The 72,089-nt window shown below is 36.6% G+C and overlaps 2 protein-coding genes and 1 long non-coding RNA gene across 3 annotated transcripts in view; 2 read left to right on the top strand and 1 right to left on the bottom strand.

Moving 5' to 3' along the window:
* Positions 1–4,752: 4,752 nt before the first annotated feature.
* LOC139142225 (chromatin remodeling regulator CECR2-like) lies at positions 4,753–43,337 on the top strand. Its single transcript, XM_070712106.1, is given in 15 exon segments — positions 4,753–5,034; positions 5,494–5,600; positions 21,631–21,726; positions 21,728–21,812; positions 22,529–22,671; positions 24,273–24,422; positions 26,230–27,304; positions 27,307–27,621; positions 28,988–29,080; positions 30,537–30,675; positions 32,499–32,678; positions 33,881–34,038; positions 35,348–39,338; positions 40,213–40,377; positions 41,193–43,337. Coding segments are annotated over 13 exon segments (5,487 nt in total). The 5' UTR covers positions 4,753–4,884; the 3' UTR covers positions 38,144–39,338; positions 40,213–40,377; positions 41,193–43,337.
* An 8,830-nt stretch (positions 43,338–52,167) lies between these two features.
* Positions 52,168–56,546, bottom strand: LOC139142288 (uncharacterized). Its single transcript, XR_011554348.1, has 3 exons — positions 55,138–56,546; positions 54,149–54,313; positions 52,168–52,858 (listed from the first exon to the last, which is right to left on the bottom strand). It is a non-coding gene; the product is annotated as an uncharacterized lncRNA (long non-coding RNA).
* An 11,807-nt stretch (positions 56,547–68,353) lies between these two features.
* LOC139146302 (peptidoglycan DL-endopeptidase CwlO-like) overlaps positions 68,354–72,089 on the top strand; it is a 6,562-nt gene continuing 2,826 nt past the window's right edge. The window contains exons 1-2 of the mRNA XM_070717713.1: positions 68,354–68,831; positions 69,711–69,857. Coding sequence (XP_070573814.1) covers positions 68,354–68,831; positions 69,711–69,857 — 625 coding nt within the window. The remainder of the gene's footprint in view (positions 68,832–69,710; positions 69,858–72,089) is intronic.

Here is a 72,089-nt window from a genome sequence, read left to right on the forward strand (position 1 = left end):
TGAGAACGTCGCAAACGAAAACATGAGAAAGATAACTTCATTATCGTCAGAAAATTTCACACAGAAAACATAAAGGACCGTCGTTCTATTTTGACTCTATCTTTCACGCTGTCTTTTACAAGAGAAGATACACTTTCAGAGAGAGAGAGAGAGAGAGAGAGTTCAGGGGGAGAGAGAGAGAGAGAGAGAGAGAGAGAGAGAGAGAGAGAGAGAAAGGAGAGAGAGAGAGAGAGAGAGAGAGAGAGAGAGAGAGAGAGAGAGAGAGAGAATACATAAACACCGGGCAACATACAACATTAAATATTAATATCCCCGATGGTGTGGAGTCATTTTCCCTTTCTTTTTCTCTCTCTCACGTCATTAGCATATCGGGAGATGCATTGCCGACTGATTTTAGTACGCACCTAAAAATTGAAAAACTTAAACTTTTGCTCAAACTTTTTTGAGAATAGAAATCAGGGGTCACAAAGTTCGGTACTAGAGAAACAAATTTCCTAACATTTACCCGTATTTGAAATTCAAAATGGCCGCCATTCTTGCGTGCCTTAACTCCATACGGAAAAATACAATTTCTTTTAGCTACTATAGACTATAGTCTATAGAAGCTATTGGGATGGGTATCCGTCCGGCGTCCGTCGTCAGTCTGTATGTATGTATGTATGTATGTATGTATGTATGTATGTCCGTTTGTGAGGCGTCCGTCCACTCAAATATCTTGAGAACCGCAGTACTTACTGATTTGATATTTGTTGTGTAGATGAAAATATGATTTTGAGAAACTATTTTTTTAATTTTTTGATATTGTTGAAAATAGGCAAATTAATGCCAAAAAAGGTGTTTTTGGTAAAAAATCTTCTTCTTCATAACCGCTGGTCAGACAGCTTTGTTATTTGGTATACAGGTCCCTAGGGATAACCCAACTTAGATTTGTTCAAATTGTGATGAAATATGCAAACGTGTATTTTTAAGGAATTGTTTTGTCATTTTGGTCAAAATTTGACTTACATTGTATGTAATTCTTGTACTGTATAAACCCTGTCAATTCACCCAGAAAAAAATAATTAATAAGATTTTAAATAATTGAATTAATTAGGAAATCATCAAAGCCAAAATAATTTTAGTGTGGAATTATCAGAAAGTTTAACTTTTTTTGACAGTTCATAGTGAAATGCTTACCATCTTGGAGAATTAACACATGTAAGGCAACTTTCCTGAATCCCAACATTGATATTCTTAACCACCATTTATGTTATCTAAAAGAAATTGCTCATAATAGTTTGTCATGATAGGGTGGTCAAATAAATAGAGATAGAGAAAGTTCTAATTTCCATTTATGGTTGACTTGGTAAGGATAAAATAAGATTACTTTTTGAGGAAAAAAAATAGAGTGGTCAATTAAAAGAGTGGTCAAAGTGATATGGTTTTTATGGTAAAGCTTGGCTGTAAGATTCCTCATGTGCTATTTATAGCAATTATGCAATCTGTGTAAACAGTGCAATGAAAGTGTAACGTGATTCCGTATAATGCTTTTGATGACCTTGAACTTCTTAAGTTTCAAACATTTGTCTTCAGTGTGCTTTCTCTGAGTACGTACAGTCTCAACTTATTCAACAGAACTTACTGGTTTACAAGTCCCTAGGATGACCTTAGTGAGATAATTTCATACAGTCAGGAAATACTTAATTTTGTATCCATGTCTATAGTAGCTTCAGGGACTTTGGCCCTATGTTTTAAAAAGTAAGACGGTGAAATGTTTCTTACTCCAAGAGCTTTAAACCGAGTCCCCGCAAGTGGTGGATCAGAAAAGAATTATTAAAATTTGAGAGTCCAAATATCTGTCCCCGAGGCGTATTCTACCTTAATCTCCAAGGTTATATGATTGTAATGTTCATCGACTAATTATAACGGCAGAGTGTTGGTAAGTGATCAGGGGTTCCAATTAAAGTGTTAAATAAACGGGGATATATATCTTTATTGTTAATATCAACGATATTATTAAAAAGATGTGTGAATTTCATGGTTTTCTCTGTAGTCCATATGTTTGTGGACTCGACTATGGTTGTCACTTTCTTGGGAGTCATGACGATAAACGGGCTATGTTGTTTCAGTCACGAGGACAATCGGGTGATGTGAATATTCGCCGTGAATTCTGTAATAGGCCATGGGAAAATAGACACAAATCACATCAATATTACGGGTTTGATTCTACATTAATACACTGATGACGATATGAAAGAAGTAAATGTTCAAAGAAATACTCTGGTCATCTTCAGATAATTTTTTTTTCATTCTTAAGTCAAACCGCTGTTCATCAAGTTGGAATTCCTTTATAAACAACTCGTTTACAGCTAAAGGGTATTTTTAGCTGATAGTACTGCATGTCAATAGCATAGTAAATGACGTCATAATAAGCTTTCATACAATGTGAATGCCACCAATACTTGTTGAAGACATTAACATACGTGAACTAAATATTTTCCATTCACAGTCCATGGCGCTTGTAGTATAGTTACACGGCAGGGTGGACGGTCCCTCATCTTACTACGTCAGAGCGGACATATCGACTATCACCGTTGAACCTATTACCCACATGAGACTGTGCTTCCATAAATATTATGCGCGATATTTGTCATCATGATTCGGATTTATTCCAAAAACTCTGGATATCAAGAGTGTTCATGAAATTTGACTTGTACCACAGTATGATAGGCCAATACATTAAAGTAACAGGGTGTATGGTTGACATACTCTTACCTTTCCGTCTCAGAGGACAATTATCTGTACGTGTGCCACCACTTCATTCAGGAAACAAACTTTCATAATGTATTTTAAAGATTTTCTTAGTAACTTTTTTTTCAAATTAGTCGTTCATTTGTTTATCAGTAACCTTACAGTAAAACTAAAATTCAAAGAATCCCCGTGTACCATAGTCAGAGCTTCACATAGTGGCATGTTATGACGTCACAGCTGTCTTCTTTCAATCTACACCTTGATATTATATAAATTCATGTATCAGATCCGGGGGTACTCACATGGAAAAGTTTACGAGTAGATGCTGCCCGAATGGCACACTTTTTTCACGAAAAAAATCCCTAAAAATTGGTCGAATTTTCATCCGACAAAAACACTGATCAGGTGTCGATAACACCGGAAATGTCCCTCTGTTTCGTATGCACTAGAATAATTGCCAATTTTGTCAAGAATATATCCCTAACAATGGGTCAATTTATGGAATATACATGGTAGATGATTTCGTCTTGGGCGGCGTACACCAGAATGAAAATATTTGGAGTAACCCCTCCCCCTATTTTGGCGTACCTCCTTGGGACCTCATAAGGTAAATGGGAAATATCGACTGGTGAGTTACATTTGGTATTGATCTGCCGGTGTCCGTAGATCTGCTAGCTGAGTGTCTGCAACTCATTTGTTCATTCGTGATCATTAGCAAAACATAAAATAGTATGTGTTCCCCTTGAAAGTGCATTCAAAGCTTAAGAGTCGTTGTGTAAGAAAAGAATAGATCATGTTGCAGGAAAAAAAAACTTTTGAAATCATTGCCTGGTGAGTGTCAGGGAGTCTAGTCTTCACATTTCCCAGACTACGATACATTTTAATGACAATAAACTAACTAAAAACACATCACATTCGCAGTGGAATATTGAAAGGACAAGTGGCATATTAACGAAAATGTCAGAGATTATTTTTCATTCATTCGTTCTATCAAATAATTCCAGACCCTAAAATTTCAAGGGATACATACGATAAAGATTCCAACAGCTGACTTGCAATGAATATCGCCTGTCATTTAGATAAGAATAATTTTACGCTCAACTGATTAGGCTTGGTTTTTTCATCCTGAAACACATTTTGAGAACTAAAAATGCAGAAATTTTATTTTATCTTTTTAGTTGTCCAATCATGACCACTAGGCCCTTCATTTGTTTCAATTCCTATTTTCCGATAAAATAAAACTAACTTTGCAGTCAGATAAATTGGACTGAAATATTTTACGAAAGGAGTTACACAAATAATGACATCATTTCATATAAATTCGGTCGAGAAATCCTCAAGTTCCTAATTCTTACACGATTGAGATATTCGACATATTATCAAATTTCAGCGATCACATTCACATAGTCTTTACTTGAAAGACTCTCGAAAAGCCGTCATCTAAGATTAGGGGCTTACTGTTTTGCAAAACGGATCTTGAGATTTTATGTACGTCTTCCAATTTTTGTAGCAATCGTCTCATACTAATACTAATGTCTGAACATGAAATCTGTAAAATCATGGTAACTGGTGCTTATACACGATAGAAACGAAGACAAACACATATCGTTTTAGGATGACAACGGTTTTCGAATTTGATGGATGCCTTAACGCTGTCTGGTCATCTGAACAGTTAGTAATACATCCCGGATTATCACACTCCAAGCTTCATAACCTCGCCACAGTATTTTTAGCCCCCACCCGCGCCTTTCCTGGGATATTACCTTGCCATGTGATTCAGAGAAATATCGGTAATTTTTAGTCAAATTTACAAATGAATTGGCTCATCCGAGAATAAAGTTGTTCAAAATTATCTTGAAATTATACGCGTGTGTATTAAGCATAGCTGTTGTCTGTGTTGTTCCGCTGATGTCATAGTACACTTGGTCAATGAACCCACGTACAATTATTATTCTGGAACGAGGCCAAGGCGTCCTCGGGAAGTTTCGGCTGTATTCGGGTGTTTCCGAGTTTGCTATCGTTTGGAAAGAAGTGCCATCTGTCTAATGCTGTGTTGCAAGGTCAACTCAAAGAACTAAAATGAACGGCAAACGAGACGGATTTTAGTGATCTGTGAGGGACTCTAGCAGCTTAATATTACTTCTGTAGTCAAAAATGGACTCTGAAGGGGAAACAATGGCCGAGGACAGCAAGAAATGTTCAAATGATATGACAGAAATTCGCAGTTGGTGGGAAGTGCCAGCGATCGCACATTTTTGCTCCTTGTTCCGGGCGGCTTTCAACCTGTCCGATTTCGAAATAGAGGTTAGTTTTGACTCAATTACTCATAAACTTTGACAAAACTAAAGTGGCTCTGAACAAATTAACGATCATGTAAAGTGTTGTCTCGCACAGGAAGTGAAAATTTTGTACACGGGACGGAAGGCAAAGTGCCCAAAGTTGATAGCAAACAGTGAATAAATGATGTTTTTGGTGGTCATTTCAGAGTAAATGTAAGCCCATGTTTTGTGATTTCCTTTCCACTGTGACCGACTTGGCAACATTTTTGTTGTCTCAATATTAATTTAGATGAGGTATTAAAGGCCGATTGAAAGTAGCTGTGCGGTAGTTTCGAATTTAGTCGAGTTTGTCCTTTTAAATGGCGATCTTTCCGCCCTTGAATTTCATTAGTTTCTCCAAGGTCTATTGTTTACGTTCGCCTTGGGTGGATGTTTTCTGTTTATTTGTGGCTGATTTTAACAAGTTCTTCTTCTCGCTGCTCAGGAATTGGAAGAAGCATTTGTCACTGATAGCGAGGAAGAGACTAGTCCTCTTTTGGTGGATCTAATAGTGCGGCTTTTACGTGGTTGTTACCAGCGACGCGACATCACGTAAGTTGAAAACACTCGTGTTAGGACGTGTGTGTTCTGGTAGTTTAACACACACACAGCGATCATGACTGAAAAATGACTCCTCCATTCTTGGGTAAATCCCTCTAGCGGAGGATGAATTCCGTCTGTATGAAACTCAATCGTATGCTCACTTCCTTAACTGTCAACTTCTCCCACTCACTGTGACAAAACATTGGATGGAATCGTAGCTACGTGAACATAAGGGCCGCGCTGTTTTCCAAGGTTGTTTGGGGAATGGCTTCGGCTCACACACACACACAAACAACAATGCAATGATCATCGACATGTTAGCCACAGTTGCAATTGCTTGAACGCGTGTCTGTGGTCCATCTCAACCAAACAGGCATTGTTTGACTATCAAGTGCAAAGGTTATGATACAGTTCCTTGTAAGAATTAAATTTATTGTAAATAATTACAGTAGGGGTCAATCTAGTGTCAGCTTAAACACAAAGTGTACTGTGCGTTTTAAGCACTTCTATTGTTAGGGGTGGCCTTCGTTTTTGTAAGCTGCATAGAAAGCGCACCAGCGCTGGTCTTCAACTTTTAAATTTTACCCGTCAAGAAAAGAAAAGCGTCAGTGTATGCTAGCTGTACAGCATACCGACTCAGGAAGGAATGAAATCTTCCAGATCGCAAGTGAAAGCAGAAAAATAATTTTGAAGTGATTGTTAAGTTTTCAGTGAAATTGTTCTATTATAGAGTGGGATGCCATGCTTTTCATCAACATTGCTAATTTGGAATAAATTATAGGCTAATACTTCCCACACAGCACTGTGCTGAAATAACATACACTAATTCCCTTTATACTTACTATTAGTTTTGAATTTTAATTCCATGAACTCAAGACCATTTCAAGGAAACCACAGAGAAAGGTTTTATGAGCTTATTTTGGGTTATGGACCATTTGAACATTTCACTGAGCAAACTGCACTCATAATTGCAATTAAACTAAATGACAAATTGTTACAGCTGTGATTTTGGTATCATTACAATGATTATAGCGAGTGACTGTACAGTATATTCCATTATGTAGTATATGAATGGCCCTAAGGAATAGATTAAATAGCTTCAAGTGTGCTCTGCAACATTGTAGAAAAAAGTGAATAATTTTTTAATCAGTCATGTATTTACACCACCTCCCCCACCGTCTCCACACACGCACACACCAATTCTGTATTGCCTGAAGCAATAAACAGGTATCAATCAAGTAAAGTTTAGGGGATTACCCACTATTTTGAATGCTAATAGTACTAAATGCCTAATTTTTCAAAACCTCAGGCATACAATAGGAATGATAAGTAAGTTAGCGTTATCAAAGGACAAGCCACTTTGAGCAAGGTCACTTCAATCAAATTTTTAAGACACCTGGTAAACTGCTATTTCTGAAATCCGTAATAGCCGAAAACGTAGAATAGTGTGAAAGATTTTTCACTTACTTTCTGTGTGTGTGTGTGACATTGTAAGTAGATCTTGTACTAGCTTTTTCAGTCTGTTTTGTTCTTTTGTCCGCTTCCATGTGTGTTGTTGGCAGCCACTGTTGTAGTAAGTCAGTTCTCAAAGTGTAAGGCTTCTGGAATTTTGTTCATCATAATGACTTGGTTTTTGAAATTGTAAGTGTGAACCACTGTGGTTTTGTAAAGTTACAACGTGAAAGAAATCAGCAGTTGTCTTTTCCCCAAAACGCATTTCACGTATCAAAGGATCAAGTTGAGCCTGCAAACCCCCTTATTGCATTTCACTGTACTCATATTTGGTTCAGGTGTTACAAATTTAAGCAATAAATTAGAGATGAATTATTAGTCATAAAGTAGGAATTAATAAATGTATGATTAACAAACCAAATATCCATGAAAGGCAGTGGATGTTTATAAAAGCAATACATCAAACAGTACAACTTATCTGATTATGAAATATTGATGCCTGTACATGTAGTCCATAGGTTAAGTGAAAGCTGCATTTGTCAAGGTGAAAAACTGAAACAAAGTATAAGCTAATTATTTTTAGAAATGGAAGGAACTACTGATCATGGACACAAAGGATTTACTCACAAACATCCCATTAGTTTCTGTATAGGCACAGAAATTTGTGAAGTTCCTGTTTTATATCCTTCACATCTTGTCAGTTTGTGCATGACACATAGTTTCCAAAAATGTAACTCAGCATTTTCCCTTTGTCATTGTCAGAGGCAGCAGAGTAGCTTTAAACTCTTTGAGTCAATTTTAGGATTTCTTGAGAATTTCTGAAGCCAGCTATGGTATCAATACATCAGATACTTACTATTTCTGAAATCACAGTGACTGTCCTGATGCAAAATGGCATAGAGGGCATAGTGCTTAGTCAATCCTCTCACCCTGTCATTTTCCAACTTTACTGTGGAAAGCAGTGGAGTTGTACCAAATATAATGGTGGTGATGAGACATGTACTGGTAGTGACAATATACAGTACACATGCTGTATGAACTTTGGCAGTAATTTCCTTTTGATAAACACTTAGGCATCATTGTCACAAACAGTATATTACTCCCTATGTAGCTGTTGATGCAAGAATAAGACTGAACAAAACATAATGTGAAAATAGTACAAAATTAACTTTTGATTGAAAAATTGATTTCAATATTGAAAATTAAGAAATTATTGTAGAATTGGACATTCCAAGTTGATGTGTTGTCAACTTGTGAACACATTGCATTCTAAACATCGTTTATGATGTAGTTATGCTTAGCGTATACAGCAACCTCATATTGTTGGTGCTACAAACCTGGCATTCATGCTTGGCATAAACAATCTTGTTTCAAATGTTTGGTTGATCAGATATGGTAAGTCTATTCTTGAAATTTCTTACCATCTTCAAAAGTAAAATGCATCATTTATTATGAGATACAATACTCAGTTTTAGTATTCTTCAATTGATCTATCAATAATTCATCAGTTGCTGTACTGTTTTGCACCCCATGGGAAACGTTCACCATGACCTACATACATATTTATGTACTGAACTCTCTCATTGACCTAGTTTTTATGAAACAACTACTGTGAAAGCACTCTCCTATAAAATGGGCTTACAACCATATTCGTACTGTTGGTTACTATGGCAACATCAGTGTTTGGGATACCATAAAGTTTAATTGGTTTAATTTGTTACTTCTGCGGTACTTTATTTCAGTGTATTTATGTTTAATTTACTTTATTTCAATGTATTTATGTTTACATGTTATCTAATTTTCCAATATGAATGTGTGTATCTAAACTTTCACCATAGTACAGTGATGTATACTTTGAAATGCATCATGAATGACCTCTGGAAGCTGCTAACATCAAAAACAACAAACCTTGAAAATCATTAATGATATTATGTCACAGCACAGTCTTGTCCAGTTTGCAAACATCAACAGTTAGGATACATGCAAGTTACATGTAAGGATCAGATGATGACACAATAACAATGTTTGTAGAAAACCATTTCTTCACTCTGAATAAATTAATTAGTAATATAGTAGCACCAAATACTGCTTGATGTGCATGTGTATTGTAAGGTATGAATGATCAGTGCCATCACTCCATTACGGCAAGTGAATTGAAACTCACACATTGAAATAATACAATGAATGTCTGCCTTTTTAGAATCATTTAAGTCTAATATTTGCTGTTTGTAACATCACTCATGAGAAATGGCAACAGTGCTGTACAAATACAGTCCAGTACAAAACATTGTCCTGTTGATTGCTGAGAACATGTGTACATGTATACTGTGAAAGTAGTTCATTGCAAGATGATGTAGATGTATGTCAGGTGACAAAATGATGAATGTACCGCATACACAGCAGTTTATGTGGACGTCCAATCAGTGATCATACTGGACCATTTTCTGAATGACACATCACTTTTCATTTTCATTGCAGACCAGCAACTGCTTTCAACTCTGGTTTTCCTAGTCATTGACTGGAATATTAAAACTTGCATCACATGACTTCTTGTCCAATATCCTATGAGTCTCGTACAGTGGTGAAGCACAACAAACACACTAGTAGTAAATTGTTGAATGGCTGTGTTAATCAAAAGGGGGACATCAGTTTGATACATAATGGTTTAACATTTGAACACTTTGTTTCCTATGTTCATCATTTTATTTGCAGAACCGGGAACATTTAGAAAATGATAGGTCTCACCCAGGGCTGAGTAATTCTCTGGTACATTCACCCTTGAGTCATGACTCATTTGTTTCAGATCAGTTGCTTCAAATCTGTCCGTTACTTTTGTCTGCTACACTACAAAGATCAAACCATTTGTATGTGTACATAGCCCACATCACAACAGAATAGTTTCTTGTTTTGTGTACCATTCTTAGCCAAGATTGATAAGTTCTACAATGACATCTCAATCAAAATCTTTTTTTTTCAAGCTGTAGGTACAGGTCAGAACCTGTGTAATCAGTAGCATGTGATCAAGTATGCTTAATAGTTAACTGTAAGTTTTACCAGTAGAGGAAAAGTGAAATAGTATAATTTATGATGTCATAGATTGAACAGATGTGAATTTATTTAAATTCAAGGTAATCAATAGCATAGGTCAGACAGTATGGTAGTAGTATTATTTGCTACCATACATACAAAAGGTATCTGTATGTAAGTTGTTGCCAGCATCAATGTATTCACTTTGTCTATCTGACACACTTTACCAAGATGGACCTCTTTGTTTTGATCATGAACCCTTTACCTGCCAAACAGTACATGTATTGCTTTCCCGTCTGCCAAGTCAGTAAAAAAGCGGTATTGAGCCAAAACCATTTGTATTTTCACCCATTTGGCTTGGTATGTTATAGTAGCTTTAGTCTGTAAAAATCATGTTTGCAGTATCTCTGTCTTCAGGGACCTTCAAATCTTCCAGATTTGGTTAAAATTCACCATATGGGACATGTTTTGCTTCACTAGGTTTAACCAACTTGACCTGATGGTGAAATATGAACTTTTTAGGTAAAGGGCTAAAGGGAAGCTTTTTACCAACTTTATCTCTGATAGAATTGTCTAACTGTATGCAAATTTCAAAGCAGAACAAATAAATTTAAATAACATAAACAATAAATGTCAACCTTCACTAAATGGGAGAACCAGGGATTGAACATTGCTCCTTGCACTCAATGTTGAAGGGTCGACATGGCCAAGCAGGTCCATGCTGCTCTGTAGACCAAAGACCACAGCTATTGTACACAGAAGTGTAGGAAAGAAATACATGTGAATTGTGCTATTGTGTGTACTACTTTGCTGTATTATTCAGTGTATAACCAGCAAGATGACAATTATCAGTTGTGCATGGCTTAGGGGCCGTGGATAATTAAAACATGCGCACGGTAAACGAAACTAAGTGCGTTTGGCCTCAACCGCCCTCCCTTAAACAAAAGTTTGGAAGTGCGAAAATTCAACCAAGCCTCATTCTGTATCTACATCCAACAATCGGTAATTACGTCGCTATGAAATCACACATACTCTACCGGCTGTCCCCCCCATACCCCCTCTAAAATCAATCTCTGTTCAGAGCCAACTCAACAATGACGCAACCAATAGAATAAAATAAAACTATGTATCCAAAATGATTGTTACGATATTTTACTCGTGCACTGATCATCACAAGTATGTCAGAAGAATGCTGGTGTAGCGCCGGTGCCGTACTGGCTTGGTACACACCAAACAATATAGCAATATTTTGCGATACACAAAAACGTGTAGCGAGATGTTGTGATGGGAAAACTTGTAGTGCGATTTTTGCGCACGGTAATCGAAATACAGCCAAACCACCCCCTCCTCCCCCCCCAAAAAAACCACAGAAGTTGCGTTTACTGTGGCGCGTGTTTTTATTATCCACTGCCCCTTAGGCAATGTGTTTGTTCAGGGTGATGAGATGATGTACATGCAGCAATGCTTACAGGGATCTACAGTCAATTTAACCAAGGTCTCACTGTGTCATTGAAACGCTAATAGGAATATTACCTAGGTCCCACACCTGTTTAGCTAATGTTCTGTACTCTGAGCATCTATGGGTTTGTGTTACTGTGGTTTAAAAACAAAGTACACAAGAAGTACATGTAATGCTTTGAATATAACTGTATTTCTTGCAAACAATAGTCATGTAAGTGTCTTCAAACTCGCGTAGATCAACAGAATACAAAGGTCATGGTATGAATTTTTCCAGTTTGTTGTTTTGACATATCTGAGAAATTGTAACAGTCTCATAATTGATGCATCAATTGTTATTTTGTCTAAAATGTAACATAATACATACAGATTAACCAAAGAGTCATTTAAATAACAATAGACCATCCTTGCTCTAATACATGTATGAGTAGCTGAGAAGTGTTGACAATTGGTCATGTGATTAATGATATCCTAGATCCTGAATTGATATGTTTTCCTATGTGCTAAATTCATGTATCAATAATAAAGATGACATCATCAATCTTATATATGCATTGTTACATTTGATCTAGCTCATCTCCCTTTGGTACTTGATGGTACAACCTCACAAACTGATCTACATGTAATTCTTGGTTACAGTAATGTCACTGTGCTGTTAAAGAAGAAAATTTTTTTCAACTGTTTCATACTGCTACATCCATGCAGTGATCTTTTAGTGTTCAGTTTTCAAGTCTTTGCAAAAACGTTGTGACACATGAAAAGAAATCATACCTACATTACACACACAACTACTGCAAATGTTTGTTTTTGATTCATCGCAATACAGAGATTGTGTTCGCTTTTACTGAGGAATAAAAAAGCCCTCGTATCACGCATTCAAGCATCCTATCTAACCATATGGCTACCTTTATAGCAAGCAATATGGAAATTCAAATTGTATACTCAATGAGAATTTTATGAAAGCAGTGTCCAAATATCAAAGTAGGTTGTTTCAATTATTTGTTTTACTGACATACATACTGTGATCTTGGAATAGCAACAATGGCATATGGAAGAGAAATAAAATTTGCTGTGTGAATTTCTATACACAATTGTGCATTAATGGGCTGTGGACAGATCCTCTCTCATATCATAAAAGTTAAAACACTCATGAACAGTACCCAGTAATACATTTGACTTCTGGGTAATGAAATCCATTAATGGAAACAATATCAATACGATTCTTTCCAGATACATTGCACACTTTGATTTCAAACGGTGCATCTGTGTCTGTGAAACACTGGTTTGTGTTTTGAGCAGTTTATTTTGTGAAACAAACTACTGTAGCCATCTTTCAAGGGAGATTCTCTGAAATACTTATCAATATTTATAAAATTTATATTCTACAAAACACTAGAAAAAAGAAGTAGTACTGCTGCAAAGGATTACAAATCATGGATAAGAGAGGGGTTCCCTGTGTATGACTGTATTATGTGCAGTTCACTTGGTTGTCACTGTTAGCAATACATGGACACATGTAGAAGTATGTACATGTACATGTTGGGTTCTCCCATATTTTGCTATGCGGCTTCTATTGTATTATCTCTGACCTGTACACCTCTTAAGTCCTCAACAGCCATCTTCCCAGCCATGTGTTGCTGACTTGCTGTGCAATCTTTGCTGGCTGAGCTATACAAGTCTTGAAACAATCAGAACAGGCAAGGGAAACACTACCGGTATGTGTCCAATCAATGAGGTGATGGAGCCATGAGTGTGAGGAAGACCACGCTACATTCTGCCTTCCATAGCATCAATATAATGGTCACAGTAGTTGAGAAGACATACAGTATATTTCAGTTCTGACATTGTATTTACATGTATTTAAATTCAATCCATCAACAAACAGGCAAAGGCCTATTTGCAAGATGAGGTACCCATAACCCACTGCCCAGTGGAGCAATGAGGAGTTAAAGTGCCTCACTCAGGAGCACAACACTGTGCTGGAGTCTTGAACTCTGACAGTGAGTTTGTTTCTCTGGACCTACTGGTTCTCAAACTCACTATCCTCACATACATGTCAGGTACCCTAACCATTGGTCCACAGTGCCTTCTAAACATATGATAATATGACTTTTCAAATATGAAGTCATACTTCTGTTATAGATCCTTCTCAGATAAAAAACCAGGAAATAATAGTGTATAAATAATGCTGGTTAAATTTTTGTCACTAAATTAACGTTTAAGAATTGCACAGAATCGTCAGGTTTCAACCAAAATTGAGAATTTGTCTGTTGTGTGCGTGTATTGAGTTCAGCAGGTGTTGTACTTGCAGTCAGAGCCTTGCCTGGTCTGAGGCAAAGTTTTATCAATTCAGCATTATATTGACTGTATTATCTACTTTGAGCATTTGAAACTTTGTCCAGTTCCAAATCTGAATTGCCCATTGAACATTGCTGACACAAGTACTGTATCATATCATAAAAACTTTTTCAATTCAAATACTGGTGTTATCCATGTACAATTTGAAGCAATGGTGACAGTAACTGATATCACAGTCATTCATCCTGTTAATTTCAGGCATCAAGTAATTTGTAGCAAACATTGTGAACATTAATAAATGAACTTTCCAGCAGTGTATGATAATAGACTCACCATTATTTCACAAGTAGTGAACATAAATTATTTATAATCACATATCCATGAGCCATAAGCACAGTTTTAAAATGTTTTTCATCATTTAAAAACTTCACTTTTTTGAGAAATGAATGCTGAATCTGTTTCCATATCAGTATTGTGTATGGATATGAAAACCTTGGTGAAATGCTGTGAAACCATTGTAAGTCACAATTTTTACAAGGTCAGATAATACTCTGATATAGGACATCTTTTATTGATTCCTATGTTGTACCTGGATGAAAAACATTAGCTTTCCCATTGTAGGTGCAGTGATGTTTGTTACTGTTGTAATCAGTTTTACCCAAGGGATTCAGATCAATTCCTGCTTTGCCAAAAGGATGGCAGTTGGTAGAATTAGAAGATCCATTTTACAACTCTTCAGTTGAAGACGCCTCAGTTAGTGAGCCAAAACTCAAACCCTGGTTGTACCTGGTTGTATTTGACTTGAAATGGTGGTCCATCCTGTGGCTGGTGGTCAGTTTGTCACCTCCTTTGAAATACAAAGAATATTCAGGAAAAATAGTGATCTTGCAGAGATACAGATACATGTAGAGCAGTTTTCAAAGCAAATGAGTGACTCATAATGTCAAATTTTCACTAAAATTTCAAAACTTTTCAAAATGTCTTCAAGTTTCAAGTGGAATAGTGCTAGTGGAGAATGGTCCACTAGTACAACTACATTGTATAGAGCTATCTTTAACTGTAAAGGCTTTACATGATAAAACAGAAACTCCCATTATTGACATACAATGTAGAGTTAACAAGAGGGTAGCATTGTGATGAAAGAATTTTATGATCGTTACTTCACTGTGTTGATAAATAATGTTATTGACTGGGTAGTCAATCAATAGGGTGACTCAGTGTCAAGGTCAGCCTGTCAGCTTGGTGACTACATATATGTACAGTGTATTGCCAGAGTAGGAGACAGCTAATCTTGTGTAACTGACATCTAATTTGCATTTGTGTAGCTGTACAATGGCTGCCATTGAATAACAGTTATGGTGTGAAAGGTCACAGGTGTGTTGTGCTGGTTACTCAGGTATCCAGCTTTACAAAATTCCTTGAATGAAATATCACCACTCCAAATTTTATTTACACACCATTTCCTGTCTGAGTATGAACATGAGATAGTTTTGAATCCATGTAAACTACTTGATGGATCATGTTTGCATTTTGAGTTCAGTTAGAAAATTTTCCTTTCTAATATAATGATTAAATAATGGAGGTTTCTTTTTTACCAAGACAAATCAAGATAGGTAACTTGTGTTAAAGTTTTCACAGTTTTATTGATTTATTTCATGAAATTTGTGAAAGCAAGTGGTGATATTTCATTCAAGGAATTTTCTTTATTTCTGCCAAGTCAGTGGAGGCCATCATGGTGCCAAGTCAGTGCAGGCCATCATTGTGCCAAGTCAGTGCAGGCCATCATTGTGCCAAGTCAGTGCAGGCCATCATTGTGCCAAGTCAGTGCAGGCCATCATTGTGCCAAGTCAGTGCAGGCCATCATGGTGCCAAGTCAGTGCAGGCCATCATTGTGCCAAGTCAGTGCAGGCCATCATTGTGCCAAGTCAGTGCAGGCCATCATTGTGCCAAGTCAGTGCAGGCCATCATTGTGCCAAGTCAGTGCAGGCCATCATTGTGCCAGTGCAGGCCAACGTTGTGCCAGTGCACCTACAAATCATGTTTATATACCTGTACCTGTGAAGATGCCATTACTAGTCCAACCTGTAACACACTTGGTGTGATTCATCTTACAAAATTACCCAAGTTGCAAACTTCAGCATAGAACTGTACACTCCATTGTATGAGTGACAAGCAGAGTTGGGGAAAATAGATTTTTTGCTCAATATCACTTTTTACTGACATGGCAGAATGGTGGATGATAGGCCCTGTAGGCAAAGGATTGATTAACAGGTGGTGGCCTTCATGCCAAAATTTAGAAAATACATACACTGGGGTTCTACATAGGGGATTTTAAGAGGTGGCCCTGCAGTTCTCCAGCCGTCTATTCATATGTTAACAACCATGCAAAAAACATTTACAATAAAAGAATATGTAATATGTGCATTGTTATGTAAATTGGCTTTTCCTTTCGTTTCTGTGTTTAAAAGTACTGATAAACACCATCAGCTAAACCATAAACAGCTTGGTTAACATTTTTGCCTCTTTAGTTGGTTGCTTAGGCACTAAGGGAAACCTAGTTAAATAAGGTGGAACCTCAGTAACATTGCTAGTGTAATTGATCCAACAAAAACATGAAACACATTAAACAAATCACCCATTTTTATGTAAATTAACACTCCTTTATAATATCTAGCTGATGGGATCACATAGTTTATTCTTCTGAAGTTCCATCTTAGTTAATGAAGAAGTCAAACCAACACAATGAAAGCCACGCCTGTGTTAATCCTTTATTAGGACTGATAATGTCTTCAATTAATGATGTCTTGGAATAGATATATCATCAACCACTCACAATGAATAATGCATCAACTGCTCTAGAGAAATAGACCTTGACACTTTTCATTAATTTCACTATTTTAATGGAATAGATGAGATGATAATGTTGATTGAACTGTCTGTTGAATCAAGTATTCATCCCTTACAATAATGCTTTGCCTATTCCAAGACACAAATGATATCTTTAGTGTTACTGGAGATCATTATTTTCAACACATCCCAAGGGAAAATGATTAAAAAACAATATTATGATATTGGAAGATAACATATCTGACCTGATCAACAAATTATCAAATACAGAAGGTAATAAAGTCTGTTTGCCCTTGGAACACAATGTATGAATTTATTCTCTGGACATCTTACAGTTCAAACCAAAATTACCTGACTGGATGGATCCATCATTTCAGTTCAGTTTCTGTTTGGTCATCAAAGCATTTGTGCTCAGAGATTGTATAAATATCGCACTATTTCCCCAAATCATTTTCTTTGAAGAAATCATACCATGGTACAGGAGGTACAAACTACAGTGTGTCCTTTGTCCTGTCTAGCCTGCCACTTCCTCATTTTCCAAGTCGGTAAAATCTTACGTGTATTTCCCCTACACTTGCATGTACATGTAATTCACACTGGGTCAAGTCTGTAAAAATCATGTTTACAGTATCTTTGTTTTCTCTTGGCCTTCAAATGTTCCAGACTGGAAGATCTAGTTGCGTGTATTGGTCCCTGCAGGCTACAGTCACAATAAGTTTTGGTTTAGGTTTAAGTTTGCGGAGATCCATACACAACTGAATCTTTCAGTTTAGAAGTGTTCAAAACTTTGTTAAAATACAACTTACAAGACATGTTATGCCTCACAAGTCTTAACTCAACCAACTTGACTTTGTAGTAACATGTAAATTTGGTGAGATAAGGACACCAAATTTCTCTAAAGGGAACAATTTATTTCGTTGATAAAATTTTCAGTGGAAAACAAAAGACTAACAAAGTATTAACAAACACTAGACATACTGTGAAGTATCAACTAATGCAAGAACCAGGGATTGAAAAGTTTGCCATTAATTTAAAAACAAAACTTCTCAAAGTACAAAATGGCATTATGAATATGGTAATGTTGATCACACAAATTCATCATTTGTAGAGTATAACCCTGTGATCGTAGTATTTCCTGAATTGCAATGTGCTTCTTACTTAAAGGCATTGTTCGCGATCCCTGGGATCGCCTTTGTTCTAATCTGTAAGAGGATTATGGAGGTGTGATAGGTTTTTGTTTTCCATTGAAATTGTAATCCAGTAAGTGAATTTCCTGGCAAGACAATGTGATGCCTGAACCATGCCTTTACAGTGCGGTATAACTGTACTCTGTCAGTGTCTCCAAAAGGGTCAGCTCATTAACAATACAATAGCATTCAAAACAACATGTTTTGCAGATGATCTTTCTTAAGAAACACAATGTTTTTTGTGTCCATAGATTACCTGCCATAGGTGTGAAATAGTGCTCTTAATGTCATAATGTGTTTGAAATTATGACATTCAATTCCTCACAGCCAATGTTTCTATCCACCCACATTGAATGGACTCGGGAAATGAATAGTTGATGAGTCATGTGACATTTCACTGGAAACCCACAATGAAATAGAAACACATCTAATTATAGTGACACAGTGACATGCCAGATGTTGTACGGTAGATGACACACATTTCAAAACTGTCACACCCATTGATAATTGCACAGGTCCACTCTCACTGTTGGAAACAAAAGGACTGTTTCAAACTGTGATTATAGTGGAAGGGTGAACTTGACTGAAATAAGATAGCTAAATGAGCAATCCAGCATTAGATGTTTGCTGTGGAATAAATTAAACGGTAGATGATATCAGAAACTTAGCATCAATCAATAATGACATAGTGGAAATTGGTTTGTTTGTACAAGAAATTGTGAGTCATTGAAATACAATGATCTGTAAACATTTTAGTTCTTGATTACATATTCTATTTACATGGTGTTAGTCCTTTGTTAGTCCCCGCGGACGAAGTCCGGCGGGGACTTATAGATTGGGTCCCGTCCGTCCGTCCGTCCGTCCGTCCGTCCGTCCGTCATCAACAGTTTCTCAGACACTGCTAAACTAATTTGTTCAAACTTGGCACAAAGGCATAGCACTATGACCTACAGATGCACGTCGATTTATTTTGTGATACGATCCAATATGGGCGCGAGGCGGCCATTTTATTGCGATTTTTCATGCCTTTGGACCATAACTCAGACATCCTTGAGCACATTCTGCTCAAACTTGGCACAAAGGCATAACATTATGGCTTTCATATCCATGTCAAATTATTTCGCGATATGTTTCAATATGGGCGCATGGCGGCCATTTTGTTGCGATTTTTCATGTCTTTGGACCATAACTCAGACATCCTTGAGCACATTCTGCTCAAACTTTGCACAAAGGCATAACACTATGGCTTTCATATTCATGTCAAATTATATCGCAATATGTTTCAATATGGGCGCGTGGCGGCCATTTTGTTGCGATTTTTCATGTCTTTGGACCATAACTCAGACATCCTTGAACAGATTCTGTTCAAACTTGCCACAAAGGTATAACACTATGGCCTACATATGCATGTCAAATTATTTTGTGATGCAATCCAATATGGCCACGATGTGGCCATTTGTTTGCGATTTTTCGTGTCTTTGAACCATAACTCAAAGATCCTTGAACCGATTCTGTTCAAACTCGACACAAAGGCATAACACTATGTCCTACATATGCATGTCGAATTATATATTGCGATACGATCCAATATGGGCGTGAGGCGGCCATTTTGTTTGCGATTTTTCGTGTCTTCAAACCATAACTCAAAGATCCTTGAACCGATTCTGTTCAAACTCGACACAAAGGCATAACACTATGTCCTACATATGCATGTCGAATTATATTGCGATACGATCCAATATGGGCGTGAGGCGGCCATTTTGTTGCGATTTTTCATGTCTTTGAACCATAACTCAGACATCCTTGAACCGATTCTGTTCAAATTTGGCACAAAAGCAAAACATTATGTTCTTCATATGAACAGTAATTTATTTTGTGATATGATCCAATATGGCCGCCAGGCAGCCATTTTTTTGCGATTTTTTCATGTCTTTGAACCATAACTCAAACATCCTTGAACCGATTTGGTTCAAACTTGGCACAAAGGCAAAGCACTATGGCATACATATGCATGTATCAATTAAGCTTGCGATAGGATCCAATATGGCTGCAGAACTGCCATTTTGTTGGAATTTTGCATGTCTTTGAATAGTAATTCAAAGGTCATTACACCCATTTTGTCCAAACTTGGCACAAAGATCAAGCACTATGGCATACATATACATGTCAATTTACTTTGTGACATGTTCCAATATGGCTGCCAGATTGTCATTTTTTTCCAATATCGCTGTCAGATGGTCATTTTTGGATTTTTTCATGTCTTTGAGGCTTAATCATATGCAAATATTCTTTAACCAATGTTGTTGAGACTTGGTACAAAGACAAAGTACTATGGCATACATATGCATGTCTACTATTTTGTGCTATGATCCATATGGTCAATAGACAGCCATTTGATTTCAATTTTGGTGTGATTTTTTTATGTCTTTGAAACAAAAACATAGGTCACTGTCCCTCGATGGACTGATTTGTTCAAACGTGATACGAAGATAAAATACTATGGCTGCATTCTTGTGCACATTAATTTGTTTCATTATATGATCCGAAATGGCTGATTACAACAACATACCCGATCCCATACCATTTCGAAAATTCCACCAAACCATGTGTATAGTATGTGCCATCATGACACTGGAGGCAGTAAGGGCATTGTTATGTGTGATGTAATCAAAAGTTCCTTGAGTGGTCATTACCGGCAGAGATGAGTCATTTATTGAACGTTCCTCAGATTACTTTATTATGCAAGTCACAGGCCTGATGTACCGTTGCATCAATGCCATTCCACAGCTACCTAGACCACAGCTACCTAGACACCAAAGATTATAACAAAAGGACAAGCGGGACTGTGTCATCAACGATGACTTGTTTTCCTAAATTTTCATGAGTCAATTTGTTTTATGATGAAGCTGAGAACCAACCTGCATGTGTGAACCAATAGGTGCACACATGTACCAGTAAGATACTTGAATATGGTTGTACAGGGATGTAATCCCTCATGTGGAATACAAAACACAAGTCAATATAGTGTGTGAGCAGTTGTCCTGGAAGATTTATTGTAAAGCATTCCCTGAAGACTTCTTGTGCAACATTCCAAAAACTCTAATTATATTACATCAGCGTGTCAATTCAGCCAAAGCATCGTTGTAATCAGAGCATATCTCATGCCAACTTTGTAAAATTGTACAACTAATAAGAAACTGGCCCTTCTACTGGCATAAAAGGTCAGTGCCTAAAACAAAGTGTGTTTAGATAATTGAAATATTAGCTACATGACTAATTCAATGATTAAGTACATGCAGATATGATAAGTTGTGGAGATAATTGAAAAAGCAGTGATCTGAAATTTTACTTTAACTGTGTGATCCCTCAGCCTGGCCTCAACTAGTGGATAGGCAGTGTCCAGGGGGTGACTGTCCTCATACTATATGTGTAGATTCTGTAACTAGTAGATAGGCAGTGTCCAGGGGGTGACTGTCCTCATACTATGAGTAGATTCTGTAACTAGTAGATAGGCAGTGTCCAGGGGGTGACTGTCCTCATACTATGAGTAGATTCTGTAACTGGTAGATAGGCAGTGTTCAGGGGGTCACTGTCCTCATTCTGTAACTGGTAGATAGGCAGTGTTCAGGGGGTCACTGTCCTCATACTTTATGAGTAGATTCTGTAACTAGTGTATAGGCAGTGTCCAGGGGGTGACTGTCCTCATACTGTATTAGTAGAGTATACTATGTCAAAGTCGAATCAGTAAAATCAAGTCAATTTATTTTCAGATATGAAAAGTATGAGTTGTATTTACAAGACATCATTACTCATCGTATGCATCGTGAAGAAGGCAAGGTGACCCTCTTGAAGAACAGAAATTCACAGATTACCACTGAGAAGTAAAGTTGAAATAATTCATGCATTGTGTAACTACAGATTAGATGCAGATGATGTGGCTGATGTACTCAAGGTAAGTTGATATTAATAACATCTTTCATATTTCAAGCAAGGCCATGATTCTCGGACTATCATTTGATTTGTGTGTGTATATGTCAGGGTGATAGAAAAGTAGATATTACAGTGTGTAAAAGTTAAGATGTCCATGTTTATTAGGACTCTGGACATATTCAGCCATCTACCAATTGTTATTGTGTAGTTTGCTTTGTTCAACCACTCCAGTTTTGACCCTCCATTTAAATTTAAAAGAAATGGTAGTTTTGAATTCAAAGCAGATGTAAAGCTAGAGATAGTTGTCTATACAGTGAGCTAATTTGTAGTAAGAGTGAGTACAAAGAAAATGATGTAAAGATGTGAGAGGTATAGCAAAAAATGATCACCTACCCAGTTCACCTAATATATTGTGTACTCAATCTGTATGTTTCTTGTGAAGAGATGTTTGCAATGATAGATAAGTAGGATAAAATAATGAAACTCACAAGATGAATTGATAGGAGAAAAAGTGTTGATTGTGCATAGAAATTCAATCCATTGCACAACAATTCACTGCTTTTGTAGGTTTCAGAAAAAGAGGACATTTATATTGAATGGACAAAGATAATACTGCAATAATAATAATGGCAAAAGTGTCAATATAAAAAAGAAAAAGAAGAACGGGAAAGTTATATAAGAAATAAACAATACTTCCATTGATATAAATAAACTGAAAAAAGTGAGTTCATTTGTCAGGGTCTGGAAGCTGACAGTTTACGAGTAGAACCACTGGGACATGATAGCAAGAAGGCAACTTATTGGTATTTTTATGGTACAAGACTTTACAAAGAGAATTATACTGACCCTGATGAAGTGAAGAAACGAAAGAAAAAAGAAAGGTAAGATATTCTGTCTATGGACCTTTTGATTGGTTGTTTGAGAGTCTGATATCATCAGTCTTACTTCATGAATATGATACTGAGATAGCTGCTGATATGTGTGAAGTCCAAGAGATGTGCAAAACGATTAAAGCCGCAATTTTCAATCCCCGTTTTTCGCATTAGTGGAGTTCTCCTCCCTGTCAAACACATGGCCAGCACGATGTTTGATTTCTATAACATTAATTACACAAACTGATCTCAACCTTTTGTCACCTTTTGCTAATCCTGCAAACAGAGTTTATACAAGCGTTTGATTGACGGTCGGTTCAACTCGCCAACGGTCAGTGATTCCCCACCACCAATGCTCGAATTTCCTAAAAACAGTCTTCCAGTTGCATTGGAATTTGAAATATAACCACAGAGTTCGATCGGCAGCAGCTTCGCACTGATTGCTTGGCAGTCTGTCTGCGTTTTTGCGGCCGGAAAAAACTGAAAAGTAGCATTTTCTGGAGCATGTGCCCGCGTGTTGCCTGTTTGGTGTACACTTACACAATGAATGCCACCATAGCTTGGTGCCCTTTTAAAGGGAGGCTCAGCCTTAAAGTGACAGATTTGCATCTTACTCCCAGAAATGTAATTAATTAGCAAACAATAGAGAAATACGACCATAGAGGAGATTGTAATTGAGGCGTACTTGGACTGTATACGGTGTCCAATACCAATGACTAGAGTTCAGCCTGGCTGTACAGTAACTGATAGTACCAATAGATTGGCTAGAAATCAGCCCGGCTGCTCAGTGGTCAGTACAAATACATTGGCCTAGAGATCAGCCTGGCTGCACAGTGGCCAATACCAATGCACTGGCTAGAGCTCAGCCCGACTGCATTGTGGCCAAAATGTCTTGTGCATGAGACAAATCTGGGCAATCTTCTAATAGGCAATCCTTTGAAACCACCCAAAGTGTACGTTTTGAAATACCCACAAAGGACACTATGGCTTGGGTGCCTTGAAATGGTCAATGTGACAGAATCGGTAGGTGGTTTTTTGTAGGACACGTTGGGTTCCATAATAATTCTGTTGTTTTTGAATGGAATTTGTATTTAAGAATAAAACTAGTATCCTGACATGTTTGGCCTGACTTTCATTTAAATAAAATCCACGTTATTCCAAGGAAAATATTCATTTGTGAGTTTCAGCTTTCTATACTGTCTGCAATTCAAGTTAAATTAAGGTAGTTTGTGCCTCAAAAATGAAGGACATTAACTTTTTCTCAAAGAGACTTTCAACCGTTCTCTTTCAAAATCAAGAATAAAGATTGGTGGCCAATATGGCACTATAGAAACAAATTACCCAATATTTACTGATATTTGAAATTCAAAATGTGGAAGAAATTGTAGATTTTCACAAAGTGAAGCAAGTTAAGATTTTATTTAATCCACAAGGTTCAAAACAGCCCTCAACAGTAGTAGGCCAAAAGAATATTGTAAAAGTTTGAGACTCAAAATATCTGTCCCTGAGGCACTATCTGCCATAAAAGTAACAGGTTTCAAATTCCAAAAATGTGGGAGAGAAATTTATTCTAGGTTTTTCATTTGAGTTTTGTGACATTTCTAATGCAGAGAAAAAGAGAAGAAGAAAAGGAAACGTGAACTAGAAAAAGCCAAGAAGAAAAAACAAAAAGCCAAAGAAAAAGCTGCAAAACAAAAACAGAAGAGAAAAGAAAAGGAAAAAAAGAAAAGGGGACCAAAGAAAAAAATTCAAGGGCAAAGGTAAATAGATAGAAAAAGAATTCTCGTGTGAGCTGTAAATCTTGCTGTGTTTGCAATATCAGTGGTTGGTTCACATGGGCTGTGTAGATTATGGGATACTCAGTAATATCAAATGTTGAAAAGTATGACATACTCTGTAATGTAGAATGTGAAAAAGTATGGGATATTCGGTAATGTAGAATGTGAAAATATATGGGATATTCGTTAATGTAGAATGTGAAAAAGTATGGGATAGTCAGTAATGTAGAATGTGAAAATATATGGGATATTCAGTAATGTAGAATGTGAAAAATATATGGGATAGTCAGTAATGTAGAATGTGAAACGTATAGGATACTCAGTAATGTAGAATGTGAAATGTATGGGATATTCAGTAATGTAGAATGTGAAAATGTATTGGATACTCGGTAATGTAGAATGTGAAAATATATGGGATATTCAGTAATGTAGAATGTGAAAATGTATGGGATACTCAGTAATGTAGAATGTGAAAATATATGGGATATTCAGTAATGTAGAATGTGAAAATGTATGGGATATTCAGTAATGTAGAATGTGAAAAAGTATGGGATAGTCAGTAATGTAGAATGTGAAAAAGTATGGGATAGTCAGTAATGTAGAATGTGAAAATGTATGGGATATTCAGTGATGTAGAATGTGAAAATGTATGGGATATTCAGTGATGTAGAATGTGAAAATGTATGGGGTACTCAGTGATGCAGAATGTGAAAAAGTACAAGTTAACTTTGAATTGCCACTATTGACAATGGAAACTGAGAATGTCACCATTGATAAAGTGGATAACAGAAACTGGAGAAATGAAAGGACCTTGGCCAAGCCATTGTCAACTATCTTTGTTCCCCTGCTGTCTAGGCTGATAGACATTGAATGCTATTAGTGTAGACAATACTTGTACCTCAGTAATTGCCATGTTAAACAGGAAGTAGTTTTCCCAGTTCTAGTTTGCTCAACTCTTTTCTACCTTGAAGAATTTACCAATTGGATTTTTTGTATATGGGAGAAATTTCACACAGTTTAAAAATGTTTGTATTATTCATTCAAGGCATTCTTTCCAAGCAATGGTACTATTCCTATCAGTTTACTGTGTACAGCCTGTCAATGATAAGACATTGTAGTGAAGGTGCCATGTGTTCTTGATCAGATTTGTGTCAGCAAATTTACAAAACAGATTCAGTTGAAAACAAAAGACAGCAACACCCTTGTAATCTTCTTATTGCCAAGAACAAACTCATGTCTCAGGAAAAAAACAAGTGATTTAAGGAGATGCAACTCAGGGACTCATATTCAGACTCAAATTTTTCCAATACTTCCCTGGTCTACCATGTGTGAGGTTCATTTTAAAGCTCTTGGAGTCGGAACATTTTTTACAGTCATAGTACTTTAAAATCAGAAATTTTATTTATCCACATAGAGTTAACACAGGGATGGCAGTACTTTTGATTTTAAATATTGAGGAATGTTAGGTAATTTGTTTCTCCAGTTTCTAACTTTGCATTCTGACCCCATATTTTTAGTCTTGATTTTGGTAAGAGTGTGGTTGAAAGTTTCCTTTATGAAAGTGTGAGAGAAAGTTTTGTAAGTCTGTCACAAAGTTTTGTAAGTCTGTCACAAAGTTTTGTAAGTCTGTCACAAAGTTTTGTAAGTCTGTCACTTTTGAGGTTTACACTATAATACAGTCACCTCTAGGAGTTGGCCAACATCTATTACTTTCATTGGAGAGTGTTTACTTATATAAAAGGACAGTTGGAATTGAAAGACTAAATATTTTGAACTTTTCTGTGTGCAGACAAGAAAAACAGCAGACAAAGTCACCAAGGGGACGGAAGAAGAAAGTCATACCAGATGAAGAAGATACAGAGGATGAATGTGGAAACAGTTGCCAGGTAACAAGGTCTGATGATGCAATGAATGATGAAGATAAACTGTGTGAGAATGGCCATGATGAGGATTCTGAGATGGAAGTTGATGAGAAGAGTGATGTTGACAGGAACTTAAAGAAGAAAAACAGAGACTCTAGGAGTGGAGGTAAAGTATCGAAACCAAAGAAATGTGTGAGTAATGAGACTTTTGAACGGTGTGAATCCAGTGATGAACTAGATGATGATTTCATCAAACCACCAAAGAAATTCAAAAAAACCATTGTGTCTTCTGACTCTGACAATGATGATGAACCTCTAATTAAACAAACAAACAAATCATACAACATATCAAACAGTGCAAGTTCAAAAGCCCATCTTCATAGCAATGCTAACAACATTAAAAATGAACCTGATAGTGACAGTGAGTTCCCAGTGAAACGGGAAATGAACCTGTGTATGGATGGAAGCTCAAAAGTTGACAACTCTGAGTTGAATGAATCACAGGACTGCAATAGCCCAGATAAGCTCAAGGGAAACAAAGTAAAAACTGAAATGAAAGGAGAAGACTGTGAGACTGAACATTCAGAAGAAAAGATGAAATCTGAGGAATGTGGGAAAGGACAGATGGTTGATGGTCCTGGAGATGATTTTGATGATGAAGATGGAACTGATAATGGAGACAAAAAAGTTACGAAGAAAGCATTGCAAAATCAAAGAAGATCAGCAAAACAACGGAAAGGTACACCTGTGAAAGGATTGCACGGAGACAAAGAAAATATGAACGGAAATGAAAGAACTGTGACAGAGAAAGTGGAAAGGCATGGGAAGAGTAGTGAGTTACAAACAAACAAACCAAAGAAAAGAGGTAGACCTAGGAAGGAAGACTGTGAGAGAAACAAGCAATATAAAAGTCAGGAATTCATCGACACTACGGATGATACTGATGATGAAGTGAACACACCCAAGAAAAAATCAAAGACTAAAATTCACCAGGAGGAAAAGTTGTGGACAAACGTAAAAGTGAAAAGAAAAAGAAACCTGGCAAGGTGATTGCTGTGAAAGAAGGTGTGAAAAAGAGGGGTGGGAAATCCAAGACTGTAAACAAACCAAAGAAAGTTGTCAGTGAGAGTGAAAGTGAGAGTGAATCGACAGAGTGTGAAGATGACACTCCCAAATGGCAATTGATTTGTGAGACTGTACAAGACTGGGAACAACTCGCTGAAACATTCAAAAAAAGTAAAGCCATGTGTGAGAGAGCATTGTATAAAACACTCATAGAAGACTTTGTTCCTGAAATTGCCAATATGATGGCAACTAAGGTAAGTTTTCACTCTACTGTAAGAATTATTGAAACTGTCACCACACTCTGTTCAAAGGTAAATATCATCTTCATGTCTCTTTCTTGTACATCAGTGCATGATGAGAACAAATTTGTTTACACATAATGTCACTAAGAAAGCAAACTGCACAGGCTTCAACATAACCAGTCATTACGCATCAAAAGACCAGCAATTTTCTCATTTTGACAACCACATTTGGTTTTTGTTTGTCCATCTTGACTACCAAGTTTTCGGCAGTCATGCTTTTGTACTCTGCAGACCTGTAAACCAACATTACATGAGTAGCAGCATAGTGGATTATTACATGCCTCATATATCGAACGTCGCACGCTACATAGGATTCAATGGTAACTCGCTGATGACGTCGCGGGCCGCGTAGTCATCACTGGACTGAAAGTGAACCGGAACTATTTTCAACTTGAAAACTTTTGGATGTAAAAGTCTTGAAATTTCATGTTTTGCACAGAAAATCCGGTTTTTGGAAAATTTCGCATAAAAATATTGATGAACCGCATAACAGTAGTTTAAATATATCAATGTGCCATTCGATGATGAAAATCGTTCTATTTTTAACCGTTTTTTCGTCTAAAATGAAAATAAAGCATTTGACTATAATTTGCCAATAAACATATTTTTTGTGCAAACTGAGTAAGAGAGGCATGTAATAAAAACATTATAGCCCAAACAAGGGACTATGTACCCTCGGGGCAGGAGACCATTTGCCCTCCTTACGTCGGGCAAATGGTCACCTACCCTCGGGCACAGAGTCCCATGTTTGGGCTATAATATATAATATTGGAACAAGATGTCAGCCTACTATTCACCCCTATAGACCTCGACCTCCACAAGAATTACACTCCGATACTGACTGGTTTTTTGGACCACCAACATTTTGCTATTGACCACCAACATTTGAATTTGGAAGTCAACCTTGGCCACCAATCAAAAAATAAAATTTCAAACCCTGCATTGTACAACTTTCAAGGACATGTTATGGACTTAGTCTTCATCTCAAACCCATCCCCACAGACTAGAAAGTGACATAATAGACCCTTTTCATAAGTCTAGCGCCCTCCTGTGGCCACTGGTGCTTTGACTTCAAATTCACAAGTGGCCACAGGAGGGCGCTAGACTTATGAAAAGAGTCAATCCTTCCAGATATTCTATCAAACTAGTGAAGAGCATAGTTTCCCACAGTGTCACATTTCTCATCGCTTCCTTCAGACTGTCAGTGAACTGTGTGAAAAGTCAAGCCTGGAGTTTGTGATTTTGTTCGTCTCATCATAAAATGTTCATTGAAAAGATTTGAATTGTTTAGGATTTCTTTTGAATTCTGGTCTTTTAGGAGAAAGAAATGCGTAAGAAGCTATCAGCAGAATTTGCTCCAAGAAGAACATCATCCAGACTGGAGACTAAGAGAATTCTACAAGAGGAAGAGGTATTTGTTGTCATTCTACATTTGCTTGGCTGAATCACTCCCTCCCCAAATTATTGCTTGGCAGAGTCACCCCTCCCCAAATTATTGCTTGGCTGATGAAATCAAACCCCCCACCTCCAAACTCATTGCTTAGCCGATAAAATCACCCCCTCCCCACCAAATCATTGCCTGGTTGATAAAATCACCCCCTCCCCACCAAATCATTGCCTGGTTGATAAAATCACCCCCTCCCCACCAAATCATTGCCTGGTTGATAAAATCACCCCCTCCACACCAAATCATTGCCTGGTTGATAAAATCAATCCCCTCCCCACCAAATCATTGCCTGGTTGATAAAATCACCCCCTCCCGTCAAATCATTGCCTGGTTGATAAAATCACCCCCTCCCAACCAAATCATTGCCTGGTTGATAAAATCAACCCCCTCCCCAAATCATTGCTCAAAGGGACAAAGTCGGCCATTTTTCATGAATATTGTTTGGTGCAAGATACTACTGATATTGTTTGACATGTGAAAAGATACTGAATAAATGTGTGACCGTACATATATTTGACCTCGGTTTTAGACAAATTGTATGAAACCATAGTGAATATGAATTAATGGTCATGACCATTAATTCATTTTTGCAATGGTTACATGTATTGTGTCTAAAACTGGGGTCAAATATATGCACGGTCACCCATTTATTCAGTATCTTTCAATATGTCAAACAATATAAGTAGTATCTCGTATCAAACTCATTCATGAAAAATGGCCGACGTTGTCCCTTTAAAATCACTTCAAATCATTGTATGGCTACCAAAGTTCTCACAGCAAATTGTAGCCTGAAATGCCAGGATGAACATGCCCCATACAAACTTGACACACATACAGAAATATTACATATTTTTTTGGTGGATAATTGTTCCAGTGTTCTTAATTAAGACCTCTAAGCCTATAACTGTTACCTAAGATTCAATAGTTAGTTCACAAGGGTCTCCACTCAACACATGAATATACTCATATCAGTTGACTGTTCAAACGTAACTATGCTTCCAAAATTCTGAACTCTTCACGCTTCAATTACTTTCCAAACTAGCTCCTTAAAAGCTATATGCACAGAGTCCAGAAATGGTCAGATTGTGTCTTCTTACAGAGATATCTGCCAATTTCTAATCAGCCCAGGCCTCTTTATCTATTTGAGAAAAATTCCTGTCTTTTGATAGTTACAGAGAAACTTGATATTGTGTTTGCTTGTGTTTGATATTCTTTGCACTCTTTGATTTCTTATTTAATTTCTTATTTGCTTAGATTGCCAGAAGTTTTTCCAATTATTTGACATTCATTCGTAGCTTTATTAGGGTTACTGAACTTGCTCAATGACGTTTTTGTGTTTACTTTGTGTCAGGCATGCTCACTTAAAAACCTGAAACAATTTATAAAATGCCAAATATTTGCTATTTTGAAATGTGTACAGGAGAAAATCGCTGCAATTGTTGCCGTAGAAGAGGCTAAGCTTAGACAGCATGAGGATGAAAAAAGACGAGAAGAAAGAGAGCTGATGATGGAAGAACAGAGAAATCGTGAACGTGAAGAAAGACAAATGGCTAGAGAAGGTATTGTAAATCCTTCATGTGAAATAGATGTGGTTGTTTCATCTTTACAATTAATACAATGATTGGTTGATCTTGTTGTGGATTTGTCTTGGAAAAAGGTGTAAACATTCAATGTCGTAGATTTGAACCTGTTTAATTTTACAGTAAACAACAAGTCATGGTTTACAGACTAGACCCTGTGCAGTTATACAGTGTTTTGCCCAGAGTGCGTTCTTGCGTCTTTTGACGCAAAATTAGCAACAATGTCCCGCAAAAATACCGGACATGGGTCACAGGGACGCACTAAAATCAGGGCTAGAATTGTAAGTCCAGCGTCCACAGAGAGACTACTTTTTTAGCTACCAAATTACATACTTGATAGCCCGTACAGTTATTGCTTCTCTATTGAGACAATGAAACATTTAAAATTTAGTCTATTTTTTCGTCACAATGTAAACACTATTGGAAAATCAGTTAGTCTGTTACAGTTTACGATTCAGGGTATGAGCAAGGCGATGTGCGTCCACTGAGCCCTGCAGCCTTGGGGACAGACTCAAATACCAGGCCACGTACGATCCCGATAACCAGGCAATGATTTCGGAAGCGGAAGGCTTGTAAAAAGAACAACAAACTTTTCACAAAGCAAATTTTATTGACCACCAACTTTGAATGAAACTTTACTTGTAAATACATGTATATGCTAGTACAGTGAAGTACGGCGAATCAAATTTTCAGTCACTAGCCCGGCACATGGCATCATACGGCATTGACTGTACGTGTATTTTGGTGTACTGGAAGCTCATGACTTCACCTAAAAATATCATCAACCCTACAATTTTGTTGAAACACTATATCCCTGAGTTTCAAAGTAGTAATTTGCCTTAAATTTCCCCAGAAGGAATCTCATACAACTCTCCGATCGTCTGCAGGCCAGAGAGATCGAGGTCACCATGCTGAATTCCTTATATAGTCAAGACCCCCTAGCTCATTGTAGCTGATCTTAACAAGAACCACCTAGCTTGTCAAAACAGCTTTATGGCAATGTGCTATTGCTATCATGAGGATCAAGGAGTTCTCTCAGATATTTTGTTTTCAAAACTTTATTTTTTGCAATTTTCAGGGAAAATTGTCAGTCATTGGAGCAATTATAAAAAAGAAGAGAACTTTATAGCAGTAATGATAAAAACCCAGGTTACAATGTGCATCAAACTATTGTCTTCAACCACTTCTAGTTCTGGAGTCATAAGCGTAATGAAACATCTTCTTTATTTCTGTTAAACACATGTAATGCAGTCACTGGCAAGAATCACCATAAAAGAAAAATGCGCATGAAATTGATTTTATCATGATGATGTCTTTTTTTACAATTCGAAACTGTAAATACAACCAGTTAAAATGACTTTGCCACAAACCATTATAGGAGACGTCCAGCAATATTAATTTTAAAATGAATGTATACCTTTCTGCCTTGGTGACTTGACTTTGCTTTGCGTTCTTCGCTCACACATTGACCCCTATTGTAACTCAGTGTCCCCTATTTTGACAATCATGGGACACTGTGTCCCACCTTTACAATTCCTGGGCAAAAACATGGTTATACTATAAACAGCAAGTCGTGATTTTTCTGACAGTAAAATATGCTGTGTAAGGCTGTTTTCTGTTGCTTGGTAATATAATGCCTTGATTGTTAACTTTGAAGAAAGAAATGAAGTTTGAACATTCTTTATAAAAGGACATCATATAAAACATGGCCTAGCTGTTTGTCCATAAGACAGTATTTTATCATGACAATAATTCCACCACAATTTGAAAATGTTCTTTGTGTTTCACTTTCCAATCAACAGAAAGGGCACGTCGAGCACGCATACGTGAAGAGAAGGCGTATTTAATATCTCAGGGTAAAGAACTACCACCAGAGTTGCTAAACTTTGACACTCAATCTCCAAGGGTATCTAGGAAACAAATCATGGAAGATGATGATGATTATACCGAACTGGATGAAATTTATATCGGTCTCTTCAAAGGTAAGTGAGATTTCTTGAACAACATTTATTGAATGATAGACATTGTTACAGGATAGTGAAAGTGTTAGAATATTTTCGCAACCATAGCATTGATATTTTCACACTTTATAACCATTGATATTTCACAATTAATAAAGCAATTTAAAGAAAATTCTGTTTGCCGTCTTTGAATTTTGAAAAACCTACCAGCCAGCCAACTTTTAGTTGGTTTCTTTTGGAAAAGTAATATTTTTATTTGTAATAGCGTAAACATTGTGTTTGTTTTCTTAATTTTCTCTGAAAACCTACCAGCACACAGACAGAAAACAAAGAATTTCATTTAAAGCACCTAACCATAGCATTGATATTTTCACAGTTTATAATCATAGCATTGATATTTTCACAGTTGATAACCATAGCATTGATATTTTCACAGTTAATAACCATAGCATTGATATTTTCACAGTTTATAACCACAGCATTGATATTTTCACAGTTAATAACCATATAGCATTGATATTTTCACAGTTTCTAACCATAGCATTGATATTTTCACAGTTTATAACTGCAGCATTGATATTTTCACAGTTTATAACCATAGCATTGATATTTTCACAGTTCATAATCATAGCATTGATATTTTCAGTTTATAACCATAGCATTGATATTTTCACAGTTTATAACCATAGCATTGATATTTTCACAGTTTATAACCATAGCATTGATATTTTCACAGTTTATAACCATAGCATTGATATTTTCACAGTTTATAACCATAGCATTGATATTTTCACAGTTTATAACCATAGCATTGATATTTTCAGAGTTTATAACCATAGCATTGATATTTTCACAGTTTATAACATAGCATTAATATTTTCAATGTTTATAACCATAGCATTGATATTTTCACAGTTTATAACCATAGCATTGATATTTTCACAGTTGATAACCATAGCATTGATATTTTCACAGTTGATAACCATAGCATTGATATTTTCACAGTTTATAACCATAGCATTAATATTTTCACAGTTTATAACCATAGCATTGATATTTTCACAGTTTATAACCATAGCATTGATATTTTCACAGTTTATAACCATAGCATTGATATTTTCACAGTTTATAACCATAGCATTGATATTTTCACAGTTTATAACCATAGCATTGATATTTTCACAGTTTACAACCATAGCATTGATATTTTCATATGTGTACAGTAATTGATGCTGTCAGAGCCCATCAAGATGCCTGGCCGTTTGCTGAACCTGTTGATGAATCCTATGCACCTGGTTACTATGACGTTATTGATAATCCTATGGATCTTGCTACCATGGAGAAGAAATTGAATGAGAAGAAATACACAACAAAGGAAGAGGTGTGTCTCTATCAAAATATCTCTCCACAAGCAGTGTACCTTATGCAATATAGCAACCACATGTGTTTACTGTCCACCATGGCATACATCAAAACCTTTTCTGTAGTTAAAGCAGGCCATACAGATTTGCAGCACTAATTTGATGTGGCCATATCAATAATATGCATTGCTCCTGTATCCCTATGAATATAGTAAACAATTTTGATTTGAGTTTGACAAGGTAGAGTCACTGTATCTTCTTTTCTGATACCTACATTCAATCCAGCCATTCATTCATTCTGTGGATGAAACCATTCCAGTTTGGGTGAGATGTGACCTTTTTAGAATGGGTTTGTGTATATGAAATTTATAGTGAGTATCTGCAAACATACTTGAAGCAATGCAAACAATTATTATTTGTTTTATCTGAAAATTGTACACTGCATTTCAAAGCATTTTATATTACAACTGTCTGTGTCTCTGCAACAGGGCAATACAGAGAGACAGACATTCAGAAAATATATAATGTACATTCATGTACACATACATAAAGGTGTGCGTATATATTAACAACTTTTCCTTATGTTGTGGTAATTGCTCGCAAAATGAAAGATTTTGTAAGTTTAAATGTCTTTTGTACAAAAACCAAGTGAAGATAGGGATACACATCCTGGCTGTCTTTGAACATGATATAAATAAAGATGGTTGTATATGATTTTGTGTTTTCTTGTTTGCGTGGTTGCAGTAAATTTTGTGTTAGATTTTTTTCGTATTTTCAGTTTCCCTAATGAACATTCATGTACACACACACCACACACTCACAGACAGACAGACAGACACTGACAGACAGACACTGACAGGCAGGCAGACTGAGAGGCAGGCATGCATGAATGCTTTACATGCATACATACATAGCTGCCAGCATTGTGAATGTGTAGCACAAGGGAAAGAAATCTACCAGTGTTGTCATTGTGATTATTTACAACAGGGCAATACACAGCAAGGGGAAGTGGAGCACATCTCTATATCTGATCAAAATCAGATATACTGATTGTTTGTGACTGTAACATAGCAATGGTATCATGCATTACAACTAAGCTGCATGTACTGATTAGAAGACTCATTTCATAGTTCAGGTCAATACACAGTTATTTAAATTATAAATAAACATCGAACAAACTGCTTACTTAAAATATGCCCACTAACAGGTACAGTAAAAATATGGTCTCATTAGTCTGCAGTTTTTGTTTCATTAATGTATTGGGTAATTATAAAAATTGAATATCATGCAAGTATATTTACCATGAAGTACTTTTCTTGTCATTTTCAGTTTGCTGATGATTTCAATTTAATAGTTGAAAATTGTGAAGACTTCAACGGAGAAGACAGTGAGTATACCCAGATGGCAGATAACTTGTCTAGGTGTTTTAAGAAAAACATGGCCAAAGAGTTTCCTAATGAAGAAAACGACAGTGACGAAGAATATCAAGTTGGTGCTGATGTTGAACCTGTTTCTGTAAAGAAGCCAAAGAAAGTGTTTTCGTTTCAAGGCTTGAAAGATTTGGAACATACTGCAAACAAGATGTTGAACAAAGTGCATGGTGAAGATAGCGATAGTAACAGTCGTGAAGGAAGTCCTTTCATGGGTAAAGTGGATGGAAAGATGGCACGTGTACAGCCCCCAGTACCTTTTATGGGAGACCAAGTCACTATTACACGTGTACGTAATGGTGAAACACCAGCTGGACATCCACTGCCTCCACATATGATTGGACAACCACCAATACCACCTGGCCATCCAGGATATCGACCAGTGAATGGTCAGCAAATGTACAGAGCAGGACCACCTGGGCAGTATATGCCACAAGGGTATCCACCTGGGCAACCACCTCCACCTCCGTACTATCCAGGTGATGGGGGTGCTTCTAACAGACCCCCAATGACTAGAGAACAAATCCATCAACAGTACTGGAATAATTACCATGCCAGAAATATTCAGCCAAGGCCAACAGGGATACCTCAACATGATGTAAGACATCCCATGCCAGGACCAATGGCAACACCTTTGATGCCAGGAGATCAAGTGCCTAGACCTATGATGCCAGGTGGTCAGCAAGTACCTATGCTACCAATGTCTGGTGATCAAGCACAGAGAACAATGATGCCAGGCACCTCAGTTCCTGGACCTTCCATGCCAAGTGATCAGATTTCAAGATCAGGTATGCCAGGAAATGCTGTTCAAAGGCCGGTGATGCCAGAAGGCCAAATACCAAGACCTATGATGCCAAGAGGTCCAGTGCCAGGACACATGATCCAAACTGGCCATATGCAACAACCTATGATGGCTGGAGGTCCAATGCCACCATCTCTGATGATGGATGGTCAGATGTCAGGACCTATGGTTCCCAGTGACCAGTTGCCAAAACCACCAATGCCAGGTGACCAAACGCAGAGGCCGTCTATGCCAGGTGACCAGATGCCAAGGCTGTCAATGCAAGGTGACCAGATGCCAAGGCCTTCTATGCAAGGTGACCAGATGCAGAGACCATCTATGCCAGGTGACCAGATGCAGAGACCATCAATGCCAGGTGGTGACCAGCTGCCAAGGCCTTCGATGCCAGGTGACCAGATGCAGAGACCATCTATGCCAGGTGACCAGATGCCAAGGCCATCAATGCCAGGTGGTGACCAGCTGCCAAGGCCTTCAGTGCCAGGTGACCAGATGCAGAGACCATCTATACCAGGTGACCAGATGCAGAGACCATCTATGCCAGGTGACCAGATGCAGAGACCATCTATGCTAGGTGGTGACCAGCTGCCAAGGCCTTCAGTGCCAGGTGACCAGATGCAGAGACCATCTATGCCAGGTGACCAGATGCAGAGACCATCTATGCTAGGTGGCCAGATGCCAAGGCTGTCAATGCCAGGTGGTGACCAGATGCCAAGACCATCCATACCAGCTGATCAGATGCAGAGACCATTAATGCCTGACAGCCAGATGCCAAAAGACCAAACATCAAAATCTGCTCTGCCAGAATCTCAGCCAAAAAGACCCACCATGCCTGCAGACCAAATTGGAAGGCCGATGATGCCAGGGAATCAACCAAGAGTTGCTGGACCTTCTCAACACTTACAACAAGATATGCCAACAAGTATACATCAGATGGTTGAAACCAGAAATCAACAACAACATGGATACCATGCTAGTCAAATGCATCATTCAAATGTTCCACCAAACCTAAATGTCCAAGGCCCAGGTGAACAAGACATGCAATCCCAAAGAGTTAAGCCAACGGCAGCACCATCACATGGACATCAAGCCCAGTATGATGGCATTCCAATTTTCATGAAAGGTAGAGATCCATGGAATCAGCAATATCAAGCTGGAATGTCAGGAAATCCACAGAGACAACCCCACCTGCCACCTGGAGTAGCAAGCAGTCCACAGAGACCAAGCAACTCACAGCAACACATGATTGATTTGAATCAGCATAGGATGAGAACTCCACAGTGGAGTAACAGACTGGAAGGATCAACACTGCCTCCTCAAGGCATACAAACAGATCCCCATGGCTCACCTGTCAAGTCTCAGTCTCAAGTTTTATCACCTCGACAAAGTTTGCCACCACATTCTCAAGGAGTGCCTCAACATTCTCAAAGCTTACCACCGTACTCTCAAGGTGTTCTCCGACATCCCCAAAGTGTGCCACCTCAACAATCTCAGGGCATGCTGCCACATTCTCAAAGTATGCCACCACATTCTCAAAGTATGTCACCACATTCTCAAAGTATGCCACCACATTCTCAAAGTATGTCACCACATTCTCAAGCCATACTACCAGGGTCTCACAGTATTCCCCCTCATTCCCAAGGTGTTCCAACTATACCTCAAAGTATGCCGGTTAATTCTCAAGGTGTTTCACAACAATCTCAAAGTGTGCCTCTGAGTTCTCCCATTGTTTCATCACAATCTCAAAGCATTCTGCTAAATTCTCAAGGTGTTTCACCACAGTCTAAAAGTGTGCCACGAAATTCTCAAGCTGGGCCAGTACAGCCTCAAGGGATGATGTCACCGCAGACCCAGGAGTTCAACCAAATTTGCACAGTATGCCAACACAAAAACTGAACACAATCTCAGAGTACCCAAATATTTCATCACATTCCAATAGTCAGCCATTCATGCCGATGACATCAGAACACTCAGCAATGCCACAGATACCTGCAGCAGGCGCCTTGTCCAATCAGAACTTTGTGAATGAAAAGTCTACCAGAGACTCAGCACAGGCTGGTCAGCCTTTGGACAAATCCCACCAAGAGCAATCGTTGGGAATCAATAAATCCGGAAACTCAGGACAAACAGGATCAGGAAAGCAGAGTGAAGTAAGCAGCCAGGTATCTGTTTCAGCTGCTGTACATTCCAAAGAACAACAAAGTAAATTAGTAAGCCTCCTCTCAAGTCACCGTCTTCCATTAATAAAAACACATGATGCCTTCGTCAATGAATTTCTACAGTTCTCCAAGGACAGAGACTCAAAACAAGCAAGTCAACCTGATACAAAGAAAGGAAGTCGTAGAAAAAGTCATGACAGCAGTGACAAGCGCAAGACTAGTAGCAATTCTGCCAAGTGTTGAAGTCGTCTGTACCTGACTTAGTACCAGACACATTGTCATTGAACGGACCACAACATGCAAATGAGACGGGCAATATATCAAATTTGCATATTAATGGACCAATTACAACTCAGGGAAGTAAAAGTACAGTAGATATAGCGAGTTCTTGCCCTCCCTTAATGGGCAAGTCAACTGTTAAACCTGTAGCAAGTGTATTTTCAGATTTGCATGAAAATTCTGAAAGTCCTAAAGAGTTCTTAAATTTAGATAATCAACCCAAATGCACAAAACTGCCAGTTAGTACAACCATGGATCAACCAGAAAGTCCCAAGACATTCTTAGATTTAGACAACCAGCCAAAAAGCCAGACACCACCTAGAATTCCATACCAACAGACCACTTTCCCAGGAATGTACAACCAGTCTCTATTACCACAACAGCCTTTCAATGACTCGCCAAGCTTGAGACATCTCCTTACAGCTAACAGACAAATGAACAAACCACCAGTGCCTCTGTTGTCACATGATCCAAGATTCGGCCAATCGATGCACAGAATGCCATCACATGACCCAGGGTTGCCCCCAGGTCACCCTATGTATCATCAAATGAGACAGCAGCAAGAACAGCAAAGACTTCAAGAACTTCAACATCAAGCTATGTACCAGCAACAAATACCTAAAGTTATGGCAAATCAGATGTACCCACAACAGGTAATCTTCATGACATTCTTTGTTTGATATACACCCATGTTCATTGATATGTGGATTGAGTCTTGTTGATGCAAGCAGACACTCCCTGTGTATGATATTAAAAAGTCAGTGGAGGTTAGGTTGATTAAATTGCAGTTTATAATGAGCAATCATGTTTGAGATTTAGAAGGTAATGGTATGTCACATAGTTCTCTTAAACAAACAGTGTTTTGACAATAGTGTACCCTATCCAAACAACGGTACTGGTGTACATTTGTACCTATCACCCATTTAATCTGTCATTTAATCACCAAAAGCAACACTTGTTAAATTTTCTCAGCCACAAAATTCAACAAAACTCAAATAAAAATGGAACAACAAGAATGCAGACAATTTTGTAGGATCACTTTTGGACACAGATGGGTTCTGTGTTTGGTAAAGGTTGGCTCTGTTCTGATACATAGTGCATGGTTTTGCACCATTGAAGTATAAAGGTACAATTGACAACAAAAGTTTAGTTTAAAACAGATGAAATTTCTCTATGGAGACCTGAAAAAACATGTAGAAGTACACAAGAAATTACTTCCACGTCTTCAGAATTACATGTTTATGTTTATTTGTCATAAAGATTACCAAGTTGATCAGTATTTCAATTTGTGTAACCCTGACAGTCAAATTTACAGTCACCACAAATACTAATATGTCAACCATGTTTACCGATAATCACTACAGAATTGCTACAGCTGTTATTTTGCATGGCTATCCAATAGACTTAATAGCACTTTTCCATTGACAGTTGCTTCACTCGATTGGTATTATGGCACAAAACCAATTTGGCTCCAATAAGCAATTTGTGTATTGCCTTGTAATATCATGTGATGTGTTTCATTTCTAGTATGCTGCCAACAACATGTACATGAACCATAAACCCATGCCTGTAGGACCACCTGGTGTAGTGCTAGATCCTAATATGGCTGCCTATCCAAACCCACCACCACATGCAGTTAGAAATGGTGACATTATGTCAATGCAGCAGCTACAACCTCATCACTATGCACAAGTAAGTCATCTTATTTACATATCTTGATACAAAGATACAGAGTTCATGTGAGGTCACTTTACTGGGATTTTTCCCCCAAAGAATCAAAAGATCTGTAAAATATCTAGCAAAAATTAAGATCTGCAAAATATCTAGCAAAAATTAAGATCTGCAAAATATCTAGCAAAAATTAAGATCTGCAAAATATCTAGCAAAAATTAAGATCTGCAAAATATCTAGCAAAAATTAAGATCTGCAAAATATCTAGCAAAAATTAAGATCTGCAAAATATCTAGCAAAAATTAAGATCTGCAAAATATCTAGCAAAAATTAAGATCTGCAAAATATCTAGCAAAAATTAAGATCTGCAAAATATCTAGCAAAAATTAAGATCTGCAAAATATCTAGCAAAAATTAAGATCTGCAAAATATCTAGCAAAAATTAAGATCTGCAAAATATCTAGCAAAAATTAAGATCTGCAAAATATCTAGCAAAAATTAAGATCTGCAAAATATAAGAACAGAAAATCCACTAATAGTATAAGAGTATTTCCAGTGTTTGAAATGTCAATGGATGGATTCTGTACACATTGACGAATGGATCCCGTAGACATCTCACCCACTGATGGATCTTCACACATCAATGACTTATGGACCCTGTACAAGATACTGTACTACTACTACTAGAACTAATGACCCTATGATGTCCTGTGTAGTACAGAGACTTATCATAATAAATGTTGGATGAACAATCCTACAATGACAGTCTATTCTTCACAACTGTTGACATCGTAACCAACTTTTGATGGATTTTCTATTTGTTTATTCCTTCACAGTAACAAAGACTGTTAATCAGACTTCATCTACCTCAAAACACAAAGAACCTGTGCAATTTGATGTGTGGTGCATTACCCAAGTACAACAACACAATTACTGAAGTTAATATTCACAACATCCAATGATTCAGGGAGTTTTTGAAGTGTGGTGTTGGTTTTGTAATTTTTGCTCATGTAATTGCATCATAACATTGCTTTATATATTTTTTGTTTTCATTGTTATTAATACGTAGAAATTTAATATTGTTTATTAGTACTATTTTGCAAAAGGAGGCTTTAAACTTTTGTCACATTTCTTTGTTTTGATATCTGTGTTTTGGTAAGTGTACTAGAAATAGCTAGGTAGTTATTAGATGTACATTGCTGAAACTTGGTCTACCTTGCTTATTATCATGTCACCAAGTGTAAGTGCCAGGTAACCATGGTAACAATGTATCCTACCACTGTTACCATGGTTACTCCATCACAAACATAAGTGGTGGCTTTGTCGTGATGTCCCGTAGTGTGTTTTCAACAACGCAGTGGTTCTGTAACACTCTGTCCAATTTGTGAAAATCAAAAATTTCCAAAGATCTGCTGTGTTTTGGTCTTTATTGTAAATAGTCTTGTTTTATTCCTTGCCAAAACTTTCAAGAATTTATGCTGTGAGATGCAGAAAGTATGGTTTCTGTTGAGAATTTCCCTTTTTTTAATTTTGCTGTAATGAGCTTTTGTCTTCGTCATTTTGAAAATTGAAATACATATGCATTCACCAATTCAGAGTTAGTGATACCCTCACTATGCAGCCAAACACCAAAATTGCCTTCAGTTGATAATAGACTGTCTGTATTCATGTTGTCAATAAACATGAATAAATTTCCACTTTGTAGACTACCATATTAGTTAGGTTATATTGTCATAGAGCTTGTACAATGTTTAATAGGTTGCTTGTTAGTCTGATATTATTTGGATGAATCTTTCTATTTGCTATTAAACAGAATTCTGTTATTGCTGGCTTTTCATCATATTATAGAATAGCTAGCCCATGGGCACCTTCCCCATGGTGGCAGGGAAATTTTCAGATGAAAAACCATTGGCTGGTAACCATGCAGACTTATCACATTAGAGTTCAACCTAGCTAATCACAATGGGTGAAAATATTGATCATTTCATTCCGCTATTTAATGATAAAGACTTTAGAATAGTTAGAGAGCTCCCCCACCATGGAGATTAATTTATTTGATTGTTGGCAGACCGTTTTGTGGGCAAAGATTTCCTGCCAAAGATCAGAAATTTGCTTGAAATATCTGACCCAAATACATGAGGTGAAACTCAGCTTTATTAAAATGTGAATCCAAAACTAACATGACAGATCTAGTACGTAGTAAAACACATCACTGTCACCCAATGCTCATTACATTACTCTGCAAGAGAAAGAAATTCTAAATTGTTGGAAAAAATCATGGCCTGGGAATGTTATAAGGCATTGTATGTGTCATTTACATGTAATTGTTCAATAATTCGTCTTTTTTGCTTGAATGTTTATCCCATCCACTCTTGTTACCCAGTCTGCACTTTCTATTCATTTTGTTCATGTTTTGAAACCAGCCTGTATTTAGCACTGGAAATCAGTCATCTTATTGCAGCTTACGTCAGAAATCAAAAAATGTTACACCAACACAAATCTTATCAGTTTGTTTTTATTTGAACTGATGTTAATTATGATATGGTGATCTGAAATTAATCTATAATTTTCTTCCCACACCTGTGTTTTACAGAAACCAGCATCTTTGTGTTCAGGTCTTGTTGAATACGTTATGTTTGAATAGTTTTGTTTTGTTTATGTTTGTGTGTATTTCCTTTTTTCCCTTTAAAGATTAAAAAACCACTTCTACTACAATTCAGGGAATCACCAAACCTTGTCAAATTTTGAAGTGTAAGATGTGGTGTATGCAGTTTTGTAATTACTTAATTGATCAAATTCGGGTATTCAAATTGACATAGATCTTTCAAACTTTTATAAATTTTCATAAGAATTCCATTTTTTCCTATTTGGTATTTCAAGAAGTTTTGATTTTTTTTCAGATGATGTATTGTATAAATTTTAGTCCTGAACTGCCATGTTTGATATTCTTCTACAAGATTCCAATAAACTCATAAAGGGATAAATGTGATGTGTATGTGTTTTATTGCTGAGTCAGTGAGTCTGTGTTTTAGCAACTTGCTGTGTTTACCGCCTGATATTACTATTAGACAAATTCACCATGGTTGCTGTGTTTACTGCCTGATATTAGACAAATTCACCATGGTTGCTGTGTTTACCGCCTGATATTACTATTAGACAAATTCACCATGGTTGCTGTGTTTACCGCCTGATATTAGACAAATTCACCATGGTTTCTGTGTTTACCGCCTGATATTACTATTAGACAAATTCACCATGGTTGCTGTGTTTACTGCCTGATATTAGACAAATTCACCATGGTTGCTATGTTTACTGCGTGATATTACTATTAGACAAATTCACCATGGTTGCTGTGTTTACTGCGTGATATTACTATTAGACAAATTCACCATGGTTGCTGTGTTTACTGCGTGATATTAGACAAATTCACCATCGCTGCTGTGTTGATTTGAAATTGTGTAAAGAAATAATAGATTACCTAAGCAACAATGTCCCTAGCTGTGGGTCCATAGCTGTGGTGTTTTCAGACGGGATTCCTGCCTTTACGGGCTGGTTTTGACTTTTCCGATTTTTTTTTTGTGGTGGCGGGGTTAAAAATCGTAAAAGTCAAAACCAGCCCGTAAAAGGCAAGAATCCCGTCTGAAAACACCACAGCTATGGACCCACAGCTACAATGTCCCCTCTCAGCCCATAATGGACTAAGGCAAACTTTGCACACAATGTGTGAGGCAAGTCTGAGTACATTGTTTTGTGCTTAGTTTACCTTAGTCCATTATGGGCTTGGTGGGGTTACATTATTGCCATTGTTGGAAAGTTTTGGTAAAGCCTGTGAATTGTTGATGGAGGAAACATCCTTGGCTACAATGTTGGATGATAGGATTCATTGTAAGTAATAATCTGTTGGGATGACATCATAAATGTCACTGGTTTTGACAAGGCTATGATTATAATAGCAGTTGAAATACAGTTTGATTTGGTCAAATTTGAGGTCAAAAGTCACTGCATGTGCAAGAAACATGACATGGTTGAATACATCAATTTTGTACAATTCCTATTGACTTGTGATATTCTGTGCTGTCGGCAAATCGGTAAAATGTTTACAAAGTTTCATAATATAGTAAAACATCCATTTATGTACAACACTTCTGGACATTAGATAGTATAAAATAGATTGACAGCTCATTCAAAACACTGTATTAAAGTTTTAAATTGAAACTTTGAAATTCCTATCTTATAACTGGCATGTCAATTTCATTGGTTCTGAGTGGCGTCTGTGTCTGCATATTTGTGGGTATGTGCGGATGTATGTCCATCACACACAAAGGCTCCCATACCGCCAAAGCTACCGTCTCAGTATTTGGTGTACAGGTAGATGTAGGGGTTGAGATGTGAATTTGTTCAAATGAACACATCAGTGTCAAAAATGTGCAAATGAGGTAAGAAAAAGGGAAATTCTGCAAATGTTCATGAGTGGTCGCATACCAATGGCTGAAACAGGATACTCCACTGACCTGTAGTCATTTCCTGTCATTGTTTATGAACTGTTACATATTAACAGACCTGCTCAAACTAAGGGACAGACCATTAGATCTTGGGAGGGGGTGGCCTCAATGAAATTGTGAACATTTTTTTTACAACTGTAAATTTCTAAAAAAAAATTTTTCCAAATGAGAAAAGCTGTGCTAATATTTTTTACTAAGTAAATTTTCAAATTTATAATTTTTTTTAGTTAGACGCTGTCTGAGATACAATGTACATCCATATCACTAGCGCAAATAAGATTGCGTGCTGTAACTACTTATGGCCCAGTGATTTATATTGCTGATAGATTTCGCGAAATGTTGCAGATCATCTTCTGACAAGCTGAGAAGCTGTTTGCAAAAAATGTGGTGAAATTTCAATATTTGTGTTTTTAGGACAATTTTTGCCCTTTTTTGATCAAAACATCTATTTCTCTGTAGCAGTATGTCAAACTTCTGTCATTCTTGTTGTTTTTCTGGTTGTACTGTGCAGAATTCATTGTCATAACATCAACATAGAATTTTCCTGCACTGAACAAATAGAAACAACATTTATTGTTGATCTTTGGTACCCATACTGGTATGTACCAATTCTGATCAAATGTGAGCGACACCGTATAATTGCAGTATTTTTTAACCTTTGTCGTTGAGGAGTGTCACCCGTTTTTCGAAAGTTGGAATGGGGGAGGATCAGCCTATTTTTGATGTTGGCAAAAAATTCACCAGCCCCCACGCTGAAGAAACTGACCAGTCCCTAAAATGACAAATGTGTGGTCTTTCAGATTTTCTTCTCTACCATTCGACATCAAAGCTAGATTTTGATATGAAAATATCGGTAAATCTTTGGTAATTCGTATTTTTTGTAGTAAAAAAGTTTGAACAGTGTCCTAGAATTTTGATTTTTCATTTGGGCAGAGTATGGTTGAAATTATTGCTTGAGGAAAACGAGCTAAAGTTTTAAGTACGTACCTTAAAATTTACCTGCCTCGGGAGGCTTTTTACCCAATAATTGATCTGCTAGGCGGCGGTATCTTGAGAAATGACAATACGTGCTTTAATTACAGATTGGTTTTGAAAGGGAGTTTACTTATTTGAATTTCAAGGGAAAAAAAACTGGAAAATTCTGCCAATTTTCGCAACTTTGACTGCTCCGGAGGACCTTTTTCTGGGATGTTGATTGTAAAAAAACGCCCCCACACGGCCGAGTACCCGAATCTGCCTCCTTTAAAGGACAGCTAACCAAACAATGGCGGTATCCTATACTTGGTTTTCAGGTAAAGTTTACGTGCCTCTGAAGCTGTTGTTTCGATTAAAAATATCGGTAAATCTTGGGTAATTCGAAATGTGTGTTGTACAAAAATTTGCACGGTGACCCCTAATTTTTCTCTTTGTTTTTGACAGACTATTGTTGAAATATTGCTTGAGGAAAGCTTTAAGTATTTCATTGAGGTGCATACAACCTTACAGATTACCTGCTTCTGGAGCCGTTTTGTCCAATAATTGACCGGTTTGGCGGCTGTATGTTGAGAAATGGTCAGTTACATGCTTGAATTACAGCTTGATCTTCAAAGCAAGTTATGTATTTGAATTTCAAGAGAAAAAACTAGAAAATTTGGCAACTTTCACTGCTCAGGCGGACTTTTTTTGGCGTTGATGTCCATAAACGCCCCACACGGCCGATGGTCGACTCTGCTTCCTTGAATGGACAGAATTTTCTGAAGCTAACCAATCTGTAGCTAGCCAAAACAACGGAGGTACTCTGTACTTGGTTTTCAGGTATAGCGTACAGGAGTGTTTAAACAGAGGAGAAACCGTGATATATGTAGTTGTCAGGTATAGAGTACTTAAGTGTTTAAATAATGGAGGTACCCTATATGTGGTTTTCTCTTGTAAAAACATTTGCACGGTTACATCAATTTTTTTATTTTGTATTTTGACAGAGTATGGTTGAAATATTGCTTGAGGAAAGCCTGAGCCGAATTTTAAGGAGTATACTACCTTAAAGTTTACCTGTCTCCGTAGCTACAGTTTGAATTGAAAATATCTGTAAATCTTGTAGAATTGTAATTTCGGCAGTACAAAAATTTGAACAGTGACCCCCGACTTTTATTTTGATTTTGACAGTGTATGGTTGAAATATTTCTAGAGGAAAGCTTGAGCTCAAGTTTAAGTCTTTCTTTGAGACGCATACTACCTTAAAGTTTATCGCCCCTGGAGATTCTTTACCCGATAATTGACCTGCTAGGTGGCTGTATGTTGAGAACAGGTGAATTACATACTTGAAATAAAGCTTGAACTTCAAACCGAGTTTATTCATTTGAATTTCAAGAGAAAAAAGAAGGAAATTCGGTCGATTTCGGCAACTTTGAGCCCGTTGGTGGCAGTCCCCGGGTTGGTGGGTACCCATGCGCGTTACCAAATTCACGGAAAAGGGGGTGTTTTTCTTCAGTCATCTCGGAGATTCTAGGTCCGTGAAATCGGGAAAAAGGGGTACTTTTTCAGAGTAACCTCCGAGATTAGGGGTAGTCCTTTCATAATCACCCTAGGACACTAAATCTGGTCTAGTCTCACTCACAATGTGACTAAAATCAGGAGAGGACAAACATTTGTGATGTATGTACATGTATACAAAGTCAACCTCCAGGGTCAACCCTGAAAGTCAACATACTAAACCTCTTAGATTCCGAAAATAAGGGTATGTTTGTTACAGCTAATTTCTCCCAGATTTGCCACAAATAGGGGGTGTTTTTTCTCAGAAATATTCTAGGAAAGGGGGTACTTTTCAAACTTGGGTAACAAGCATGGGTACCCACCAACCCGGGGACTGCCACCGCCGGGCTTTGAGCCCTCCGACGGACCTTGTTTTTTTTCGGTTGAGATGCCCGAACGACCCCACACGGCCGAGTACACGACTCTGTTTCCTTGAAGGGACAACATTTTCTGAACCCAACATAAACAATGGAGGTACCCTATACGTGGTTGTCAGTTAGAGAGTACTATAATGTTTAAACAATGGAGGTACCCTATACGTGGTGTCAGTTAGAGAGTACTATAATGTTTAAACAATGGAGGTACCCTATACGTGGTTGTCAGTTAGAGAGTACTATAATGTTTAAACAATGGAGGTACCCCATACTTTGTTTTCTCTAGTACCAATGAACATTTACGAATTAAACTCCAATTTTATTCTTACTTTTGAAAGAGTGTGGGTGAAATATTTGCTTGAGGAAAAGTAGATCAAAAGTACAAGTCTTTGATTGAGGCGCACACAACATTAAAATTTACCTGCCTCTGGAGCAGCAGTTTGAATTGAAAATATCAGTAAATTATGGGTCACTTGTAATATCTGTTGTACAAAAATTTTGACTTTGATGTGGACAGAGTATGGTTAAAATACTGCTTGAGGAAATCGAGCTAAAGGTCAAGTTTTTCATTGAGGCGCATACAACCTTAAAGTCTACCTGCTTCTGGAGGCTTTATACTCAATATTGACCTGCTGGGTGGCTGTATGTTGAGAAAAGGTCAATAACATGCTTGAATTACATCTTGAACTTCGATTTAATTATTTGAATTTCAAGAGAAAAAAACAGGAAAATTAGTTTCTGTGGCATGACAATGACAGGTTTAATAGTTGTGTGTTAAAAGAAGGAAAGTAAAATTTGGTAAATGCACTTGGTATTTCTGAAACCGTGACAAAATGTTCAGTGTCGCCGGGTAGGGTTGTTCAGAGTGCTCATAATTTAATTTTCCAGGTGAAAGTTCATGAAAATAGGCCTAACATTTGATAACGGAGGTCAGTATCGAAGGTATACGATTTTCATTCGAGACAAATAAACCAAGATCATTCGTATTTTCATTTTTATCCAAAGCTCACGTCTTTGTAAGCACGTCGGTATCTTCATTGTATGCCTGAGTAACTTTCCGCGTCCTATTAGGCACATCTCGGAGATACCTGTGGGTCCATAGCTGTGGTGTTTTCAGACGGGATTCCTGCCTTTTACGGGCTGGTTTTGTGATAAGAGCCGTAAAAGTCAAACTCAGCCCGTTAAGGCAGGAATCCCGTCTGAAAACTTCACAGCAATGGACCCACATCTACGTCTTGAGAGTGCAAACAAAGCATGCTACCAGCTCGCTCTCTGAAACACGGTCCTTCCACTGTGATTGCAGGGATGCGAAACGCCCCGTAGCTGGGGAGTTAATGATAGTAAATTTTCTTTAAGTTTGCTTTGTACTGATGATAAAAAGATGATTAATTAAATTAGCATAGAAATCTATCGTGCAACTTTTCTTCCGTATTTCTTGTTGACCGACAGCTTGCAGATATTCCGGTGCCCTAACATTTATTTAGTTCGAACAGGTTTTTTATCTAACTTGTGAATAGTTGTACAGAAGTCCAATAAAGATTTTCCTCACTGTTTTGTGGCAGAAACAGCGACAATGGTTTCACTTATCAAATCACGAATCCCTGTCAAGGGAGCGAAATATAAATGTGATGGTATATTTACACTGGAGAAGCGGCCGGGCTTTGGTGTATAGCGCCCTCAATGTTGAATTTAAAATGCTTTCGTTGATACATTAAATCGTATGTATAGCTCGAGTTTCTGATTCAGTTTTAAGCCATGACACTAAGATACGATATTTTTTAGCACAAATGAAAAATGGAGTGGTACAGAATATGAAAACACATAAATGGGAAATTCTAATAATGATTTAACAACGCTATCATCCAGAACTTTGTCATTAATTATCAATATGCTTTGAAAATTCTGATCATCAGCATTCTATTTTTAAGCGTCCACATTTTCTCATTCAGGCACATATTGATTGAACACTCATGATCTGGTATAAAATTGTATCAGCTTTTATAAAGTGTAAAAATTGTTATGTTTGGTAACTGTAATCCTTATGTCCAGCATTACATTTGAATCAATACGTCAGTACATGTACAGCTATGGACATTTATATATCATCAGGGTTGTACAGAGAAATAGAAAAAACATCCTCTTTGACCAGAATTGATGGTGACTTATGTAACCTGTTTATTTTCCAATAAAGTGATAAATTTGGCAAATTGTCTTGTCTTGTTTTGTTATGATTGAAGATGATCTGAACAGTGGAAAGAGTTTTTATGTCATTGATGTTGATGTTACACTAAGACAATGTCAGTGACAACTTACAAGCAAAAATGTATTCAGGCTGTTTTCTCAAACACTTTTGGATGAGACCTGAATCAAGCAATGAAAAAATGTTCCCATTGCCAACTTTTGATGGAGAAACCCGAGCCCCAAAACAATGTCAGAAAATGAACTGTTAACAGCCTTTGTTGTTTTGTTTGTTGACCTTTAACAAAGAGTGTCAACAAAATTTTGAGCGAGTGCTTTGCAACTTTGCCAAACAAAAACTATAAGAGCAGTCATATAATATTGAGAATGCAACCAGTTACGGCAACACTAATGAATCATGCAACGGAAATTGTAGAGTCTAGAATGATGACGAACCTGACAAATTATAAACTTTGTGGCCTGATATTTATTTTGTACACAATCAGATAAAATAAAATCCCAAACAATACATACAAAAGACTGACAAGACTCAAGTATTTTCTCTGGAACTGAAACCTTTAAAGCTCCATTAGCTGTAATTTTGATTTTTTCCAATATTTTTGTCATGTCTGTAAAGCAGAGTTTTTTGTTCTACTCCAAAAATCATATCAAAATGCCCAGTATTCAACAGGGTACTGCAATGCCCAATATCAGTGAGGGTAACTGAATTTTATTCCAGACTGGAATTCATTTGTCAACAATAACATTGTATACAATACAGAGTTTGTAGGACTTATATATTGTTATTCCAACTTACTTTTTGGAGAAGTATTTTTTCATAAAGTGAATTGTACATTTTCATATCAAAATTACCATAAATTCCTTTAACAAAGTACAAAAGTATTTGTCACTTTTAATGTTGCATTTTGGTACTGAGGTTGACCCTTTTTCAGAAATTAATGCTTCATTTATAATATTAATTAGAGGAAAGAGAAACCAAACTGACAAATAATAGAAATACTTTTGTACATCCTGGTTAGACCTGATAAAATCATTGTTCCTAAGGATTTGTTTTTGAAAATTTAGCTAAAGAGGCTGTGAGCAAAAATTTTTATTTATTTCCTTTTGACTAGTGACATTGTAAACCATGACTTGGAGTCTAGATTTTACAAACTGTTCACAATAATAGAGGCATTACATATACTGGCAGTATTGACAAAATAAATTCTGAACATTTCCACATGGTCCAACATTAAAATAAAAACACTGTAAAAATATACATGACATTATTCCATATAAGTTGCAATACAGAATTACTTATGTGCTATAATTTCAAATATATTTCCAAATTGGCTAAAGTTGAAGCAATGTTATTCACACAAAATCACATACAGTCAAACCTGTGTATAGTGGTCACGCAAGGGATCAAGAAATGTGACCACTTTCTATAGAAGGTGTGTGGCATGACTGTAGGTGGTGTGTTGACTGATAAATTTAAGAACAGATAACAGCAGTAACAAAGTTCAAAACCATAAATCTAATACTATATGGATATAATTTTGGAAAGAGTCATTTTGCAGTCATAAAATCACTTCATATAGACCTATTTCTTGCTTTCCATTCTAATCATTTTTGTGGATGTCATTCAAAGTCAGATATGCTGACCATTTATACACTGGTTTTGATCCACATTGGAGCAATTCCATGTAACCAATGACAACATAACAGAGGTGGCTGTTCTGTAGAGGACCTTTCACATGTAAATACCACTGCTGTGTGCAAGGTAACCACTCTAAAGAGTGACAGCTCTGTAAGGGTGACCGCTCTGTAAGGGTGATCAGTCTGTAAGATTTGACTCTATGAGTTCACTAATTGATAGTTTATTAGCATGCACCTTCAGCCACAAAACTAGTTTTTTGATTCTCTGCATAATTAATATTTTGACAGTGAAAATTTTATGATCAAGAATGTCTATCACATCATCAAGATGTTATCAGATTTAAGTTTGCATCTACATTGATGAGTATTTGTTGAGTATTTGGTTCCAGGAGATATGACTGTTCAAGCACAAACATGACTCAGTAGTGTTCTAAAGACTATGTATGCAAACAATAATATATTCACATGATAATTCTATAACAATTTACCTCATTGCACAAAAAATACTATAACATTGTCAAAATTTTAAATTGTAAATGAGCTGTAGTTATGCAATAACAACAATAAGAAATAAGATAGAAATACTCTAATATTAAATTTTTATGTTAAAAATAAAGGAAAAATATAATGATATATGATTATAGAAAAAAGTAGTTATCTTCAAAGATAAGCTCTTGAATAAATCCTTGAATGAATCTAAAAATGTTGAAGTGATGGACAGACTATGGTACAGGGGAAAGAAATCAGTCCCCTGGGGTGGGGAGGGAAGGTTTATTTGTGCAACGCTTTACTTTATTTGATTTTATTAATTTTGACTGTGATATTTCAAATAAAGAGTTCAACTCCAAACCGTCTGACTGCTTTCTTTATTACTACAAGTTATTTTTAATTAGTTATTTTGACTGTGGTATTTCAAATAAAGATTTCAACTCCAAACCGTCTGACTGATTTCTTTATTACTACAAGTCCATATCTCCGCTCAAATCTGTGTATAAATCACTGTAATTGCTCCAAAAACATTGCCAACTTGCTAACCCGCTGTCCGTACAGCCGTCCCACACGCAGTTTTACAGTGCATGAATGGTGTACATCACTGACTCTGACATCTGTGATAGCTCTAGTTACAATGTTGTAAGATTGACCAGTGTCCCGACTCTGTGACAGGGTGACCAGGCTCAACCATGTAGTTTTGGGTCTGTTCTGGGATCATCAGGTGGAAACCATAGCAACACAGCTGGACCTTGGTGTTCATCAAGTCTTTATGGAATGTTTTCAAAATGTCTGGAAAAAGAGAATAGATGAAAACAAAGGACTCTGTTTCTGAACATTAAGATGAATACACTTTACTTTACTTTATTGCTCAACAACACACTCAAGGAGTGCGGTAAGGCAAAAATTACAAAACTCAGCAAACACTGGATGAAGCTGCTGCTGGGGGAGGAACTAAAGTACAAGAAATAAATTTGGCAAGAGGTAGTTTATCTTTGTGAGTAAAGATATACATGAACTTTTCTCTATCATTCAAATCAAGAAAGCCAGGATTATACAAACTAGTGGATGAAAATAGACTATCTCGATAAGTTCTGTATTTTGGACATTCTATTACAAAGTGAAATTCATCCTCAACTAAAGACTTACAAAACTTGCAGAATCTTTCATTTGCAGGAACTTTTGGAATTGACCCTCTACCCAGTTCTATTTGTAGGTTGTGATCTGAAATTCTTAGTTTTGTTAGCCACCTCCTATAGGTAAAAGATCTTATATCTAGCAAGTACCTTTCAAATTCAAATTTTGTCTTAAATAGTCTGTAAGTTCGGAGCTTATTCCTCTGCATTCCACACTTCCTTGTATCATTATAAATGTTTCTCAGCCATGTTTTTTCATAAATTTCACATAAACTATCATATACATTATTAATACAGAGATGATGGTAATCACTCATGGATCAATTTCTTGATTTTAGTCAGACTGTTAATTGTACTGATTCCCCATCAATTAATAAAGACAAAAGGTATGTTCATTATATCTATAAACCACAGTTTCATCGTTCTACTCCAAATTTGAAATCATATTGAAATACCTGTGTTGAAATTGTCAACACAGCTTGTATGTGTGCTATGCCCCATGTGTTGATGCTGAACATTCAATTCTCTGTATGATTAGAAATTCATTTGTCAAAACAAAAGTTTCATCTTGTAAACGATACAATGTGATGTCAAGTTTATAACATTTTGGTACACTTTAAGTGGCAGAAGAAAGAAAAGTTCTGTTTTCAAGACAATAATTGAACAAAATATTGAAAAATGTATAGATTTTTAATGTGTCCTGACCTTTTGACACTGATCATTTTTTTACCAATGTCGGTAAAAGCATTGTCTTTCATTCTGGTAAACATCATTTAGGTTTCACATCACAAATAACATGATCATCAAAATACCGGTATTTATGAAGGCATTACTCAAAGGATCTCTTGACTCTGACATTTGAGAAAGTTGAAATAGTCTTTAGTAATGATAGAAAGTTGAAATGATCTACAGTGAGGTTATACTCAAAGTTTGGTGTGTGACTTACCAGAATAATTATCAATAATTTTATATTATTCATACGGATCATTCTTGATGTTATAAAGACACGGTGATTTTGCTGGTTTACAATTTGTTGATGCATTGCTGGGTTTGTGAGCGCAATCTACGATGGCTGCTCTCATATCATTAGTAGAATGGCCAGCTCTAATTCCTGGAATTACAAATTATAAACAAAATATTGTATTGAGAAAATTCTTGAAATTAAAAGCAATCATTGATTGTATGCATTTCCTTGTCCACCAATAATTTCTACAATGTTATTGTGCTCTTATGTACTGGATTATTTTATCAGTAAATTAAATCCAGATTCTATTAACTTTGTCAATATTTCGCAAAGTGTCCACTGCTCTTGTCCTGAAAGTTTAAAATCAGTAAATATTTGGAATTTCAACATTGAAAATCCTCCCTCCCTTTCAAAGTGTGTTTAATCAACTGCTGGTAACTCTAGCAAGCAGTTCAAGCCTTTCATCTGGAAAATTAACAAAACATCAGTACAGTTCAACTTTTCTAAAACTGAATTAATAACATTCTACACTATTTTCTTGCATCAGTGGGTGTTTAAGGTATCTAAATTGAAAGACTTAAACTTCTGCTTTTAAATCTGTCCTTTCTGAAATTGCAAATAAAAAATCAAGTGTCAGTGCAAAATTGAATTAACAACAAATCTTTTACTGACATTTGAAGTTCAAATTGGCCGCCGACCCTGTGTTCACCCTATTGAGGCAAATTAAATTATCGATAATCCATCAAACACTCTCTTTAATGTGCTCCCACAAGGTGCTGGAAAAAAAAGTATCATAAAAGTCTTACAGTTCAAATATCTCTTCCTGAGCATATTTTACCTTAAACATTGAACTTCCTGAGAATACCTTATACATAAAATACTTGCTAAAGGTCAGTTAAACCTATAAACCTGAATCAGCTATTATACTTCTTTTAACGTTTTGTGTTCTCCATTCAAAGTGTAAATCTTACCATCTGTGACTTGTTCAGGTTTAAACCAACCATCCCATTTGCCCTTGTACAGGGTAGACATCACCAATGATGACTTTGTAATTTCCAACTCGAAGTGCCGCTGTCTGAGTTATTGGATCAATGTCGTGAAGTATTTCATTTCTTGGTAATGCAGTGCCCTGAAATGGTTAATACTTGAAATGTGGAAAAAAAAAAAACATGTAACAGGGTACATGTTTGTAATTTATTTCAAAGTAGACATATCTGATCACAAGTGCCTGAAATTCATATATTATGTAAGTATAATGTGCCTCAGGCACACAGAATGCTCCTAAGGTGGCATATCTTTTGTTTTTGTTATGCAAGATTTATGTCAATGGAAATAAACTGATCATTTAAGCAAAAAGAAACCACACTTTGTCTTCTATCTGTGTTCACTTAAACACATCAAAGGACACAAGTTTCTAACACTTGATCAAACTCAAAGGCCTTGATATGAATGAACATTATGGTGGAAATGTTAGGTCTTAATTTTTGTCTGTCTGTTTGAAGACTAAAATTATTCATTACTAGGCCAGGCCTGTATAAATATTACATAAAAATATGGCACTGTGCCACATGGTGTACATGTCTATGAAAAAAAATATTACTTCTTAATTCTGTCAAAGTGTCTCATAGATTGACACCATCTAAATTCTGACTATACTCATTGTTTCAATGTTTAACTAAATCAATCTCACAATAAAAAGCACACAAAGACAATACAACATGAAAATATGTTATGGCTATGTATGTTTTGATACAAACAAGATGAATATCCTCTGTTTGATTTCATTATTAGTCTGTGGCAAAATTCTGAAGAGGTTATAAGTGCTGTAGAATTCTCTTCTTCACATACTTCAGAGTGTTCCAGTGTAAGATACAAATTGCAAAAATAAAACAAACTAGAGAGCATTTTCAAGAAGCAAATTTTTTTCTAAAAATTTATAATGCCTTTATCCACCCTTTGAGCTGATTAGAAAACTTCATTGAATTGCAATCAGTCTGTTGCACAGGTCACAATTAAAAAGAGATTGTCGCAATGTTTAAACTTTGTCAAAGAAATGTTAGATCTCTTCAGAGTTTCACTTTAAAGCCCCTTTTTGACACTCAAAAAACATTATAAGCTCCAATTAATTCTCTGTGAATTACTTAAAGAGTGATATAGTTGTGTATGTATTAAACCTTACAACTTACATCTGTTGGTAAACCTAATTAACAATCCAGTCACAACCTACATTGTGAATATTCATTGTCCTTAAGTGAACTGTGATAATGGCTGCTTGCACCATGTGACTTGAATGGGGTACAAAGGTCAATCATGTGACATACTTTTGACCCCGGATAAAGACCCAAAAAAATTGCACTGTAAGTTCTCCTAAATGTGAAGCTAGTCTTGCAGACTGTGTACAACTTTGAATCACTTGAGGGCTCATTTTGGTGTGTCACAATCAAAAGGTAAGTGTTTCAACAAATCTTATCTTACGTACCACCTACATGTCTACCATACAGTAAAGAATTCTGCTTGCTCTCAGAAGCTACTAGTACTTGTACCCGGTATTTCTGCTTGATGGTTATGAACAACATTAAATATTAACTCTAGTGTAACATTGATTAAAATATCTTGATTTCTAATATGATTGATATTAATGTGATTTTTGAAGTAAACTTTCATAAATTCAGGAACCTTCATTTTGATATGCACAGTAATTTCAATGACCTTTGACCTATTGTCAAGTAACAAACCATGGTACTCGCTAGTACACCAGATTTGTGTGGCTCGATCACGGCTTCAAAACAAAGTCAGAAATTGTGAAGGTTCCATCAATGTAAGATTTCCAGGCATCCAGTATGTAAAAACAATCTATGCAACAGTGCCAGCATGCTATGTTAATTTGACACAACACTCTTCTGGACGACTAAAGTTCACTAAATCTGCACTTGTCATTTTGTTACTTTGGATACTGAAGTACCGTATTCTGACCTCTTGTAGTGTTGAAGTTCTGACACATTGGCTATTGAAGTTTTTTTGTGAGCTAGCTAGTGGAAAAATGATTGACTGTTACATATAAAAGGGATTGTTGAAGTTTAGATAAAATTTAGATTTCTTTTATAGAACTATACCTGTAGATTCATCAAGTTTACAGCAAAACCTTGAACATTCTAGTTAAAGCGATTTTTTCTCGTTCAGCCTTTTGAGTCAAATATTTCCTTCTCATAAACCTGTCACCTGATTGCGTTGAAACTGCATGTGCAGGTGCATAATTTAAGGTGTTTAATACTCAATTTTGAGACTTTGACAATTATAGTTAATTTTAGTTTTCAGAATAGTGAATACCTGGTAAATTTGTCAACGTCTGGCCAAGATCTACACTGCACTGCTTTAGAACTCCTTATGTACCAATAACATTTGCATGAAAAATTTTTTGAACTAATTTTATGAATACAGTTAAGTTTAAACTGTCACTTTTGTTTGGCTGGCAAACTTTACCTGTTACTGCTGAGAAATTGGCAAATTTTCTTTTCAGAAATAATTTTTTGTGGCCTTCAAATGTTGGTTAAGCTAGGGTGTTTAAATTTTGTGTTTGACCAGTTAGATTGATAATGTCCAAAAACAGATATTCACAGCCAAACTCCTTGTAGAACTCAAACGTTCTATAAAAAATGCTAACCAATATGAGACAGAGATATACCTTGTATCAACATCCATTCGTTGTTATGAACAATGGAGCCTGTCATCATTGAGAGTAATTTTCCAATAGCTGCTTTTATAGTTTAACATACATGTACCATATATCTAAGCTGTAATGGATGGTAAATCAACATTTTCAGTAAGGCCAAGCAAAATAAAAAGTTTGTTTCTCATCCTAGACAAATTGCAAAAATGATGCGGTGAAGCGTTTTCTTTTCCTCAATTTTTTTTTCTTCTTCAACTAAGAAGAACTTGCAAAAAACATTAAAACAACATAGGAATGGACGCAGAGATAAATGCACAGCAATTGTTGCTTTAGTATTTTTGTATAGCAACTGTTCCGTGGTTTGGCTTTCAGTGCAGCAAATCACAGTTTTGACAGCTTAATATAACAGTGACATATGTGTACCGTTCTGGATGGAAAGTTAGCGTCAGTTATTTTGTTTACAGTTCTGTTTTATGCAGAACTATGCTATGCACTATTGTCGCATATTTTTTTTATTTCCGCATGATAATTATAATTCATGTTATTTACTTGTATTTAACATACACTTTTGATGAGTGCAGTGTCTTTAAATACCTGCAGATGATATAACTGACCTAAATAAGTTTTGTCCAATGCCTGGATCAATGGAATCTTTTAAATAAAACTTTATTTTTCAATCAGTAATATTGTGAACTGACAGAGTTCAGATTATGTTTCACGAAAATTGCCACACAAAGTTACGTTTTTGATTCATAAAACCTTACTATATAACTTCAGTGTGGTCTGACTTGACAACTTTTATCATGATGCAATTTTGTAGCTAAAAAATACAGAATAAGAATGGCAATCACAATTGATATGACATTTAGGGCATGATTACAATTAATTATACTATAGTTACAGTCAGCATGAGTTGACATCTGTTGTAAATATCAGACCTGGAGTATTATGGGATGTCTTGGACATCAACTTGCACAAGAATTATATTACACTGATCACTTTTTGTACATTGCCAATTTTAGGTTAGACTTGTTGAAGCAGTGTGAACAGAGACGTAACTGTTTGCTATATATCTACAGTTTGAACTCTCAAAAACTTGTGCCAAGAGAAGTTAAACATTAATCAATGCATTGAAATGTAACGATCCAACAAATAATACTTATGGCTTTCAACAATCCTAATGTCTGTAAAGTGGACTTTGGTCTCTGTACCAACCTATATTGGTCTACTTCCAAATCATATAGGGTCAAACATACAGTATCTGTGGATGTCAGTCTGGTTCTAACTGCTTCCCTGTGGATTACTCCAATTTCAGCTTCAAATTTCAATGTATCTGCAAATCAGACAGACTCAGTGAGTGAGATTCAAACAATATACCAATGTGAGACTGTTTTACAGGAAGTAATTGTGTGGATATAGCTTGTGTTGAACTTATTTCCACCAAATGGCATTGTTTACCAAAAGGTCAACTTACAGCAAGTATTGTGAATTTTATTGCCCTGTTTGTGAAAGAGATGTCAAGCAAATATTCTGTTCACATTTCATCATTACTTCAAGCTAAACGAAAATTATTGCAATGATATTTTTTGTCGGTACGCTTAGAAATATGTGCTAATCGAAAGAAGTTTCATAATTACTTCCAAAGCTGTACGAGAAATGTTATCATAAGAACCAATGAATTTGACCTAAAATGAGAAAACTAGCTCCAAATTTGCATATGCACATTTCACCATCGATTGTACAAATCTGAATAAGGTCATCACTATTGACGTCTGCCCATATTTAATTGCTGTTTGATGAACAATTGAGAGATAACACTGAGAAACATAGGGCCAATGTCCCTGAAGCTACTATAGATGGTACAGAGGACATACATAGCATAATACCTGATAAAGTGACAGCAGAGGTCCTTTGGCAATACAGTGTATTCTTATGGCAGGAGAACTGTTTCAGTATGGCTCATATTTACAGAGCCCCCTATAAACCGGATGGATACTCTCCAAATAGCTTCTATAGACTATAGTCTATAATGTAAATGTACCGGTAATATTTCACTTAAATGACGAGTATATATAGAAAAAATACCGTCAATGACGCTGTACCTTCTCTAATGTGTGGCCAGGTCAGGTAATTGGTTGTTGGCATGGAATTATTGGTAAATAGTTGATGATGTAGGGGCATGAGGTGAGATATGGACCCAAAGAACCCAAAAGATGATTAAATACATCAATCAAAAAAAATTCTAAGCTACAGTATAAACTGCCTAAAGATAGTTCAGTGTGGAAAAAAGGTTAAATAATTCAGAAATAAGAATTAACAGTCCAAAATAGTAATGACGCACTTCCCTACTGACCTGAGTGCATGTGAAATACACAACCTGGCATCTGTAAATTAAATGTATACCAAGTGATCATTTAAAGTCACTTTTAACTGTTTTTAATGGATTTTCCAAAGAGTCCTGTGAAAATGATGAAAAACGCTTATCTGGTCTTGTGTTTGTAAAACCTCATGGCTGATAATTGTCATAGTATTGAAAAAAAATTGAAAGTGAAGAAATTACTGTTTTTAATAGGCATATTTTCCTTGAAATACATGACCTTGTAAAGAATATATGCTAAAAGTGTTTAAGAGTAAATTTCTTTTCAAAAATAATTTAATCTGTGACCAAAGGATTTTTATTCTTTGAGTTTACAAATTCAAACATTGCAATTTGTTCAATCATTTTGTGCAGTGCAAAATTTATAAAATGACTGAAAAACAAAAAAAATTGGCAGAATTACAGTCTTTATGATATAAAATCATGGGTTGACATCACGATAATTGTTAATCTGTTCGAAGTACTTTCTATAATTTAAAAAAGAAAAGTTCATGCAGAAACGGTAACATATATTGTCAGCAATGTAGTGTTAATTTTGACTTTACATCAAAATATGCCTTTGCTGGATACCAAATATGTAGGGCGAAATATTAAAATCAGCCGTGTTCAGCAAAATCCACACAACAGCATTGATCCTTTTCTAATTTGATTTGATTTGCTTATGTTATCCTTGTATGACAGTCAGTACAATATGGAACTTGAACACAACACAGTGAATAAGTATGCTGTAAATGAAATGGTGTGGCTGCATCCACATGCAGCAATAGGAGTGCCTTTGTCTCTCACCCCTCATTTCCAACCTGTCCCATCCTGAAAAAATAGTTGGTCTTATATTTATAATGTTAATAATTTCTGTATTTGTTAAAATGTGCGCATCTCAAAAACTTTTGATCATAAACATTTTCATTGTTTTTTATAGCTGACCAGTCAGTTAACCTGTTTATTTTGAATATTTGCGCATTTTTTCTCAGTATTTGACATTTTCAGAATAGCTTCTTATTCAATTTGTCATTTTCTAAAAGTTAAAATGCTCCTTGTGTGGTCAAGCTTTCCACAAGCATCAAATGTGGTACTTCATATAGGAAGGTCTGCCTCTAGAGGGCGGGCATCATGAATAGTGTTTGTTAGTTATTTCCTCCACATAAACTTCTGATTGTACTGTAAACATTGAACATGGCCGACGTCCGATTTTCCTGTCTAAAACTTTCACTCATTTTCGTTCATATGACTCTGAAACTCCAGGAAACGATTGGGAAGAAAGAGTTATCTTGAAATATTGAGGTACTCGCCGATATTTTGCAAAATTAAATGAGAAAAAATGCAAGGAAAATGCCGACAGGCTTACACAATGACCGTTTTCAGACTCAGAGGCATATGATCATCTGCAGATTATGCAACAGGCCCATATCACGTGAGGCCATGAGGGCATATCCACGCAACTCAGTACCAAACACTAGCGCACACAGGGTGAGCAAACACAAAGTGAGTACCCCTAACGTCAGCTCAGTAGTCTGTAATAGATCGTAGTCAGCTAAGAACCTTGGAGAAAGGCTTACATGTAACACTGTGGCTATGCCACTAAGTCCCTTTTGATTTTTGTCACAGCTCAAAATCGTTCTCCTACACCTCAACCTGAACCATGAACAGCCCCACCAGTTTATGATATGACCCATCACAATGCATAACGTCAACGGATCTTGACAGACGGAAGTATTGACAGACGGAAGTAGTTGACACCAGCATACTGTTTTCAACTCTAATACCTTCTCTGTCTATAAATAGACACGAGAAGGTAAAAAATGACTGTTTTATTTTGCATTATCAATCCTCATTCTAAAGTGGCATGGGTTGAAAAACTGACACTCAAAAGAAGTGATTAAAATCATGATTAGCAAAATTAAAATGCCTCTTATTCGAAATGTCAGAACTTTGTTGCCAAAGAAAATAGTCGTTTTGTTACATAGTATTTAAAGAACAAATGTGAAAATTCAGAAAATGTAACCCAGCCCGAGTGGAGTTAAATTCTTTGGAAATTTTGAAATTGAGAAGGGAAAAAAAAGCCAGGAAATCGAGTGATTTGCATACATTTGCATAAATTAACACTTCTTTATCATGTAACTTATGACTGCTTGACTAGCTAAAAGGTGAACCCAACCAATATTTTAATCTTGGGTTAACAAATTAATTAAAATTGAATGAATATTTACAAAAAGGTGATTTTTGAGCAAAATACGCTGTTTTGGGTGCAGTGCCCCCTTAACAACACAAATATCACTTTGTAGGTGTGTTTAGCAAGTATTGAACCAGTCTCAACTTAGCAAAATGGAGATACTGAAAGCAATTTACATACCGGAATTATTCCTCAAAATTCAGAGAATTTGAAAATAATTACTTAAAATTTGTTTTTCTTTAGATACAGGTTTCCTTTTGTACAATCAAGTAAAGTTTTTCTTTTCTATTTCAATGACAGACTTAATCTGTGAAAAAATAGTAGGAAATACAGATCTGTTGATGTACACAATACATTGAAATATTACCTGTGAGAAAACAAAGGCAACTATGGCAGCATTGATCGTATCAACATCACGGAACAAAGACTCACAAAGTTCAACAACCTGGCAGCTGATCAGTGATTTCTGTGAAAACACACTGAAGAAGGAGCCAACTGACTTGTCAGCAATTTACTGCACTGTCCTTGATGTTGAAGTGAGTGAAGAACAAAAGGAAGATGCAGCAAGGCACAAAGTTACTTTGATCCCTGCTACAAGACCTAAATGGTCTAATCCAGCTGAAGATCCACCTGCAATGCACTGGCTTTTCAGTCATGCCAACTACTATCCACGACTGGGAGAACTGAAAGATATTGGATATGTAGTTGCACAGTCAGCAAAGACAAAGAATGCTGCATCTGCCATACATGAAAATCTCTTCCCTCAAGCCAAACTTCACCAAATGCCTTCTAAACCTGCAGCATTATTTGTTGGAAATTCATGGGACAAAGATAAACTAGGTCTCACAAGATTTCACAGAACTCTTATCGAAGATTTCTGTGAAAGAAAGGCCCAGACAGGAGAAGATCTGAAAGCCTACTCTACCATACTTGATGTCAAAATCAGTGATGACCAGAAGAAAGATGCTGAGAGCTGTGGTGTTACCTTGATTCCAGCACAAACAAAGGAATTACCTGATCCCGAAGATGAACTTCCTGCACTGAAGAGGTTGGCACATCACCTGATATACTACCCAGACCTTAAAGAATTGGAAAACATCCAGTATATAATTGGTTATGGTCCAACTACAGGACTTGCAGCAGCTGATATCAGAGCAAAACTGTTTCCTGGTGCAAAGTTAGTTCTCATCAATCATGTTTGTCCAGAACATAACTGCCTGCACATTGTAAAGAGCAAACTGCTAAACTTTGAAGAAAAGATGCTGACTATAGCAAGTAAAGCAGATCTGATATTTTCCATTGGACCTAAGATCCATCAGTATTTTCAGAATGCATACAGGGCTGAGGTCAATGGTAAATACTTATCCGAGATTCCACATGAAGAAATACTCCCAAAATCTGTCAGGTGTCACTTGGGGAATTCGAAGGATCCTCAAAAAGGGGAAACTAAACAACACCACATACTGACATGTGGTCAGATTGATACACAAGAAGCCCTAGAAAGATGTGATGTCATGGCGGCTGCCGTGGTAATGCAGCAAACCTAAGGAAAAAAAGTTACATGAACCCTCCTGAATGGAAGATACAGGGTGTGCATCAACAAGAAGACAAGGCTTCTGAAAAGTTTCTGTCCGATAAAATGCAGTGTCCTTATATCACCCCTACACTTCATCCAGGACATTCAGCGAAATATCTCCTCAGATCTCTACAACAGTCTCACCTCTGTCTGCCTGCACCATGGTACATTGATTACAGCTTTTATGGATTAGAAGCAATGGTATCTGGTTTACCAACAGCTGTCTATGAGGACTCCCATATTGCTCACTTCATCATGAAATACTTTGAAGATCATGCCGACAACTGTATTGTAAGAAGTCCTGAGCAGAATCTGTCAGATACAATAGTTAAATATCTCAAAAACACAGCTGGGGCCTTTAAGAAAGCAAAGCAGCTGAAAACAGACTTGGTGAACAGTGAAGTCATATCAACAAGTTATGCCAGGTTTGCGACCCTTTTAACTACACCTGTCCAGCAACAAAGTGGAGATGACAGCGAAGATCAAGAGGAGGAGAAAGATGAGAAAGGTATTGATTGATCTGGTTGGAATTTCTTCAATGACTGTGATTTTTTTATAAAGCAATTAAATAACCATAACTTTAGAAATCAAAGTGAATAGTCAGCATTAATCTCTTCTTCTTGTAAATTGTGACATTTCATATCGTAACTTTATTATTTACAAGACTTTGCAAAAATATTTTATGAAGTGAGATTGAAAATGAAATTTGCGAATAAGGAAAAGCTCTTGAAGGTACAGTTGTAATGTGCTATTTTTCTAAAATGTGACAACTCCAATTTAAATTCAAACAAAAGTATTTACAATTCATCTTCCAGTGATTATAAAACATGTATTACACCTTGAGGCAATGAGACCAAGCATTTACTGTAACAGCAACACCTTCATTGCATTTGTAAAACACTACAAATACGTGAATGGATAACAGAAAATGAAAACAATGAAATATTAGTAAGGGCAATTTTGTCCATTGTTTTCAAATTAATACTTAAACTTTTGAAATATCCCTTAGGCTATAAGTATAATAGGTTGTAGCAAATCTAAATTACAATATCAATTTGATATAAAGGTCAAAAGATTTGCAACAAAACATTTCCATTATCACATTACACCATCAAATTAGATGCCCTATACATCATGATGAATACTTTGCATGAAAATAATGACAACAGGTGTATTCTTCATGTAATTTCCTCATAATTTTTCTGTAATCCTTTCAAATTGGATTTCAACAACTTGTGTAAGGCTGAGGAAGTTTAAATACACTAGTTTTATCATTATCTGAAAGACCTAGGGGAACAAGTCATAATCCTCCTAGCAAAGTGACAGGCATAGTATAATTCATGTCAATGTAAATACCAGTATTTTCTAAGAGAATTTTTTGACAGACTTTTTAGTCTTTTGTCCATTTTTGGAAATTTATGCCAAATCATCTCCATCACTCATTTGCACAGAGTCTCTTGATGTCCAAATAGAATTGGACAAAAATGTCTATGAACAATGTCGAAAACAACTAGTAGAAGAATTGAAAGCCCTTCCTGCACAACTGACAAAGGAAAAGATGGAGGAAATGGTGACTAAACTGAATGGTGCATGGATAAACTGTAAACAGACACTGAAACGTAAAGTAGAAGAGGTAGTGACTAATGAAGATGGCTGTGGAGAAGTAAAAAAAGTCTGCAAGGACAAACTTGGTGATGAGGTGGATGCCAAAAGCTTGACAGAACAGTCCTTGGGAATCTTACTTAGGTTACTAACTCTTTACAATCTCTACAGAGTAAAGCAGACTTGTAGATGTGGAAGTCTGGCCAAAGCATTTGAACCACTACTGATAACAGATGAAATGAGAGAGATTGCTGCAGAAGTTGGAATCAAACTGAAGTTGAAGGCAACATACAACCCAGAGAGATTCAAGGAACTTGAACTCTTCTTTATCAATCGTAAGTTTTGATGATTTGAACAGAATACTTGGTAATTTGAAATAATTGTGTATGGTTTAGTTATTATGATGATTGCTACAGTATTGGGTGTATCATTATTTGCTTTTTCATGTTTTGAACGGCTTATTATTTATCATTAAACTACATGTACCAAATTTTTTTCTGTAACAAATTTAAATCAATAAATAAATGATTTAAGAATACAGGGGAAATATTTCATTAATAACACAATGAGCGATTCAACCTGGAATGGAAAAATATGCCTCCTAATTTGCTGATGAATAATTAGTGAGTCTTAAATATCCTTTGCTGTATGTCATGCAATCACAAAAGACAATTTGGTCGATTTCCACACTGCAGTAGCAACTGAATATAATTTTAATTATGCTGTGTTTTAATATTACACTATAACTTTTCCTGCAGGAGATGGTGGTGGAATTCAACCAATGAAAATCCATGATGTCCTTCCCGAAGAAGTGCACATGAGTTCAACCGTAAGTAAAATATTATTTTATGTCATGAGATGTTGAGAGTTAGAGATACCGGTAGTCGGCAATGAAAGCTATTAAATTCAGTAAATTCTAAATTCAATTCAAACTGACAATACATGGCACCTGGGTCACCTATCATCTGGGTGCATACAAACACACAAGGCAGTTCAACATTTTTTGTGAGTTTTATTGGCTATTGGCTACTGAGTGAAAAGAAGTTGAGTTGCAATACTTTACAAAATCTAAATCCCAGGGATGAAACAAGCCAGTGAATATATTTGACTTAACTTGTCAAACACTAACAAAGGATACTGATGTTGGTAGTCCCGTTGTTGTATATGATGAAAATCAGTTTTGACCATTGGAAGAGGTGAAATAATGAATTACAGTCTCATTAAAACAAGCATGTGTGGAAAAGTTTAGCATTTGTACCATAATGTAGTAATATTTATCTTCTAGAAGGCTGAGGAAACTGGTTACATTGAAGACAATGTCACTGAGATTTCTCTGGATGATCTCAAAGAAGGTAGGGTACTAACTTTACAGGTTTAACCTTGACACAATAGAATTATCAAGCCTATTAAGAAATGAAATATTTTAAGTCAAGAACCATACATGAAAGCTGCTTCTTAAGTACTACTGCCATGTACATTTAACAAAAAACAATCAGAACCAAGTCTCAGATCTTTTTTCATTATCATGGATGACATTAAACATAACATGACCAGCTTGCAATTTATTCTAACTTATGTCATATTTCACATACAGACAGACTGGCTTCTTTATCATGCAAAAAAGTTGTTTTTCCATCAAGAACTTTCTTCTCACATTCCAACAAAAATAATGAAATCAAAAGGAATTCGTCTACATAACTTTAATATGATTCACCATTCTATTAAAACGAGTTGCAACCTTAATTATTTTCATATTAATTGTTTATCATTCAGAAAAGGATCCATCAAAGTTGTTGATACTTGAGATTGACCCAGCACTGGAAATGAAGTCATCCACTGAGACTAGTGTACAGACAATGTTCAAAGCTGAGAAGTGTATCAGACTGAAAGGAAGGCAGTGTGATATGCTGCAAGTACTGACAACAATACAGACACAGTTCAACATATCCTATCCTGTAGACAGGATGTCTTAGCACTACTGGGTGTACAAGGTATCTCTTGACTGATGCACCAACTCAGGACATAAATACTCAAGGTAACAATTATTGATATTTTGATTAATCCAAGAAGATAAAGTCAACATTAAACCACTTACAAACATTCCTGGCAAATGTACAATTTTACTTAAACATTACTTGGTGACTTACGTTCAGGTCTGCATTAACACATTATTTCTACTACCTTAAGTGACAGCTGGCACCAAAATGTTTCATACAGACAGGTCAAAGTTGCATGTTGTTGGCTTCTGGAGGTGTATGATCTGAATTATTGGGAGAGATCTGTGGACTTTTTAGGTTTTAGATGGAAAGAATGTGCGTCACGATATGCAAATTTGTGTATTATGTCACAACTGTCTTCATGTCTGTCATCATTTTATAATGTGAATTGTTTCATGAGTGTAGAAAGCAATTTTAATGACTTCAAATGTAGCTGTAAGTGTGATTATGAAACTGTTAAATTAAACATGAAAATTAACAGCTCAGTGATTGAAACAGACAGTATGTCTGCAAAACTGTATTTACTGAAAAGTACATGCTGGTTTTGTACAGAGTGTTGAAGAGATATTGATTGGTTTATGCAACAATGTCAATGGTATCTTTTTTGAAAGACATTACATTACAATTTATGTTTAATACTGTGTAAGGGAGTATGTATTATTTTCACCTGTCATGAAATGCAGTCACTAGCAAAGGACAGCCTTCAGTCAGATCAGTTAGTTTGTCTTTTTCTGTCTTGAAGATAACAATCTTGATTATTATGGTCTTAATAACTAAATTTTTTTTTTCATTATAGAAATGGAGGTACAACTCATCAGAGACGGCACTAAAGTTCAAACTCTACCAGTATCAGATGAAAATGTCAGTTTACTTGCTAGAAGTTTACTTCCATGTCAAATTAGCCAGGTCCAAATCACAGAGTACATAGTTAAACAGCTGTTAGCACAAATAAGTGAGAAAGATTCTGAAATACCGGTAGATCTCCAAAAGTCAGTTGTAAAGCATCAACTAGATGAAGCTAAACAGGAAAAGGCTAATTTGGTAGAACACATTAGAAAATTAACTCAGACAATAGACATAACTGAAAAAGAACTGTCCAAACGTGTTGGCATAGAGTCTAAACTTTCATCTGAACTGGAACAGAAGGAAAAGATCATCAGTGATCTTAAGGCAAAACTGTCAGCTCTGGAAGAGATACAGTCTGAGTTGGAACTACAAGGAATTGCTAAAATGAAAGTTGGAAGTCAATATTCTGATGATGACGTAGGAATAAAAGGTAAGGCCTTTTTAGTCTGTCCTACTATATGAGAAGAAACACAATAAAAGTACTGATTTGTTGTGATGTTTTGAATTGGGAATAATCAATCATAATGCAAAGTGAATTCTTATTAAAGATACATGAAAGAACATGGAATAAAGTCAAAGCTTTCAGACCCAGATTTATCCAGCATTAAATCAACACTGTACAGCGTCATACAAGTGTACTTCTTGATAATTTTAGTCAGTGAAAGCCACTGTAAATCTACAACAATTTAACATCTTAGAAGCTTAGGGTATTTTCTATTTAGATAACCAGCTTAAAGCGGCAAAGTCATTCTTGTTTTACCTTTTTATGACAACAAGAATACATGGAATATTTCAATAAAACTAAATGAATGAAAGAATGTTGATGCATGACTTCTAGCATGTCAAACATTTCATAAAAAAGATCCTCTTTATGACATCTAGGCAAAATGAACAACTTCCATTCTTTGCTTTCCCATAATAATGATAAATATTTCATTGCCAAAAAATCAATGAAAGCTGTTTTCCTTATGTACATATATATGAAGGCAGCACCAATAACCATCTTGTCAACAACACTTGCATGATTTCTTCTCACTATTTTTATTCTGTATATTAACTGCAAATTCCTATTCTAGCCATTAATAGGATTCAAATGTGTAACACTGAACGTAAATCTAACATGAGTAGATGCTGTGTTGACAAACTAAATAGCTTGGGTGTTTCAACATGTTGGTCAGTACATGTAGAACAACAACTTGCAATTAATGTACAAAACATAACATTATCAAAAGTTGCAGACACTAGCCCTTTAAACTTCAGACAAAAAGTACTGTAGACTTTTACATCTGTTCTTTTATCCTGTTTTCAGATAGCACTACACTGGATGGTGCTCAGAGTAAAGCAAAAATACTTGATGAGGAAGACAAAACACTGCAACAAAGTACAAGTGTCAGCGAGGGAAGTGAGATGGAGACAGCCACATCAACACAACCTGAGATGACTGTCAGGGAGGGAAGTGAGATGGAGACAGCCACATCAACACAACCTGAGATGACTGTCAGGGAGGGAAGTGAGATGGAGACAGCCACACCAACACAACCTGAGATGACTGTCAGGGAGGGAAGTGAGATGGAGACAGCCGCACCAACACAACCTGAGATGACTGGCAGGGAGGAAGCGAGATGGAGACAGCCACACCAACACAACCTCAGATGACTGTCAGGGAGGGAAGTGAGATGGAGACAGCCACACCAACACAACCTCAGATGACTGGCAGGGAGGGAAGCGAGATGGAGACAGCCACACCAACACAACCTCAGATGACTGGCAGGGATGGTAGTGAGATGGAGACAGCCACACCAACACAACCTGAGATGACTGTCAGGGAGGGAAGTGAGATGGAGACAGCCGCACCAACACAACCTGAGATGACTGTCAGGGAGGGAAGTGAGATGGAGACAGCCACACCAACACAACCTGAGATGACTGTCAGGGAGGGAAGTGAGATGGAGACAGCCACACCAACACAACCTGAGATGACTGGCAGGGAGGGAAATGAGATGGAGACAGCCACACCAACACAACCTGAGATGACTGTCAGGGAGGGAAGTGAGATGGAGACAGCCACACCAACACAACCTGAGATGACTGGCAGGGAGGGAAGTGAGATGGAGACAGCCACACCAACACAACCTGAGATGACTGTCAGGGAGGGAAGCGAGATGGAGACAGCCACACCAACACAACCTGAGATGACTGGCAGGGAGGGAAGTGAGATGGAGACAGCCACACCAACACAACCTGAGATGACTGGCAGGGAGGGAAATGAGATGGAGACAGCCACACCAACACAACCTGAGATGACTGTCAGGGAGGGAAGTGAGATGGAGACAGCCACACCAACACAACCTGAGATGACTGGCAGGGAGGGAAGTGAGATGGAGACAGCCACACAACCAAAGACGCCTGGAGAGGGTATCAGAAAAGATACAACAATTTCACCTGAACCTCATCTTGTTGAAAGGAGTTTCCATGAAGGACTAGTTACCATGGGAAAAGAGCGTAAGAAGAGTAACACTTTTCTTTTATATTTTATTGCCATGGATAAGTAATATCCATCGATTAGACTATGAAGGTGAAGCAATTGTATTATGATGGCCAATGAACTTCAGATTACAAAACATGGCATGTGTTTTCAGTTCTAACTATTATTATATAATTAACAAAACCCCATTGTAAGACTGCAAGTGATCTATACTCAGGGTTATTGCTCTCAGATTAATGCAGTAAGGCTTGTGGTGTATTTTGCTGTCCCAGCATTCAAAAGGTGCTGTAGCAGGGATGGCCGAAGAATACATTGCAAGCCCTTGTGCAACTACTCAGAGTACGGCATGCTTGTATGTGTCTTCATCACATTGATTAATTTAAAAAAATTAAGTGTACAGAAGTTTACAAAGATGTCATTGGATATTGTGTTATGATAGCCAGTGAAAATGCACAATTAAAAATATTATTATTAATTTAGCCAACTGGTTGTCATTTACGGTAATAATATGGAAATTCTGAAACTGAAAATTTTTATAAAAATGTTCCAATAAATGCCTACACATTTTGTACAATAGAGGAACTGAAGTGAGCTATATTTATTGAAGATCAGAGAACAGACCATAGTTGGCAAAGTATCATTGAAAGAGAAAAAGATCATTCATCCACAATTGCAGTAGTTGGGACTGCAATTTGTTATGACATTCAAGAGGTTTTCTGAGTAATCCCCCTGACAGAATTGCTGGATTAAGAATATTAGTCTCATAACTCTGTTTATGCTTGTAACATTATAAAGGTACAGCTGTGAGAATTTACTTTTATGTTACATGTTAAGTACAACAGTTGATGTGGATGAGTGATATCAATCAAAGGAGTTCATTGATACCAATTTTTTTACAATAAATTGCACTACTGTATTTGACTGTAGCTTTTGCAAGCATAAAAGAGACACAAGAAAATATTCCAACAAACCAACAGTCTCAGACTTGGGGGGGGGGGGGAGTTCTGTCTAACACTAACTGGAAAAATAGCATCAATGACACTGTAGCTCCCATCCTGGACTATTTAGTGTTTGTTCTCTGGTCAGATATTTGAACATGTGTGAAAGGGATAAAGTGCATGAAGTGAAAATACTTAAATGTAATGTACTGGAGACAGTGAAATATGTTTAATGTATTTATTCAGAATATAAAATGGAAAAAAT

This window comes from Ptychodera flava, chromosome 1, assembly GCF_041260155.1.
Source record: "Ptychodera flava strain L36383 chromosome 1, AS_Pfla_20210202, whole genome shotgun sequence".
NCBI classification, from domain to species: Eukaryota; Metazoa; Hemichordata; class Enteropneusta; family Ptychoderidae; genus Ptychodera; species Ptychodera flava.